At 46.7% G+C, this 71,780-nt stretch overlaps 3 protein-coding genes across 3 annotated transcripts in view; all 3 read left to right on the top strand.

Moving 5' to 3' along the window:
* The first annotated feature begins 3,226 nt into the window (after nucleotides 1-3,226).
* Nucleotides 3,227-9,448, top strand: LOC141020584 (protein ROS1A-like). Its single transcript, XM_073503429.1, has 5 exons — nucleotides 3,227-3,487; nucleotides 3,580-3,670; nucleotides 6,346-7,968; nucleotides 8,466-8,556; nucleotides 8,692-9,448. Exons 3-5 carry the CDS (start codon nucleotides 6,381-6,383, stop codon nucleotides 9,320-9,322), a joined length of 2,310 nt encoding a protein of 769 aa, XP_073359530.1. The 5' UTR covers nucleotides 3,227-3,487; nucleotides 3,580-3,670; nucleotides 6,346-6,380; the 3' UTR covers nucleotides 9,323-9,448.
* Nucleotides 9,449-9,551: 103 nt separating this feature from the next.
* On the top strand, nucleotides 9,552-31,002 carry LOC109758263 (protein ROS1A). Its single transcript, XM_045232023.2, has 8 exons — nucleotides 9,552-15,503; nucleotides 15,633-15,712; nucleotides 25,907-25,991; nucleotides 26,069-26,160; nucleotides 26,254-26,322; nucleotides 26,397-26,433; nucleotides 26,523-26,605; nucleotides 28,178-31,002. The coding sequence occupies exons 1-8, from the start codon at nucleotides 14,502-14,504 to the stop codon at nucleotides 28,200-28,202; spliced, it is 1,473 nt and encodes a 490-aa protein (XP_045087958.2). The 5' UTR covers nucleotides 9,552-14,501; the 3' UTR covers nucleotides 28,203-31,002.
* A 40,122-nt stretch (nucleotides 31,003-71,124) lies between these two features.
* LOC109776448 (uncharacterized) overlaps nucleotides 71,125-71,780 on the top strand; it is a 4,123-nt gene continuing 3,467 nt past the window's right edge. The window contains exon 1 of the mRNA XM_020323655.4: nucleotides 71,125-71,565. Within this exon, the coding sequence (XP_020179244.1) occupies nucleotides 71,326-71,565 (240 nt within the window). The 5' untranslated portion in view covers nucleotides 71,125-71,325. The remainder of the gene's footprint in view (nucleotides 71,566-71,780) is intronic.

Raw genomic sequence — 71,780 nt, forward strand, 5'->3', positions numbered from 1 at the left:
CATCTTCCCAGCGCAGAAATCCCGGTACTACCACCCATGTACCGCCCAACTACCGCCCGGGCGGTACAACCGCTCAACCACCGCCCAACTACCGCCCAAGCTTCTATGATCGGAGCAGTGCAAGGCCGGTACAGCACCGGTTATTTCGGTAACAACCACCAGACCGGTACAACCGCCCCAAACACCGGTACAACCGCTGAGCACATCTGGAAACACCTCCAGGAACCAGTACCTGAGCTCCCAACGGTACAGCTGACTCCATGACCGGTACTACCGCCCTGCCTGTGCGCAGTGAACGGGGTTTCACCCCATGTATCCCCCAACTTACCCCTTGGACTATATATACTTGTCTCTTAGCTCCGTACTAGGGTTAGCATTGGTTTAGCTCATATGTGAGATAGAGCTTTGCTCATCCATACGGATCTACTCCTTGAGAGAGACCGCGGCCCCCCTACGGAGAAGATCCCCCTTGGATTCAAGACCCCCTCTTGGGTGGCCCCCATCAAGACCTCCTCTAGGAGAAGAACCGGTTACCTTTCTATCATCCTTTGTTGATCATGGATCTTGTATCTCCTCTTGTGTTTCGAGGATCTAGCATATGTGTAACCTAATCCTGTTGGTTTGAGTGATTCTCTTGTGTTTTCCCTCGTGTTCCCCCTCGTGTTCTTCGTTTTCTTAGTTGGGATCCGCTCCTTACGTGAAAGATCGGGCCACTAGGGTTCTACCCTACATCAATGATGCTCCGTATAGTTCGAGCACCTCGAAACCCAGCGACTCCATATCGAAGTCCCTGGATCCACACTTTGCAATCATTCTTTTATTGTTCCTTGATATAACTGTAGACAACCATGACTAGAGTGGTTACTTGCATCGCATGGGCTCGAACATGGGTAAAATCACTCCACTTTGTCCATCCGATAACCTAAGGTTACATCCTATTCTCGTACAAATCCACATACATTATTATAGTATTGTTTGGGTACTTGCAAAAGACCTTCCATAGGACCAGCTATAGGTGGATCTGAAGGTCGACGCCGAGGAAGAGGAGGTTGTGGCACTGAATACCGCAATTGCCTTTGACGAGGCCCGTTGGAGGGAGCTTGACACCATCCTTGTCGAGCTAGAGGCTAAGATTGTCGAGGAGGAGGCCGCCAAGACCACTAAGAGGAGCAATAAAGTCGCGGTGATTTCCTCGACTTTCACAATGACGAGAAACCCCAATAATCCATGGATGATCCCCCACAGAGTTCGTAGGGAGGAAGTTTATACCGTGGAAACTATGAAGAAGCGCAAGAGACACCTTGTTGTGTTCTAGATGAATAAGTATAAGAAGTAGCAGTTTATGTTTAATTATGAGTTCATCAGGTCGTCAGATTATGTACAGTATTATGACGTTGAATAAGTTAATGGAGTTTATGCCATGTTTGTGTTTGAAATGAAGTTCGCATTGTAAAACAAGTTTTGAGAGTTTAGGAGGGTGCTTGTTGGTAATAGATGGGAAGCTTGGCTTCATCTGGTGCGTAGACTGATGGAGGTTCAGCTACGACATCAGCCCGATCAGTTATGTTGGAAGCTTACTAGGTCTGGACATTTTACCGTTAAATCGATGTACATCGATGTTATTAACTCGAGTGTCATTCCTAAATCCAAACATGTTTGGAAAGTCAAAGTTCCTTTGAAAATCAAAGTGTTTATGTGGTTTGTCCATAAACAGGTCATTCTAACAAAGGACAACTTGGTTAAGCGCAATTGGACAGGATCTACTAGGTGTAGTTTCTGTGATCGGGATGAAACCATTAAGCATCTATTCTTTGAGTGCCCGTTGGCAAGAATTTTGTGGCGCTCAGTGCAAATTGCTTTTAACATTACTCCTCCGAGTTCGGTCGGGTCGTTATTTGGAACGTGGCTGGATGGGATAGAGTCCGATACAGCTAGACACATTCGTGTAGGAGTTTGTGCGTTGTTATGGGCAATTTGGAACTGCAGAAATGATTTGGTTTTTAACAGAATAACTACTATTCATTTTTTGCAGGTTGTATTCCGTGCTACAGCGTTGATCCGTATGTGGTCCCTACTCACTCCGACGGAGGCCGTGGAGCGTTTGGTTACTGGATCTGCCCAGTGGGAGATGGTAGCGCGGGATATATTCAACCGGTTTGGATGGCGGTCATGTAATAGGATAGGCAATTAGTTTCCATACCTATTTTTCTGCCAGCCGGTTGTGGCTATATGGCCTTTTTTTGTGACGAGGTCTTTGTGAGCTCGACGTAGTTTCTTTTACGACTTCTCGACATTGTTGAACCTATTTTATTTATCTAAGTGACCTATGCATCCACCTGATGCAGAGGCCGGGGAATCCCCCCTTTTCAAAAAAAAAAGATACTATCCTCCAATGCCTCGGATTTTTTGGGAGTTCAATTTTAGTTGTGTGTTATTAGGAGTTGCCAAATTAAGTGATGAATTAGACTTGTGAAAGTGCCGGTCTACACCTAAGCTCATATGCTCCTGCTATGAACAATCCAAAAGTTATTATTTCTGATTTTTTTTGTCAAGAAACATTGGTTAGTTTCCTACATACATGCAAATTTTCATGATGGTACCAACATTTGTAATGATTTGGAAAAAAATCAAATGCTAAAAAATGCTTTCAAAACAACTTTTGGTGCATCATTTTTTTTATTTTTCACCTAGAGCACCACGATTGTTTTCTTCTCACAAAACTTTGCACATAGATAAAACAGTGAATAATGTTTGCTGACAGTATTTTTTTCAGGTTTTTTGACTTTTTTGAGAATTTTTTGAATTTTATTATTCATCCGAGTACATCTAAACCCGAGAGCTGAAAATCCATGCCTTTAGACATGCTTTTAAGGCGGGAGATTGGTGCCGCGGAATAGATCATTCCCAGCAACAGCCGTAAAGTCTCAAAACTAAGGTCGGGCAATAGTAGTAAATAGCATTAACGCTCAATGATTCCCGCATCTCGCCCGCCCGGCCCAAGGAGCGGCGCCGAATCGCCACCATTTGGGTCCGAGCCGGGCAGGCAATTACGAGCCCACGGCGCAGAAGCGGAAGGCTCTGAAACCTGTCTGCTTGGGCTGGTTTGGTGGTACGCGGTGCGGCACCAGGTTTGGTGAGGTGTGAAGGCTACGGGTGTCGCCGCACACCGCCAACCGAGTGACCGACCACGCATGCGGCAGGCTATAAGAGAGGGCCCACCGGCTCGATCGGACTGCACAATGCGATCTCTCTCTCCCTTGCAGTGAAGCCCCTGCTTGCTCTTTTTGTTTCCCTCCCTTTCCGTCCCTCGCTCGCCTCTCTCTCTTCCCCGCACCGCACGGATCCGGGGTGGAGAGGAGGGGACTGGGACCCTAGGAGGAAGCGACGCTCCGTACTTCTCACCGAAGGTCTCCACACAAGCACCGACACGGGGGGACGTGCATCGCGAGGTCGTGCATGGCCGATCTGCTCTGCCTCCGCCAGTGAAGTAAGCGCACATCGCCCGCGGGCTTGGTTTCCTTTTGTGTTTTGCTCTTTCGTTCACTTGTTTCCATTTCACAACTTTTATGTTATTATTAGGGTGGATTGTTGGATGCGTCTAGCTTCGTACGGCAAGAGACTGCAGATCTTGCAGGATTGGTCTGGTTTGGTTCGGAGGTGTAAGAAACAGGTAATGCTACAATTTTAGTGACGGGTTAATGCTTTGTGATCCAGTGCATGCTTATAAGATTATTGCCATATTTATGCCCATTTACTCCTGGAGATAATAGTCTGTGGCCGTGACCATATTTTGATAGACGACCAGATGCTTTGGTACGTTGCCTTCGCCCAAGCGCGTCTTTGACGAAATCATTAGCTAGTCCCCTGAGAGGATGATGTTCCATCCCCATAGAGATACCAATTTTGATTGGTTGAAATGGGACTTATTCTCTTCCTTAAAACTTAGCCTCGAGTCTATCTCTTTATCACACGTGGCAAACATGCCGAGGCGAGAGTTGAAGAAGGCGCACTGCCGCATCACGTGTTTTCTAAAAAACTTAGCGTTTAAGCAAAGCCGCGTTATACGGCGCGTTACTAACTGAATAGCCGGGACATGGCGTGTGGGCGGTGCCATATGTTGCTACCGTTTCTAGAAAACAAGCACACAAGTGGATCACAATGCCGAGCAATGAGTGAAACAGTCACGGGTTATAAGGTTCTTCCACAAAAAGCTTAGCCTCGAAGCAATGTCGCCTGCGGTACCACGTGTTTCCTCAAAAACTTAGTGTTTAAGCAAAGCTGCACTATGAGACGCATTACTAACCGTATAGACGGGACATGGCGTGTGGGTGGTGCCATATGTAGCTAGCATTTCTAAAGAACAAGCACACACATGGATCACGATGCCGAGTGATGAGACACAGGTTATAAGGTGCTTTCACAAAAAGCTTAACATCGAAGCAATGTCGCCACGCGGCACCACATTCATGTTTGCTAAAAAACTTAGTGTTTAAGCAAAACCACGCTATGCGACGCGTTACTAACCATATTGCCGGCATGGCATGTGGGTGGTGCCATATGTTGCTAGCGTTTCTAAAAAACAAGCATACACGTGGATCACAATGTCGAGCGGTGAGTGAAAGGTTATAAGGTGCTTCCACAAAAAACTTAACTCGAAGCAATGTCGCCACACAAGCCTCATGCCCCTAAGTGAGTAATGGCTGTAGGCATGCCAACATTGACATTTTTCACTGAGCGTTTCTTGAATGCTTAACACTAAATCAAGTCCTTTTCACACTTTTCCCCCCAAAAAGGAGGATAGATCTCTAGCCTCTGCATAAACCCTTAACCAATGTCGCCAAGCGTTTCTTGAAGGCGACAACTTACTCTCGAATCTATCTACTTGGCACACGCGATAAACATGCCGAGGCGAGAGTTGAAGAAGGCGCCACATGGTGACGGAGCAACAGCCAAGGGTGAGCGGGAGCGACCCCCCCCCCCCCTCCCGTTTGAAATTTTTGCACATATACCCTTCAGATTTCCTGAAAAATTGCATATATACCCTTCAAATTTATGTTTGCCCCCCTGAAGCTTGGTAGACTGTGTTGCCCCCCCCCCCTTTCTTGGATCCTGGCTCCGTCCCTGCAGACGGTACCATGTGTTTCCTAAAAAAACTTAGTGTTTAAGCAAAGTTGCTATAGACGCGTTACTAACTGAATAGTCAGACATGGCATGTGGGTGGTGCCATATGTTGTTAGCGTGTCTAAAAACAAGCACACCCATGGATCACGATACCGACCAATGAGTGAAATAGGCATGGGTTATAAGGTGCTTCCACAAAAAGCTGAGCATCTCCCCTAAGAAAAAGCTGAGCATCGAATCAATGTCGCCACACAAGCCTCATGCCCTAAGCGAGTAATGGCACTAGGCATGCCTTAACTTGGCGCCAAGCGTTTCTTGAATGCTTAACACTAAAGCAAAGTCTTCTTCACAGTTCTTTTCCCGAAAAGGAGGATAGACCTCCGACCTATTCATAAACGCTTACCCCATGTTGCCAAGCGTTTTTAAGGCTAAAACTTAGTCTCAAATCTATGTCCTTAGCACACGCGGCAAACATGTCGAGGTGAGAGATGAAGATGGTGCCACGTGATACCATGTACTTTCATTGGCTTTGGAATAATAGAGTAATTCAGAATAGCAACCAAAACCTTGGGAACATCTAAGTGTTTAAGCAAAGCTACGCCATGGGACACACGTTAATAACCGGATAGTGGAATATTTCATTGGCTTTGGAATAATAGAGTAATTCGAAATAGCAGCCAAAACCTTGGGAACATCTAAGTTAATGATCAATAGGTTTGGATGACATGTGGGTAGTGCCATATGTTGCTAGCATTTCTGAAAAAAGAAGCACACACATGGATCACGATGCCGAGCGAGAGTGAAAAAGTCACGTGTTATATGATGCTTCCACAAAAAGCTTAACGTCGAAGCAATGTCGCCACACAAGCTTGTGATGTTCCATCCCATTGAAATATTTGCTAGTTCTTGAGAAGATCATGTTCCATCCCATTGAAATACCAACTTTGATGGGTTGAAATAGGACATATATTTCCTAAATAAGAAGGTTGAAGGAGATAAGTTGAAAATGCTGAGTTACTCTCGAATCTATGTCCTTAGCAAACGCAGAAAACATGCCGAGGCGAGAGTTGAAGAAGTTGCCACGTAGTACTACGTGTTTCCGCAAAAACTTAGTGTTTAAGCAAAGCAGCTCGATCATTGTACTGTTTACTTATACTGCGGTCATTGCTCTTTTGGACATTATATAACCTTTTTGCATGGTGTCTTTGTAAATCTTTTTTACAGGTGAACACTAAGTTTTTGAGGAAAAAGTAGCTAGCATGGACGAGGGCAGTTTTCAGCACTGGCCGGAGGAATGGTTTCAGACATATCAGATGAATTCACCCATTGGGCTGGGGACAAACAATGAAGCTGGTCCGGCTGAAGGTACTGGCTTCAGTAGAAAAGCAGACAAAATACCTAAGAGTAAAAAGCACAGGCCCAAGGTAGTCAAAGAGAAAAAAATAGCCAAAATACAGAAGTATACAACTGCGAAGCATGCCAAGGAGAAGGAGACTCACTCAACTGGCAAGAGGAAATATGTCCGCAAAAAGGGACTAAACGCAACAACGAACCAACCTCCAGCAGAAGATTCTGATATGCAGAACAGAGTGGAAAAATTAAAAGCCAGGAGAAGCTTGAAGTTCAATGAGGATGATATGCGAAAAAATGCTGATCTAGCATCACAAGCCCAGGTTACTGAAGCGTCTTTCAATCCAGAGGATCCTCGGTCATCAATATATGCAGCTGAAAGAACTCATGCGCAGGTGGCATGTCATTGGGGGGGATACATAAATTTTCTTGAAGGAAACAATGTACCAAATAATATCCAGAGGATGGGAAGCCATCAACTTGAGTCTTTGGAAGTCGGACCTACTCTGCATTACTCCATTGACGAAGATTGCAGTATTGCTTTACCTGGCAAACAGCCAAGATACTCGACTGCAGAGCACACACAATTGCCCAGTGGTACTGAGAATCCATTTATAGAAAACTATATCCCCAGTGGTGGTATTCATCAACTCCAGTACTTGGAAAAACGCATGGTTAAGGGGCCAGAATCAGTTCCAGAAACACATGGCGCGTCTGCTTATGATGATACTGTGAACAACTACTGCATTGCTATTCATGACGAGCAGATCACACACACAGGAGTTGAAGCTGTTGGGAAACCAGTAAGTAAATCATCAAGAGCTAAACGCCGTTTGTTAGATGCTTCTGGAGAAAACAAAGAAGCATACCCCACCAAAAAGCCAAAGAGGGGCCGTCCAAGAAAGGAAGAAAGCAATGGGAAGCCAAAAGGCAGAGGCACAAGGAAAGAAACTGTTCGTCCTGCAAAACGTTTATCGTCAAAAGACAAATGCACCATCAATGAGCCTATTTCTTGTGGCTCTGAACTTTCTGCAGGAGCTACTACTAAGGCGACAACGTCGGAGTCTAAAAGAAGTGTGGAGAGACCAAGCGTTTTGGAGATCTCTGACCATGATAATTATAGAAGCATCGGTTTCGAGCATATTGATGGAGCCATTACTGAAGTTATAGCACTATCAGCTGATCCTTTAGACGCCGTAATTGAAAAGTTCAAGCTTTTATACACTAGCAAATCAGATAAAGTTATGGCAGCTGCTTGTAATAAAGGCACATCTGATGCGCTGGTTCCATTTATGAGAAATGCAAATAAAAGACGTTCTCGACCCAGGGTGGACATCGATCCAGTAACCTCTTTGATGTGGAACTTACGAATTGCACCAAATATGAATGACGACGCTGGAGGCATGGACAAGGATAAAGAGAAGTTGCTTGATGAGGAAAGAAGAGTGTTCCGGGGGAGAATCAATGCATTTATTGCTCGCATGCACCTGATTCAGGGTATGAATTCTATTTTCAACATCAAATTTGTAGTGCGCTCTCTTTGGTATATAGTACTCCCTATGGTCACACAAAAGTTTGTTACCTCCTTGAGCATGCAAGTTGTTTTTATTTAGGTCCTAAAAGATTTAGATTGATCTCACCTCATCATAGCGTAGTTTTTTCGTAGAAAGTAACACGCGACAGATATGTGTTTATATCGTGATAATGGTCTAAATTGCATTTGTGAGACTGATCCTGAAAAAAAATGAAGTAGTTAGGGTTTGCATCCGAAAAGAAGATCAGTTGATTGCATTTGAACAGTGCTTCTGAATTTTAGTTAAGAAAACAATGCTTCAGAATGTTACATGGACCACCATCATGCATCATCACAATATATGAATGGAAGAGATGGCTCTTTCTTATTGTTACATGACTATGGTTACATGTGTGTTAGGTTACAGTTCAGATGCGTTTTTGGCTTGCACAATAAACTTCAATACTGGATCTCTTTACAGGGGATAGACGATTCTCTCCTTGGAAAGGATCAGTTGTCGACTCGGTTGTGGGTGTATATCTTACTCAGAATGTTGCCGACCATCTTTCTAGGTGAAAGCAAACTTCTAGCCTATTTAATTTATTGAGAATTAAATTCTAGCCTATCTGGAATAAGTATACTGCTTCTAATTCGCATGTTATTGTTTCAACATTAGTCTAACTGCCATTATTTAAAAAAAATTCCAGTTCTGCTTTCATGGCGGTTGCTGCGAAATTTCCAATCAAACCAGAAGGCCCGGAGGGATCTACAGCAGAGATGTCTCATATGCCTCCTGGACAGAATGATAGCTGTTCTGGACTATTTGGTGATTCTTTCAAGCTGAAAGGGAAGTTCTCTGTTGAAGAGATACTTAATACCGAGTTTCATGAAGGAAGTAACAGTAACGAATTGATTGGAAGTTTTTCTGGAGATGGATTCAACTTTGCAGCAGGAGAATGTTCTGTTCCATATAGGGAGTCCCTAATTGACCTCCATGAAAATAGGCAATCAAAATTTGTTGTCCCAGAAAGTGGCATTGCAAGCGTGGTAGAAGCTGAAGTACCAATGGAGGATGCTATTTCTTCACAAAATTCTTCTGTTTCTTCTCAACATTCGCCAGATTACCCTTTTCACAGAACTGATCCAATGGGGTTCAGTTTGTTGCCATACTTCCCAGAAAAGGACCACATGCTGATAAATTTATCCAATAGGATGACAAGTTCAACTGGACATGCAGAGCATCCACCAATACAAGATTTCCAGAACATGCATAATGATATGGTCGGATCATCAGAATATGGAGTTAATCTTCTTCCAGTCCCAGGTGTGAATTGTTAGGAATAAGTAACTTGTATTCCCATGAGGCCATAGGCCGATATATATACATGTACAGGTGTGGAACATATGCAGGAAACCCCTTATACAACGGGATAAATACAAAGGGGTACATGACTTATATTATAACTCTAACACCCCCCTCAAACTCACGGTGGAGGAACAACACTGAGTTTGGAGAGATAAAAGCCATGTTGTGCTCTAGTCTGGGCCTTCGTCAGGAAATCCGCCAACTGTAACTCGGAAGGCACATACTGAAGAGCAATAACCTGATCCTGCACACCAGCGCGCACATAGAAAGCATCAACACCAATATGCTTGGTGAGCTCATGCTTCACAGGATCGCGCGCAATGCTAATAGCACCTGTACTGTCAGATAAGAGCAGAGTCGGTGTAGTGACAGAAACACCAAAATCCTGAAGTAACCACCGTAACCAAGTCACCTCTACCGTCAAAAGAGCCATGGCTCGCAACTCAGCCTCGGCACTCGAACGGGAAACTGCAATCTGTTTCTTCATCTTCCAGGCAATGAGAGAACCGCCAAGAAAAACACAGTAAGCAGAATGTGAACGGCGATCAGAAGGACCACTAGCCCACGTAGCATCCGAATAGGCCTGAAGCTGTAAAGAACTGGAGCTAGGAAAGAATAGACGGTGAGAGATCGTGCCCCGAAGATATCGGAGAACACGAAGGAGATGACTATAGTGAACCGATGTGGGAGCAGAGACAAACTGACTCAGAATATGAAGCGGATAAGAGATGTCCGGACGAGTGACAGCTAGATAGACAAGACTGCCAACGAGATGACGATAACGCGTCGGGTCAGGGAGAGGATCACCATCAGTAGCACGGAGGTGAACATTGAGCTCCATAGGAGTCTCAACAATGCGGTCGTCAGTAAGAGCAGCACGAGCAAGAAGATCCTGGATATACTTTTCCTGGGATATAAAAAAGCCATCAGAGGTAGAAGAGACTTCAATCCCAAGAAAGTAGCGAAGAGGTCCAAGATCAGACATAAGAAACTGCTCACTAAGACGGGCCTTTACAAAGGCAATATACTCAGGGTCATCCCCAGTGATGATCATGTCATCAACACAGAGAAGAAGAAGAGTCCGACCACGAGGAGAAAGGTGAATAAACAATGCTGGATCATGAGCATTGGCTGAAAAACCAGCAGTAGTGACCACAGAGGCAAAACGCTCAAACCAGGCGCGAGGGGCTTGCTTAAGGCCATAGAGAGAGCGACGAAGACGACATACCATGCCATCAGGAACAGAATACCCAGGTGGTGGCTGCATGTACACCTCCTCACGCAGCTCACCATTAAGAAAGGCATTCTTAACATCAAGCTGAGATATAGACCAGTGGCGTGCAGAGGCAACGGCAAGAAGTGTACGAACAGTGGTCATATGGGCCACAGGAGCAAAAGTCTCGTCATAATCACGACCATGCTCCTGTTGAAAACCACGAGCCACAAGACGAGCTTTGTGACGCTCAAGAGAACCATCGGAGCGAGTCTTAACCTTGTAGACCCACTTACAAGTGATGGGACGGACTCCGGGAGGAAGAGAAACAAGATCCCAGGTACCAGTGCGTTCAAGAGCAGCAATCTCCTCTGCCATCGCAAACTGCCATTCAGGATGAACAACAGCCTGACGATAAGAAATCGGCTCAAGAACAGCAGCACCAGCGGTGGGAAATCCAAAGCGATCAACAGGCGGACGAGGACGAGAACGCAAGCCATAAGTAGGCTGAGAGGAAGAGGACAACTCATCCAATGAGGCATCCACAAGTCGTGAACGACGAGTGTAATGCTGAGGAAAAGATGGAACAATAGAAGGAGGAATCGCCAAGGTAGAATCGGGGGGTGGCGACGAAGAAGTCACCGGAGATGAAGGTGTAGAATCCGGTGACATGCTAGGCGAGGAGACCGGAGAAGATGGTGGCTGCAAATTGACTAGAGGTGGAGAAGCAGAGGGAGTGGAACGAATAGGCACAGGCGCGACGGGGGTGATAGGTGAGTCAGGAAAAGTGAGAAAAGAGATATCCTCCACTGAAAAAATCGAGGAAGATGGGCGTGGGTAGAAAGGACGAGACTCATCAAAAGTCACGTCTCGAGAGATACGCATCCGACGACCGATAGGATCCCAACAACGATAGCCCTTATGCTCATCACTGTAGCCTAAGAAGACACACTCAACAGACTGAGCGGTCAGTTTGGTGCGTTTGCGAGGGGCAAGAAGAACATAGCAAACACAACCAAACAAGCGAAGCATCGAATAATCGGGAGAATGATCAAAAAGACGCTCGAAAGGAACACCACCCTGTAGAGCAGCGGAAGGCTGTATATTGATAAGATAGGTGGAGGTGGAGACGGCCTCAGCCCAAAAATGAGGCGGGAGAGAGGCAGCAATCATCAATGCACGAGCCGTCTCAAGACGATGTCGATGCTTTCGCTCAGCCACACCATTCTGAGCATGAGCACCAGGACAAGAGAATTGAGAGAGAGTTCCTTGCTCAGCAAGAACACCACGCAACATCTTAGAGATATACTCGCCAGCGGAGTCAGCACGAAAAACACGAATGGGTGAAGAGAACTGAGTATGAACCATGGCAGCAAAACGCTTATAAATAGACAACACCTCACTACGAGAAGTCATGAAATAAAGCCATGTGTAACGAGAGAAATCATCTATGAAAATAATATAGTATTTATGACCACCTTTCGAAGCGAAAGGAGCCGGACCCCATACAGCAGAATGGACTAAATCGAAAGGACGCTGAGACACTGACTCACTATGTGAATATGGTAACTGAATCTGCTTGCCAAGACGACAACCCTGACACTCTAAAGAGACATCTCCTAAGACAGACCCCAGAAGACCTCGACGAACTAAAGACGACAACCGAGAACCACACAGATGACCAAGTCGATGATGCCACTGCTTGAAGGAACCAGTAACAGAGGCGACAGAAGCGGAGGAACTGGCGATGGTGGTGGCAGCGGAAGGAACATGAAGCCAGTCCAACTCCCAAAGACCCTGAGAATCACGGCAGCGAGGGCCAGCCCCAACCAGAGTGTGCGTGCGACGGTCCTGGACAGAACAAGAGTCAACGTCAAGGATGACCCGACAACCAGAATCAGTAAGTTGACCAGCAGAAAACAGATTCATGGTAAGTCGAGGAACATGAGCAACATCAGGAACAGAATAAAAAGAAGTAGAAAGATTGCCTCTACTAGCAACAGAAAGTGGAGTACCATCAGCAGTGAAAACATGAACACGAGAATCCAGCGATCGAAGAGAGGACAAAGCGGAAGAATGAGAAGACATATGAAAAGAAGCTCCGGAGTCCAGAACCCATGGGGATGTACCTGACTGTGTAGAGGGCGGTTGCTCAGTGCGGGAAGCATCAGTCACAGAACCAGCAGTACCCGTCGAGGAAGAACCTGAAGCCGCGAGCAGACGCTTAAGTCTCAGAATATCCTGCTCAGTCAAAGCAATGGCTGAAGCTGTCGAGGGAGATGACGAAGTCCCTGAGGATGATGATCGCGCCTTGCGCAGGTGTTTCCGCTTTGTGTAGCACTAGGACTCAATATGACCATCATTGTTGCAGTAGTCACAATGTGGACGGGGGCGACCTGACCCTCCAGAAGGAGTGGGCAAGAGCGGCGGAGCACTCGAGCGAGAATGGGTCTGTGCAGCAGGTGGAGTGGAAGAAGCCCGAGTAGCGAGCACAGAGGGAACCTCCAGCAAACCAGCACCACGTAAGCGAGTCTCCTCAGCACGAATCTCTGAAAGCGCCTCCATGAGAGAAATACGGCCACGAGCAAACAACTGAGCACGCCGGGGCTCAAACTCCTTACGGAGCCGAGACAGGAACTCGTAGACGCGATGAAACTCCAAATTGGCCTGGACAGCCTGGCAACAGGGGCAAGTACGACAACCAGCACTGCGGAGAGAATCAAGCTGGCGCCAGATAGCAGAACTCTGTGCATAGAAGTCATCAACAGTAGAGTCACCCTGCTGAAGAGCATGCTCCTGACGAACCACGGAAAGGTATAAGGCATCACCAGAGGGCTCGTAACGCTGACGAAGACAGGTCCACATCTGAAAGACAGTAGGAAGACCCAGAAACTCAGAAGCAAACTAAGGCAGAACACTAGCAGTGAGAACAGCTGCAGCACGAGCATCATCATCAAGCCACTGGGTGTAAACAGACAAAGCACCATGATACGTCTGAAGAGCCTCCTCATAAGACAAAACCCTCTCATCATAAGCACGATCAGCAGCCTCATCAGCAAGCTTAGCCGCATCCTTGGCGGCCTGATTAGCGTCCGTAGGAAGAACCGGTGGAGTCGGCGGAGTAGGGGCCACCGGAGGAACCGGACGTGGCGGACAGCAGACCTCGCCAGAAAGAACACCCCAGAGACGGATGCCACGCATGTGAATGCGCATGAAGCCAGCGAACTCGGTGTAGTTAGTACCATCGAAGATCACCGGACAGCGAGGGACAGCAACATAGCCCGATGCAGCAGACATTTTTTTTAACAGAAGGCAGACGTTCAGGAGTCCCGATCTGCAGCAGCGGCGGGCGGCTCGATCAGAAGTGGACGAGCCTCGGAAGCAGAAGCTCGATCTGGCCTCGAGCGGAAGATAGGGCGGGGCAGAGCAGGCCGATCCAATCGGGAGATAAAGGGGCCGCAGGCAACACCAGATCCGAGCGGACGACGAGTTGGAGCAGACGACGAGCGGGTGGCTTCGATCCGAGCTCGAGCACAAGTCTGGCAAGGAGCGAAGGAACGGAATGGGCGGACGGCTTCGATCCAATCGGGGGCTGCGGGCGACGAGTTGGAGCAGGCTTCGATCCAAGCTCGAGTAGAAGTTGGCAAGGAGCGATGGAGCGGAACCGGCTTCGATCCTGGCGACTTCGATCCGAGCTCGAGTAGAGGTCGGGCAAAAAAAAGTGGGCGGCTTCGATCCCGGCGACTTCGTGTCGAGCAGAGAGGAGATCGAGGAGACCGGCTTGCGTCGATCCAGTCAATCGGGGGGAAGAGTGGACCGGACGTGAGGAACCGGCCGGCACCACGGGAGGATCAATCACACGAGTTGCGGCGTGGAAAAAATTGACCTAGCTCTAATACCATGTTAGGAATAAGCAACTTGTATTCCCATGAGGCCATATGCCGATATATATACATGTACAGGTGTGGAACATATGCAGGAAACCCTTTATACAACAGGATAAATACAAAGGGGTACATGACTCATATTATAACTCTAACATGAATAAAGATGTGTTGCTTGATCTAAACAGAACTTATCAGGCTTATGCCTCCTATCTCCAGAATGGCCATGTGGATTTTCCGTTTGTCAGCCATCTGGACAATTCATTCTGCACAGGCCTTGATAGCATGTTTCATCCAAATATTACACAACCTGAGGCTAGTTTTTATCAGTTACCATCTGCTTCTAGCATGTCCAACAGAAATAAAACCAGAGAGGCTGATTGTTCAAGCAATGTTCTATATTGTATGGACGAGTCACTAGTCCAGCAGAAGTCCCATTTTCCTACCGAGCCTTCGCAAAATGGGAATTTTTCACCAATAATGAAACAAAACTTTCAGCCATTAATTAGTTCAGTGGATGAGTCACTTTCTAAAGAACAGTTATTTTGCGAATACAAATTTTCAAGCAAGGACATTGAAGCTCCATTTGCGCAACAGCATGAGTGTTCAAATTCGCAAGAGGTATACAGAACAAGGGCAAAGCAAATGGGTGGTCAGTCAGGATGCAGCCAACCCCAACTGGGAAACAATATCAAACTTCAGGCAGAAACATGTGAAAATTATTGTTCTTCAAACTTGTGTGAAAACCAGAATGCTCATTCACAGGTCTCACAGGGAGTTGCAGATCCCATAAGGAAATCAAAAGTTAGTCGAAAAGGTTCATCGGAAGTTCCTACAGATGAATCAAAAGGAAAGACGGTGTGTGGGCCTACAGAGGAAACTTATGATTGGGAAAAAATACGAAAAGAATTGTTCGGCAATAATGGAGATAAACCAAGAAGTCCTAATACAAAAGATTCGGTTGATTGGGAAGCAGTACGGCAAGCAGATGTGAAAGCCATATCTGAAACCATTAGAGAGCGAGGACTGAACAATATGCTAGCAGGCCGAATAAAAGTAAGTCTGACAAAATGACAGGGCTGAAAACTCTAGCCAGTCAAACATGTCCACATTTCAACTGTGGTACATGTTTGATTTACAATATTAAATTTGCCCATTTTAATCTATTGGTCATTCGCTGTGCAGGAATTTCTAAACCGATTGGTGAGAGACCATGGAAGCATTGATCTTGAATGGCTGAGAGATCTCGAACCAGAAAAAGCAAAGTAAGTAACCAGTTACATTTTAAGAAAACTATCAGAACTATTGACTGACGAAAAAGGGTTTCCCCCGCTTTATATTATAAAGCAACCACCAAGCAAAACAAGGTCACACCAGCAGCACAGGAGCAGTTCAAACAAAACACAAACTAGTCTAGTTCCGAAGAAGAGTGCAAGATTAGCTGGGGGCACAGCACAACAACCCCAACAAAGAAATAGAGCAACAAGCTAATCCGGCTCTGGCGGTGGTGGCGGGGACGGGAGGCGACGGAGCGAAGCTCGGCGATGATCCTGTCGATGTTGTTGCGAGCACACCGCTTACTGAGCGGTCTCCATAGCTGTAAGAAACCACATAATTTGTAATACCGTGTCAGTAGCACGTCGCGGAATCACCTGCTCAATCACAAGCTTATGGTCTTTGATTGGGACCGGATGGCGCTCTCCTCCCGCGACCCGGTCGGCGCCGCGCCGGCCGCGGCCTGCTCGCCTGCGCCGCCGCCTCCGCCGCCCTGCGCTGCTCCGGTCAGCTCTGCCGCACCCCCGCCTCCCGACGCCCCGCTAACGCTGGCCGCTGGGCCGCTCGCCCCGTGCTCTGCTGCCCCCGTCGGGGAGTTGCTACCGCTGCGCTTGGCGGAGGATGAGGACTCCACCGCTGGCCGTCCCACCGTCCGGCGCACACCTCCGGCTCACCAGACTGTGCTGTGCCCGATGCTGGTCGACGTGCCGAGACGGGGAGCCCCCTCCCCACCCCATGCTCGCCGGCCGGTTGCGAACCCCCTCCTCCCGACGCCTGGCCAAAGGGCCGACCTTGGGTCGCGTACCGCTCGCCGCCGCCGCGCTCCGGCGTGGGGCGTCGCGGGGCGGTCCGACCTGGGTCGTGCCCGGTCCTCTTGGCGCTCAGCGGCGGCTCCCCCTGGTTCTCGGCCTGCCTCCTCCCCGGCGGCGTCATCTCAGCCGGTGGTCACCCGCTCCTCGCCGTTTCGACCGTTCATCGCAGCTTTTGGCACCTCCTCGCTCCGTTTTTCGCCCAGCCACTCCCGTAGTCGCCCCATGGAGTCTGGAGCTCCTGCACCGGCGCCGGTCGCAGCGCGAGGGGAAACCCTAGTCACTGCTACCCCGTCTTGCGGGCTGGGACGCCTGGTCGTGGGCCGCCCTAGTGTTGGGCCGGGATTTGGGCCTGGGGCTTGGGCTGGCAGCTCCGCTTCTGGGCCCAGCCTTAGCTGCGGTCCTAGTGGGCCGGCCTGCCCGGCCATTAGGCCTATCTGGCTGCCTACGGGCTTCCCTCGCCCCCCATCCCATTCCTCCCCTGCCCTAACCCTCCCTCTCCCGACCCCCGCCGCCAACCCCTCGCTCCCTCCCCCGTCGCTGCCGAACTCGCCGCCGGCCCCCGACGACGTCCGCGGCGCGACTCCTTCCGCCCGTCCCCCGACGCGATGCGCCATGAATCCGAGCTCCGCCGTCAGCTTTCCTCCCGCGGCGACCGCCGGTCTCCCGCCTACGATGACCACCGGTCCCCCTCTCGCCGTTCTCCCCCTCGCGCGGACCGCCGTGGCCGCTCCCGCTCGCCTCCCCCTGTCGCGGACCGCCGCGATGGTCGACGCCGGTCGCCTTCCCCTCCGCGCCGTAGGGATGCCAACCGCTCCCCGGCCAGGGGCGGCCACGCTCGATCCCCCGACTGCTCCTATGGGCAGCCGGCCCCTCCTCCCGCTGTAGCCGCGGTCCGCCGCTACCAGCCACCTCAGGGCGAGCCGAGCCTCCCCCCCGATCGGCAATGGAGCGGGACGGGGCCGGCCTGGGGGCAAGCGCAAGAAGAAGCGCGGGCTTGGGCGCGCTAACGGCCCTGCCCCGGTTAACGGCGCTTCCCGGGATCTCGCCGCCTCGACGACGTCCGCTCTCCTCCCCGACGACCGCTCCGCCGACCTCGTCAAGTGCTTCAACTGCGGCCTCTCCGGCCACTCCTAGGTGGCATGTACTCGTCCCCAGGGCTGCTACCTCTGCTCGGATCCTGACCACCCGGCGATCCTTTGCCCCGACCGCCCGGTGCCGGAGGAGTTGGTGATGTACGGGCATGGGATTGAGGGCCTCGGCTTCTTCCACGTCGAGGTGCCTGACATCCTCTCCCCCTCACCATCGCTCCTGGTGATTGTCACCGTGAAGGATGGGGTCGCTTCGCCGGAGATGTTAGAGGCCGAGCTCAACCATCTCTACCACTGCTCCTGGGATTGGCAGGTCACCATGCTGCCTGGAGGCCAGTTCTCGGTCGTGTTCCCCAACGCTGTCAGCCACGGCTACGGCACCCGCAGCGGAGACATCACTCTAGCTCTCAACAGCCTAGTGGTGGACATCTCTGTGCCGGTGCGGGACCCCCTGGCGGTGGCTGTTTTGGACACGGCTTGGATCCTCATCGGTAGCCTGCCCGACATCGCTCGATCGGAGCGGGTTATTCGGAGCATGTCCCGCATCCTCGGCAAGGTGGTGGTGGTGGACGAGTTGTCCCTCCGCAAGGAGGAGGAGGTCCGCGTCAAGGTCAAATGCCTCGACTCATCCAAGCTTCGCGCCACGATCCGGGTGTTCTTCAACGATCAGGGTTTTGACCTCCGCATCTCCCTCGAGCCGCCCAACCACGTTGGCCGCCCCCGCATCCCCGGCGACAGCTTCTTGGGGGGAGGGCCAGACGGGGATGGTGCGGGGGATCGCCGCAGTGACCGCGACCCCCGTCACGGACGCCGCTCCGGTTCAGAGGAGGACGACGATGACTCCGAGGACAGTCCTCCTCACGACCAGCCCCCCGCTCCGGCTGCTAGGAGTGGTGGTGGGACCGGACGCACCCACTCCTCGGCCGCTCCGCCGCCCTCCGACGACGGCCTCGACGCTTCGGACGCCAGCCTTCAGGTCTTCCCCGCTTCATCGCCCCGCTCCCCTGTCAGTCCGCTTCTTGATGTCTTCACCACCCTCTCCGCTGGGGCCGTCCCGGACCCACCTAGCTCGGCCGCGCCTATGCCTCTCGCTCCTGTGGTGGAGTCCCCGGGGGCGGTCGTGGCCACCCTGGACCCGCCCCCTCGGACCCTGCAGATGCTGATACCGCGCTAGAGATGGCGCTGCTCTCCCCCCCCCCCCCCCCCCCCCCGCTGCCTGTGGCAGCCAGGCCGCAGCTGGGGGCGGAGGTCCAGCTGTCCGACGCCGACCTGACTCCTGCTCCTCCGGCTCCCCCGGCCCCCGAGGGGCCTCTCTGCCCGACGCACCCTGGTCCGCCTCTGGCGCTCCTGGACTCCGCCGCCGTGGAGCTGCAGGTGGTGGTGACCACCCCAGCGGCCAGACCGATGGGTAGCCCTGCTCTGCCTATCCCCGAGCAGGCAGAGCTCAGGGCCGCTGCCCGAAACCTCGAGCCAGGTACACCGCTCATTCCTGCCTCTACAACTACTCGTTCCTTTTCGGCCTTGGAGTCGGCTCCGCTTGGCCACCTCGCGAAGGTGGCAGCGGACTCGGCAATTGTGTTTCGGGGAGAGGTAGCTCCCCCGCTAGTTCAGATTGAGGCTATCCGTGCACGGGAAATCCTAGATGGTCGCCTCGCCGAGGCCCGTGCGCGCCCCCTCTTCTTCGGGCGTCCCTTCGGGGACGGCCCCGAATCATCCGCCTCGCCTGACGGCCGCCCCAGTTGAGATTCGTGGCCGCACTCGCTCTCGCACCGCTGCCCTCCACGCCCAGAGCGCCTCTCGTGTCTTGGGGTCAAGCAGCCCCCCGATGGATGAGTGATGCGGACCCTCTTCTGGAACATCCGCGGTTTCGGTCAAGATGGCCGACGCCGCCAACTAATCGAATACATGCGAACTGAGCGAATCGACATTGTGGCCATTCAAGAAACCATGCATACGGAATTTTCCCTGTCGGAGCTCGAGCACTTGAGCTCCGACCTATTTGCTTGGCACTGGCTCCCTTCTAGTGGGAGTGCGGGCCACTCGGGTGGCATCCTCCTAGAGGTGAAGGATGCCACCTTTGAGGTAGGCAGCATGGATCGGGGCGAGTTCTACGTGAGCATGGAGATCTTCGAGCGAGCACTGAACTTCAAATGGGAAATTATTGCGGTCTATGGGCCGGCCGACCACCGCCGTTCGGAGGCTTTCCTCGGTGAGCTCAGGAGGAAGGTAGCAGCTGCTCAGCTCCCGGTAGTGGTGGGAGGTGATTTCAACCTCATTCGGTCGAAAGAAGACAAGAGCAATAACTTGGTGAATTTCCCGCGGATGCAGATGTTCAATGACTGCATTGCGGACATGGGGCTTCGCGAGCTCGATCATGTCGGAGCCAGGTTCACTTGGACAAACCGACAGGTTGAACCGACTCGCTCCGTTCTCGATAGGGTCTTCGCTTCCCCTGAGTGGGACATTCGTTGCCCCCTAGCTTCACTCCGGGCGATTACGCGGATTGGCTCAGATCACGTCCCCCTTCTCCTTTCTTCGGAAAATGAGCGTCCTCCCCTTCCGCCCCTATTTCGTTTCGAGACCTTCTGGTTGCGCCAGCCTGGGTTCTCTGCCGCGGTGGGCGCGCGATGGCGCGAGGCGCGCGAGGCCCCCCATCGATCCCTTTCGGCCGTAGACAACTGGCACTTCTGCGCCAAGCGGTCACGACAATTCATGAAGGGTTGGGGCGCAAACGTAGGCCGCGACATCCGGGAGCGTAAAAAAGCTCTCCTTCATGACATCCAGGCGCTAGACCTTCAGGCCGACGCCGCTGGCCTCTCGGCGGACGAGTGGATGCTTAGATATGATCTGGAAGACCAGCTCACGGTCATCTACTCAGACGAGGAGGCCTACTGGCGTCTGAGAGGTACTCAGAATTGGGTCCTTAAAGGGGACGCCAATACCGCCTACTTCCAGGCCATTGCAAACGGCCGCCGTCGCCGGAACTCCATCCCCCTTCTTTGGGACGGGGAGCACCTCCTACAGAGCCCCGAGGACATCCGGGCTCATGTAGACGGCTTTTACAGAGACCTATTCTCTGCTTCCCCTCGGGGAGGTCTTGCCCTGGCGCAAGATATTTGGCCTGCCCACAGTTGCGTTTCGCCTGCGGACAACGAGGCCCTCACGGCTCCGTTTTCCGAGGCGGAAGTCTGGGCGGCTATTAAGAGCATGAACCCATCCTCGGCTCCGGGTCCTGATGGGCTACCTGTGAAGTTCTTCCAGAACTTCTGGGAGGTGATCAAACCTGAGGTGATGGCACTATTTGACGAGTTCTTCGTCGGGTCCATCGACCTCGCCCGGCTCAACTTTGGTGTAATCACCCTCATCCCCAAAGTGGCCGGGGCCTCGGAGATCCGCCAATTCCGCCCGATTACGGTGATTAACGTCATCTTCCGCATCCTCGCAAAGGGGTACGCCATTAGGGTGGCCACTATTGCCGACCGGATCACTCACCCGGATCAGTCAGCCTTCATCCAGGGACGTTATATCCTTGACGGAGTCCTGGTGTTTCACGAAGCTCTCCATGAGGTTCACTCCAAACACCTCAAGGCTGTCTTCCTGAAACTAGACTTCCACAAGGCGTATGACACGGTTAGTTGGTCTTTCCTTCGGGAATGTCTTCTCCGAAAGGGCTTCGATGATCAGTGGGTGACTAGGGTGATGCAGATGGTTTCCTCAGGCCGGACCGCGGTGAACATTAATGGGGAGATCGGCCCCTTCTTCCCCACCCTCTGTGGGGTGCGCCAGGGCGACCCCTTCTCCCCGTTCTTGTTCAACATGGTGGTCGACGCCCTGGCCGCCATCTTGGATAAGGCCAAGGCAGCTGGCCACATTAAGGGGATAGTTCCGCATCTTGTTGGGGAGCACGGGATCTCCCTTCTCCAGTATGCGGATGACACCATCATCATGGTGGAGGGCTCGGAGAGTGATATTTCAAACCTCAAGTTCCTTCTGTTGTGCTTTCAACAGATGTCTGGCCTCAAGGTCAACTTCGACAAGAGTGAGGTGATGGTCTTGGGATACTCCCAAGACGAACGCCAGAGTATAGCGGATCGGCTTAATTGCCAGCTTGGGAGCTTCCCCACGATTTATTTGGGGATACCCATTAGTGATTCTAGGCTTACGGTGGCTAAACTGCGCCCCACGATGGGGAAGCTTCAGCACCGTATCGAGCCTTGGCAAGGTCGGTGGCTCTCCAAAGCAGCTCGTACAGTGCTCATCAACTCGTCCCTCGCCAGCCTGCTCTTGTTCATCATGAGCTTCTACAGCCTTCCGGAGACGCTTCATCACGAGATCGCCACTGTTCAGGGCCGTTTCTTTTGGGCCGGTGAGGGAGACAAGCAGAAGTACCACATGGTTAGGTGGTCTGAAATCTGCAAGCCTCGCGACCAGGGCGGCCTCGGGATCATGTCTTCCAAGCGCATGAACATTGCCCTCCTGACTCGGTGGCTTTGGCGGATTGCCAACGGAGATGGTGGCTTGTGGCTTCGCATCATTCAGCAGAAATACCTCCGAGGCCAGCCTCTCGCCTTCTGCCAGCGGTCTGGGGGGTCCCAGTTCTGGCAATCCGTCATCCAGCTCCTTCCTGTCCTCCGGATTGGGACTTCGATTGAGGTCGGATCAGGCACCGCGACCTTGTTCTGGTTCGACAGATGGACTGGCGACTTACCCCTTGCGGCTCGCTTTCCCAACCTATTCTCCATTGCGGTGGCCCCTCAGATATCGGTCGCGGCAGCCCTTATTGACTTAGGGCAGCTCGTGTTCCGAAGGCCCTTTGGTCTGGCTGAAACAGCCGATTGGCAGGAGCTGCTTGACTGCATTGCATTGCACGCGCCTGATCTTACGACCGAAGATGACAGCTCCAGATGGCGTCTAGAGCCTTCTGGACAATTCTCCACCAAGTCCTTGTACCAGGCCATTGCTCCCTCGCCTGGCCATGAGGCGCTCACATCTGGGAGATTCGCCTTCCCCTGAAGATTAGGATTTTCCTGTGGCAATGGATCCACGGCCGCCTCCCGTCTGGCGTCGAGGTCCTGAAGCGCAATGGTCCGGGTGATGGGCGATGCCCGCTCTGCGGGCCGGAAGAGGATTCGAATCATATCTTCTTCACCTGCGTGTCCGCGCAGTTCCTAAGGAGCTGTTTCCGCGAGATAGTGGGTGGAAGCTGGGACCACAACAACTTCCCCGCTCTCTTCGCCGAACTCCAGGCAATCCCACCCGCAGTTCGCCACATTAGGTGGCTGGCCGTTGGGGTGCTGGCCTGGACGCTGTGGACTGTTAGGAATAAACTTGTGATTTAGCGCATCCCTCTTCGTCATGCTACTGACGCTTTGTTCAAATGGTCTGGTTACTTGCAGCTTTGGCGGCCGCTTAGCCGCCCCAGGGAGAGAGACACCATCACCTCCATCATCACCCAGCTTCGCGCGATGGCTCTCCGGATGGCTCCGCCGCTTCCCCCTCCACCCCCGGAACCAGATTAGATCGTCGCCGCCATCGCCATCGCCACCGCCTTGCCGTTTTGGTTTTTTGTCTTCTCGTGTGCTTGTGCTGGGCTTATTGTGCTGTGCCCACAGCGGAACTTGGGTCTCTTTGTCTGTGTGTTTGTGTTTGGGTTGGACCGTGCCTGCGGTGGCTTTGGGTGAGTGTGTGTGGTGTGTGGGTGTGACATTGATAACCTTGTGCTTGGTGTTGCTTTATTTATAAAGCGGGGCGAAAGGCTTTTTCGGTAATCACAAGCTTATTACGGATGGTCCATAATGTCCAAGCTAGAGCGCTAACTACCACCCACATTGTGGGTCGTTGACTGGCGGCATGTTACGCACTTCAAGGAACATATCTGGGAGGTTGCCATGGCACCATCCGCCACCAATCCCCTCCTGAAGGGTACTCCACAGGAAGATCGCTGCCGGACATGTGAAAAAGATGTGATTGGAGTCTTCCGGGACATCACATAGTGGGCAATTTCCATCGCTGGGGCCACTTCTCTTTCGAACCTCGGTACTCGAGGGTAACCGACCTCGCACCAATTGCCAAAGGAAGATTTTGATCTTCATCGGCACTTTCATCTCCCAAAGGAGATTGAGTTCCGCCGGACCCGGCGTGGCCGCAATGGCCTTATATAAGGACTTAGAGGAGAATTGTCCACTCGGCTCGAGATGCCAAGAGATGGTGTCACTCTCAAGTGAGGGGGTGTGTAGCGCCACACTCAATCAGCTCCTCCCATTGGTCCCGTTCCGCCGTACCAAAGGTACGCCTAAACGCGAGGTTGGCAAGGTTACCAAGGGCATCTTCTACCGAGATATGAGGTCTCGCACAAATGCCGAAAAGCAGCGCAAAGCGTACCGCGAAAGGTCTGGTACCCGACCAACGGTCCAACCAAAACAGGGTACCAACCCCGGATCCTACCGAGATAGAAGATCCTATATGGAGGACCGGGAGTAGTTGGATTATCGCTTGCCAGAACTGGGACCCTCCAGACTGTGGGGCAAACGCCAATGGTTGGCCATGCAAATATTTTGCGCGTAGGATGTCTAACCACAACCCGCTCTCGCCCACGGCTATTCTCCACAACCATTTGGAGAGAAGGGCGATGTTCATCCGTTTGGATGAAATAACCCCCAAGCCACCTTGGTCCTTTGGTTTACAAATCTCCGACCACTTGACCATGTGGTACTTTTGTTTATCGCCATTGCCGGCCCAAAAGAACCTAGATTGGTATTTGGCAATGTCGTGATGAAGGGATTCCGGGAAGCTATAGAATCCCCTAAGGGTACGCAAAAGGCTTGTTTTAGTTCCATAAATTATTCTTGTAGCCACATGGGATAGATAATGCACTTTTTTTCAAGCATTCTTTCCACGAATACTCAAAAGGCTTGCATCTCATTGCCCTAAAACAAAGGAGAGTTTTGCATATCTCGTGGTTTGTCGATTGAACCATGCACCTAGTCACAACACAATGTGATTACTCCCTGGGCATGATTAGCATCACACCCCTTGCACCAGCTAGCTTTGCGCCTCTGGTCCCAAGCACGAGCTGCCAGGCTCTTAAGCCTGACGAAGCTGAATATCGACACTTAGAACTGAAGACAGTATATAGAGGTGTAATGTTTCACCTCTGAGTGATGAAGCCTACGTCGTCCGATCTGCATCTTACGGTTCCTGGCGCCACTTACCGCTTCCTACCAGCTTCGGCAATATCAACCACAGGTGGTCCACCCTACGGCTCACCGAAGCCCAGCCGTCACTGTTAATTTATCCGATAACGGGCTTGCTCATTAACTGTTTCCCCCTCTTTTGCTTGCTGTCCTGTAATAAGAACAACCATTCTGGATCTGAGACGATCATCTCTTGTAACTGGGTTAAACCCTAAGCCGCTGTGTTCCGGCTGGCCTCATATGTACCTCAGATCTTGCCCAGATTGAATGCTTTATCCTGCCAAAGTAGCTACTTTCTACTGAAATTCCTCTTAAACTGTAACTCATCGACAGCTCAGCTATTCTAAACCTGTCACGAGCCTCGTCCTGAATCTTGCACAGCTGCTGCGGGATGCCTCGTCGTGCAGCACTGAAAGTGCAGATGTTCCGCTGCTTCTAGGCACCAGGCTGCAATCATGATGAGCGATGTTGTGCCCTTCCTCTGAGCAGCAATACAGACAAGACTGAGGAGGCCCACCATGATTGGAAGTAGACACCCGGCTGCCGTAGTGGTGCCATAGTTTTGGCACAAGACTAGGCAATCGACCAAAAGATGCTAAACAAGATAACTTCACTCAGTGGTGCCTGTTTGTTTTTTCGTTCTTTTCTTGGGCTTGTTGAGCTATGCGCTCAGCAGAATCTGTTGTACCGCCATGTGTGTGTGCGTGTTGTGTGCAGCGTGAACCTTGTTGAACTTTGTTGGACCTTGGCTCTAGTGGTTGCTTTATTTATAAAGCGGGGCGAAAGCCTTTTCCGGTAAACAAGATAACTTCACAGTAAAGTAATAGAAGGGCACATAGTATATAAGATGGCAGAATCTTATGTGACGATGCTAATACTGAGATATTTTTTATAAGTCAATTTGATCCCAAGATATTCAACCAAGTAGTAACCGAGTGTCGGAAAATTCCAAGTGCTATGAGCGATTTGCATGTCTCAAACATGCTTGTCATACAGGCCTGTCTATTAGCAATAGCTAAATATCTTTTTCTTAATTAGGTTTGACCATTGCATTTTCTTAACCTGTCAGAACCTTTGTTTCACCCTTTCAGGGAGTTCCTTCTAAGCATTAGAGGGCTTGGACTCAAAAGTACTGAGTGTGTTCGCCTTTTGACACTACGTCATGTAGCTTTTCCGGTATGTTCGGTCCTTACCTTGAGAAGCTTCTCCCAGTTACACTCTTATTCAGAGAATCTTTATGTTTAATCCCTTAGGTGGACACAAATGTTGCTCGGATATGTGTCAGGCTTGGCTGGGTGCCTCTTCAACCTCTGCCTGACTCTCTTCAACTGCACCTATTGAAACTGTATGTTTCTTATTCCCTTGAGTTAGCTTGATCACAGGGAGCATAAATATACCGATTAATTTGTCCGACATATATCACCTTCTTCCATCGAAGTTATCCCGTGCTGGACCACATACAGAAATATCTTTGGCCTCGACTATGCAAGCTTGACCAGTTTACTTTGTAAGTCAAATTCAGCATTTCAGAAAACAAATATTCTTAGCTTCCAACATTTAGTAACACCTCTCAGTATGCAGGTACGAGCTTCACTACCAAATGATAACTTTTGGAAAGGTGACAGGCGCGAGACAGTACATCTATCTAATGATCTAACAGGAATTTGATTTAATATGAACTGATAGACTGTTTTCTTCCTCTTTCAGGTTTTCTGTACCAAAAGTAAGCCTAACTGCAATGCATGCCCCATGAGAGCTGAGTGTAAGCACTTCGCTAGTGCATTTGCAAGGTAATCTCTTAAATTGCATGATATCCTTGTTACTTCAGCTATTAACCAGCTACACAATATTGCATAGGCATTTGAGTGGGGGGTGTTAAGACTCTTCATGCTACGACGACACTCTCAAGACGCGGATTTGGATTATCATTTTTTTTAGTATTACGCTTCTTCAAATGTAATGCTATTGCATAGGCATTTGAGTGGGGGGTGTTAAGGAGTATTAGTATTGGTCTATGAGTCCTTATTAGTCTATGTTTAGTTTCCTTGCACCTCAAGTCATGTGTAATATATATAAGCCCCTTGGGCCTTCAATAAAGATAAGTTGCTTAACATGGTATCGGAGCTAAGGTCTTGAGTTCAAATCCTGACTTTCGCAATTTATTAAAAATTGCTGATAGCCCCCCTTTGTGTCCACATAGAGGCCTCTTGAGAGTTTCGCGCGCCGTCGCTCTCTTCCGGTTGCACGTGTTGACTTGTCTTCCCCGTCACACGTGATAGGGGGTGTTACAGTATATATGGATTGCACTAGCCCTTTCCATCAGTTTGGACTTTTGGTTGCGTTGGCTAGTGCATGAAGCTTAACAGTAGAAACCCCTGGCCTCTGCATCAGTACGACGCACCCTATAGCAGTCTTATTTCCCAAATAAACTCTTACCATTTGGAGCATATGTTTTCGTATCACATACTTTGAAAGAGTACATCTACTTTTCCTAACGTGGTTAGTGTATATGTATTATCCCATATTCACACTTGCCAACAAATATTTTATATTTCATGAGTATTATCCAGTGAATTTTCTTTATCGTCAGTATATATGGTGACTGGTATTGTCAACATAGCTCGATAAAATTAGCTAGTTAGAATCCGTGCTTCCTTTTCTTCAGTGAATGATATACTATAGTATAGTACTTTATTGGATTGGAACTTTGCATTCACCAACAGTAACACCAAAATGAAAATACGGTCATTGTTTCCATTGGTTATTATATACGAAAATTCATTTTCTGAATTTGCAGTATCAGACAAAACTCACCACTTAACTAGTGTATAGTAGACAACGAAACAGGCTTCATGGCAATTTTTCATGTTATATCATGTGAATTGAATCATGAAATAGGGCCTTGATTCAACCGATTGCTATCCGTCCTCTAAGAAATTTAAGTTGCAGCTATTTCGCCTCATTAAGACATCCATACAGTCAGTGCACTCGTAAATAAATCTGTATATCTAGGATTTATTACTTTGGCACTCATGCTCGAAAATGCTTACAAAATCTTTTTGGAGCATCATTTTTCTTCTAGAGCATTAGGAATGTTTTTTCTTCACGAAGTTTTGCATTCAGAATGTTTTGAATTTTGTTCTATTTGTTTGATTTTACTGTTCATGAGGGTGCCTGTGAGCTCGTGATCAGAAACTCCATGTCTCTTTTGGTGTTCTTTTGAGTTGGTTATCTTCATGCTTGTGATAGCAGTAGAGTACAACATTTCCAAGTTCACCATTTAGTAACTAGTAGTAATAACTTGTGTTATATGAGCTAGAACGTGCTTATGCAGAGGGATTTACCTTTGTTTATTTTTGCAGGGGTTGTATGCGTGAGGGGCTTTGACAGGAGACAGAGGGCACCAAGACCGCTTAATGCAGGGTTACATTTACCTGCAACAAAGGTTACAAGAGATAAAAGGCGTGCAGCAGCCAAAGAGGAGGAATAAGCCATTGAGATAGAGGAAAAGAAAGCATACATGCAAGATTCAAACCTAAATAATCATAGTATTGCTTTTAGTTTTCTTTTCTTCCGCTGCGTTCACTAAATCCGTTGATATTTTGTGTTTCTCATGCCATGTGAGTCCAACATACCTTTGTCCGTCAGCCTTTTTCTGGTCATTGTCCTCTCTATAGGATTTCTGTGGCCTCTCTTTGCATTGTTGATCTAAGCCCATTCTCTTGCCGCCGAGCTTCTTTCGCCGTCGACTTTCATGGGCCATGATTCTTTAAGCAATGCTTCTTCTCTTGATGTGCCATCTTCTTTTGATAACCCATCTTCTCTTGATATTTCTATTGTATCTTCTATTGATGCGTTGTCTTCCTCTGATGTGCCATCAAATCGTTATCCCCTTTGGCGACTCGACAGGTTTTGAAGACTCTTCATGATACGACGACACTCTCAAGACGCGGATTTGGATTATCATTTTTTTTAGTATTACGCTTCTTCTAATGTAATGCTATTGCATAGGCATTTGAGTGGGGGGTGTTAAGGAGTATTAGTATTGGTCTATGAGTCCTTATTAGTCTATGTTTAGTTTCCTTGCACCTCAAGTCATGTGTAATATATATAAGCCCCTTGGGCCTTCAATAAAGATAAGTTGCTTAACATGGTATCGGAGCTAAGGTCTTGAGTTCAAATCCTGACTTTCGCAATTTATTAAAAATTGCTGATAGCCCCCCTTTGTGTCCACATAGAGGCCTCTTGAGAGTTTCGCGCGCCGTCGCTCTCTTCCGGTTGCACGTGTTGACTTGTCTTCCCCGTCACACGTGATAGGGGGTGTTACAGTATATATGGATTGCACTAGCCCTTTCCATCAGTTTGGACTTTTGGTTGCGTTGGCTAGTGCATGAAGCTTAACAGTAGAAACCCCTGGCCTCTGCATCAGTACGACGCACCCTATAGCAGTCTTATTTCCCAAATAAACTCTTACCATTTGGAGCATATGTTTTCGTATCACATACTTTGAAAGAGTACATCTACTTTTCCTAACGTGGTTAGTGTATATGTATTATCCCATATTCACACTTGCCAACAAATATTTTATATTTCATGAGTATTATCCAGTGAATTTTCTTTATCGTCAGTATATATGGTGACTGGTATTGTCAACATAGCTCGATAAAATTAGCTAGTTAGAATCCGTGCTTCCTTTTCTTCAGTGAATGATATACTATAGTATAGTACTTTATTGGATTGGAACTTTGCATTCACCAACAGTAACACCAAAATGAAAATACGGTCATTGTTTCCATTGGTTATTATATACGAAAATTCATTTTCTGAATTTGCAGTATCAGACAAAACTCACCACTTAACTCGTGTATAGTAGACAACGAAACAGGCTTCATGGCAATTTTTCATGTTATATCATGTGATTTGAATCATGAAATAGGGCCTTGATTCAACCGATTTCTATCCGTCCTCTAAGAAATTTAAGTTGCAGCTATTTCGCCTCATTAAGACATCCATACAGTCAGTGCACTCGTAAATAAATCTGTATATCTAGGATTTATTACTTTGGCACTCATGCTCGAAAATGCTTACAAAATCTTTTTGGAGCATCATTTTTCTTCTAGAGCATTAGGAATGTTTTTTCTTCACGAAGTTTTGCATTCAGAATGTTTTGAATTTTGTTCTATTTGTTTGATTTTACTGTTCATGAGGGTGCCTGTGAGCTCGTGATCAGAAACTCCATGTCTCTTTTGGTGTTCTTTTGAGTTGGTTATCTTCATGCTTGTGATAGCAGTAGAGTACAACATTTCCAAGTTCACCATTTAGTAACTAGTAGTAATAACTTGTGTTATATGAGCTAGAACGTGCTTATGCAGAGGGATTTACCTTTGTTTATTTTTGCAGGGGTTGTATGCGTGAGGGGCTTTGACAGGAGACAGAGGGCACCAAGACCGCTTAATGCAGGGTTACATTTACCTGCAACAAAGGTTACAAGAGATAAAAGGCGTGCAGCAGCCAAAGAGGAGGAATAAGCCATTGAGATAGAGGAAAAGAAAGCATACATGCAAGATTCAAACCTAAATAATCATAGTATTGCTTTTAGTTTTCTTTTCTTCCGCTGCGTTCACTAAATCCGTTGATATTTTGTGTTTCTCATGCCATGTGAGTCCAACATACCTTTGTCCGTCAGCCTTTTTCTGGTCATTGTCCTCTCTATAGGATTTCTGTGGCCTCTCTTTGCATTGTTGATCTAAGCCCATTCTCTTGCCGCCGAGCTTCTTTCGCCGTCGACTTTCATGGGCCATGATTCTTTAAGCAATGCTTCTTCTCTTGATGTGCCATCTTCTTTTGATAACCCATCTTCTCTTGATATTTCTATTGTATCTTCTATTGATGCGTTGTCTTCCTCTGATGTGCCATCAAATCGTTATCCCCTTTGGCGACTCGACAGGTTTTGAAGACTCTTCATGATACGACGACACTCTCAAGACGCGGATTTGGATTATCATTTTTTTTAGTATTACGCTTCTTCTAATGTAATGCTATTGCATAGGCATTTGAGTGGGGGGTGTTAAGGAGTATTAGTATTGGTCTATGAGTCCTTATTAGTCTATGTTTAGTTTCCTTGCACCTCAAGTCATGTGTAATATATATAAGCCCCTTGGGCCTTCAATAAAGATAAGTTGCTTAACATGGTATCGGAGCTAAGGTCTTGAGTTCAAATCCTGACTTTCGCAATTTATTAAAAATTGCTGATAGCCCCCCTTTGTGTCCACATAGAGGCCTCTTGAGAGTTTCGCGCGCCGTCGCTCTCTTCCGGTTGCACGTGTTGACTTGTCTTCCCCGTCACACGTGATAGGGGGTGTTACAGTATATATGGATTGCACTAGCCCTTTCCATCAGTTTGGACTTTTGGTTGCGTTGGCTAGTGCATGAAGCTTAACAGTAGAAACCCCTGGCCTCTGCATCAGTACGACGCACCCTATAGCAGTCTTATTTCCCAAATAAACTCTTACCATTTGGAGCATATGTTTTCGTATCACATACTTTGAAAGAGTACATCTACTTTTCCTAACGTGGTTAGTGTATATGTATTATCCCATATTCACACTTGCCAACAAATATTTTATATTTCATGAGTATTATCCAGTGAATTTTCTTTATCGTCAGTATATATGGTGACTGGTATTGTCAACATAGCTCGATAAAATTAGCTAGTTAGAATCCGTGCTTCCTTTTCTTCAGTGAATGATATACTATAGTATAGTACTTTATTGGATTGGAACTTTGCATTCACCAACAGTAACACCAAAATGAAAATACGGTCATTGTTTCCATTGGTTATTATATACGAAAATTCATTTTCTGAATTTGCAGTATCAGACAAAACTCACCACTTAACTCGTGTATAGTAGACAACGAAACAGGCTTCATGGCAATTTTTCATGTTATATCATGTGATTTGAATCATGAAATAGGGCCTTGATTCAACCGATTTCTATCCGTCCTCTAAGAAATTTAAGTTGCAGCTATTTCGCCTCATTAAGACATCCATACAGTCAGTGCACTCGTAAATAAATCTGTATATCTAGGATTTATTACTTTGGCACTCATGCTCGAAAATGCTTACAAAATCTTTTTGGAGCATCATTTTTCTTCTAGAGCATTAGGAATGTTTTTTCTTCACGAAGTTTTGCATTCAGAATGTTTTGAATTTTGTTCTATTTGTTTGATTTTACTGTTCATGAGGGTGCCTGTGAACTCGTGATCAGAAACTCCATGTCTCTTTTGGTGTTCTTTTGAGTTGGTTATCTTCATGCTTGTGATAGCAGTAGAGTACAACATTTTCAAGTTCACCATTTAGTAACTAGTAGTAATAACTTGTGTTATATGAGCTAGAACGTGCTTATGCAGAGGGATTTACCTTTGTTTATTTTTGCAGGGGTTGTATGCGTGAGGGGCTTTGACAGGAGACAGAGGGCACCAAGACCGCTTAATGCAGGGTTACATTTACCTGCAACAAAGGTTACAAGAGATAAAAGGCGTGCAGCAGCCAAAGAGGAGGAATAAGCCATTGAGATAGAGGAAAAGAAAGCATACATGCAAGATTCAAACCTAAATAATCATAGTATTGCTTTTAGTTTTCTTTTCTTCCGCTGCGTTCACTAAATCCGTTGATATTTTGTGTTTCTCATGCCATGTGAGTCCAACATACCTTTGTCCGTCAGCCTTTTTCTGGTCATTGTCCTCTCTATAGGATTTCTGTGGCCTCTCTTTGCATTGTTGATCTAAGCCCATTCTCTTGCCGCCGAGCTTCTTTCGCCGTCGACTTTCATGGGCCATGATTCTTTAAGCAATGCTTCTTCTCTTGATGTGCCATCTTCTTTTGATAACCCATCTTCTCTTGATATTTCTATTGTATCTTCTATTGATGCGTTGTCTTCCTCTGATGTGCCATCAAATCGTTATCCCCTTTGGCGACTCGACAGGTTTTGAAGACTCTTCATGCTACGACGACACTCTCAAGACGCGGATTTGGATTATCATTTTTTTTAGTATTACGCTTCTTCTAATGTAATGCTATTGCATAGGCATTTGAGTGGGGGGTGTTAAGGAGTATTAGTATTGGTCTATGAGTCCTTATTAGTCTATGTTTAGTTTCCTTGCACCTCAAGTCATGTGTAATATATATAAGCCCCTTGGGCCTTCAATAAAGATAAGTTGCTTAACATGGTATCGGAGCTAAGGTCTTGAGTTCAAATCCTGACTTTCGCAATTTATTAAAAATTGCTGCTAGCCCCCCTTTGTGTCCACATAGAGGCCTCTTGAGAGTTTCGCGCGCCGTCGCTCTCTTCCGGTTGCACGTGTTGACTTGTCTTCCCCGTCACACGTGATAGGGGGTGTTACAGTATATATGGATTGCACTAGCCCTTTCCATCAGTTTGGACTTTTGGTTGCGTTGGCTAGTGCATGAAGCTTAACAGTAGAAACCCCTGGCCTCTGCATCAGTACGACGCACCCTATAGCAGTCTTATTTCCCAAATAAACTCTTACCATTTGGAGCATATGTTTTCGTATCACATACTTTGAAAGAGTACATCTACTTTTCCTAACGTGGTTAGTGTATATGTATTATCCCATATTCACACTTGCCAACAAATATTTTATATTTCATGAGTATTATCCAGTGAATTTTCTTTATCCTCAGTATATATGGTGACTGGTATTGTCAACATAGCTCGATAAAATTAGCTAGTTAGAATCCGTGCTTCCTTTTCTTCAGTGAATGATATACTATAGTATAGTACTTTATTGGATTGGAACTTTGCATTCACCAACAGTAACACCAAAATGAAAATACGGTCATTGTTTCCATTGGTTATTATATACGAAAATTCATTTTCTGAATTTGCAGTATCAGACAAAACTCACCACTTAACTCGTGTATAGTAGACAACGAAACAGGCTTCATGGCAATTTTTCATGTTATATCATGTGATTTGAATCATGAAATAGGGCCTTGATTCAACCGATTTCTATCCGTCCTCTAAGAAATTTAAGTTGCAGCTATTTCGCCTCATTAAGACATCCATACAGTCAGTGCACTCGTAAATAAATCTGTATATCTAGGATTTATTACTTTGGCACTCATGCTCGAAAATGCTTACAAAATCTTTTTGGAGCATCATTTTTCTTCTAGAGCATTAGGAATGTTTTTTCTTCACGAAGTTTTGCATTCAGAATGTTTTGAATTTTGTTCTATTTGTTTGATTTTACTGTTCATGAGGGTGCCTGTGAGCTCGTGATCAGAAACTCCATGTCTCTTTTGGTGTTCTTTTGAGTTGGTTATCTTCATGCTTGTGATAGCAGTAGAGTACAACATTTTCAAGTTCACCATTTAGTAACTAGTAGTAATAACTTGTGTTATATGAGCTAGAACGTGCTTATGCAGAGGGATTTACCTTTGTTTATTTTTGCAGGGGTTGTATGCGTGAGGGGCTTTGACAGGAGACAGAGGGCACCAAGACCGCTTAATGCAGGGTTACATTTACCTGCAACAAAGGTTACAAGAGATAAAAGGCGTGCAGCAGCCAAAGAGGAGGAATAAGCCATTGAGATAGAGGAAAAGAAAGCATACATGCAAGATTCAAACCTAAATAATCATAGTATTGCTTTTAGTTTTCTTTTCTTCCGCTGCGTTCACTAAATCCGTTGATATTTTGTGTTTCTCATGCCATGTGAGTCCAACATACCTTTGTCCGTCAGCCTTTTTCTGGTCATTGTCCTCTCTATAGGATTTCTGTGGCCTCTCTTTGCATTGTTGATCTAAGCCCATTCTCTTGCCGCCGAGCTTCTTTCGCCGTCGACTTTCATGGGCCATGATTCTTTAAGCAATGCTTCTTCTCTTGATGTGCCATCTTCTTTTGATAACCCATCTTCTCTTGATATTTCTATTGTATCTTCTATTGATGCGTTGTCTTCCTCTGATGTGCCATCAAATCGTTATCCCCTTTGGCGACTCGACAGGTTTTGAAGACTCTTCATGCTACGACGACACTCTCAAGACGCGGATTTGGATTATCATTTTTTTTAGTATTACGCTTCTTCTAATGTAATGCTATTGCATAGGCATTTGAGTGGGGGGTGTTAAGGAGTATTAGTATTGGTCTATGAGTCCTTATTAGTCTATGTTTAGTTTCCTTGCACCTCAAGTCATGTGTAATATATATAAGCCCCTTGGGCCTTCAATAAAGATAAGTTGCTTAACATGGTATCGGAGCTAAGGTCTTGAGTTCAAATCCTGACTTTCGCAATTTATTAAAAATTGCTGCTAGCCCCCCTTTGTGTCCACATAGAGGCCTCTTGAGAGTTTCGCGCGCCGTCGCTCTCTTCCGGTTGCACGTGTTGACTTGTCTTCCCCGTCACACGTGATAGGGGGTGTTACAGTATATATGGATTGCACTAGCCCTTTCCATCAGTTTGGACTTTTGGTTGCGTTGGCTAGTGCATGAAGCTTAACAGTAGAAACCCCTGGCCTCTGCATCAGTACGACGCACCCTATAGCAGTCTTATTTCCCAAATAAACTCTTACCATTTGGAGCATATGTTTTCGTATCACATACTTTGAAAGAGTACATCTACTTTTCCTAACGTGGTTAGTGTATATGTATTATCCCATATTCACACTTGCCAACAAATATTTTATATTTCATGAGTATTATCCAGTGAATTTTCTTTATCGTCAGTATATATGGTGACTGGTATTGTCAACATAGCTCGATAAAATTAGCTAGTTAGAATCCGTGCTTCCTTTTCTTCAGTGAATGATATACTATAGTATAGTACTTTATTGGATTGGAACTTTGCATTCACCAACAGTAACACCAAAATGAAAATACGGTCATTGTTTCCATTGGTTATTATATACGAAAATTCATTTTCTGAATTTGCAGTATCAGACAAAACTCACCACTTAACTCGTGTATAGTAGACAACGAAACAGGCTTCATGGCAATTTTTCATGTTATATCATGTGATTTGAATCATGAAATAGGGCCTTGATTCAACCGATTTCTATCCGTCCTCTAAGAAATTTAAGTTGCAGCTATTTCGCCTCATTAAGACATCCATACAGTCAGTGCACTCGTAAATAAATCTGTATATCTAGGATTTATTACTTTGGCACTCATGCTCGAAAATGCTTACAAAATCTTTTTGGAGCATCATTTTTCTTCTAGAGCATTAGGAATGTTTTTTCTTCACGAAGTTTTGCATTCAGAATGTTTTGAATTTTGTTCTATTTGTTTGATTTTACTGTTCATGAGGGTGCCTGTGAGCTCGTGATCAGAAACTCCATGTCTCTTTTGGTGTTTTTTTGAGTTGGTTATCTTCATGCTTGTGATAGCAGTAGAGTACAACATTTTCAAGTTCACCATTTAGTAACTAGTAGTAATAACTTGTGTTATATGAGCTAGAACGTGCTTATGCAGAGGGATTTACCTTTGTTTATTTTTGCAGGGGTTGTATGCGTGAGGGGCTTTGACAGGAGACAGAGGGCACCAAGACCGCTTAATGCAGGGTTACATTTACCTGCAACAAAGGTTACAAGAGATAAAAGGCGTGCAGCAGCCAAAGAGGAGGAATAAGCCATTGAGATAGAGGAAAAGAAAGCATACATGCAAGATTCAAACCTAAATAATCATAGTATTGCTTTTAGTTTTCTTTTCTTCCGCTGCGTTCACTAAATCCGTTGATATTTTGTGTTTCTCATGCCATGTGAGTCCAACATACCTTTGTCCGTCAGCCTTTTTCTGGTCATTGTCCTCTCTATAGGATTTCTGTGGCCTCTCTTTGCATTGTTGATCTAAGCCCATTCTCTTGCCGCCGAGCTTCTTTCGCCGTCGACTTTCATGGGCCATGATTCTTTAAGCAATGCTTCTTCTCTTGATGTGCCATCTTCTTTTGATAACCCATCTTCTCTTGATATTTCTATTGTATCTTCTATTGATGCGTTGTCTTCCTCTGATGTGCCATCAAATCGTTATCCCCTTTGGCGACTCGACAGGTTTTGAAGACTCTTCATGCTACGACGACACTCTCAAGACGCGGATTTGGATTATCATTTTTTTTAGTATTACGCTTCTTCTAATGTAATGCTATTGCATAGGCATTTGAGTGGGGGGTGTTAAGGAGTATTAGTATTGGTCTATGAGTCCTTATTAGTCTATGTTTAGTTTCCTTGCACCTCAAGTCATGTGTAATATATATAAGCCCCTTGGGCCTTCAATAAAGATAAGTTGCTTAACATGGTATCGGAGCTAAGGTCTTGAGTTCAAATCCTGACTTTCGCAATTTATTAAAAATTGCTGCTAGCCCCCCTTTGTGTCCACATAGAGGCCTCTTGAGAGTTTCGCGCGCCGTCGCTCTCTTCCGGTTGCACGTGTTGACTTGTCTTCCCCGTCACACGTGATAGGGGGTGTTACAGTATATATGGATTGCACTAGCCCTTTCCATCAGTTTGGACTTTTGGTTGCGTTGGCTAGTGCATGAAGCTTAACAGTAGAAACCCCTGGCCTCTGCATCAGTACGACGCACCCTATAGCAGTCTTATTTCCCAAATAAACTCTTACCATTTGGAGCATATGTTTTCGTATCACATACTTTGAAAGAGTACATCTACTTTTCCTAACGTGGTTAGTGTATATGTATTATCCCATATTCACACTTGCCAACAAATATTTTATATTTCATGAGTATTATCCAGTGAATTTTCTTTATCGTCAGTATATATGGTGACTGGTATTGTCAACATAGCTCGATAAAATTAGCTAGTTAGAATCCGTGCTTCCTTTTCTTCAGTGAATGATATACTATAGTATAGTACTTTATTGGATTGGAACTTTGCATTCACCAACAGTAACACCAAAATGAAAATACGGTCATTGTTTCCATTGGTTATTATATACGAAAATTCATTTTCTGAATTTGCAGTATCAGACAAAACTCACCACTTAACTCGTGTATAGTAGACAACGAAACAGGCTTCATGGCAATTTTTCATGTTATATCATGTGATTTGAATCATGAAATAGGGCCTTGATTCAACCGATTTCTATCCGTCCTCTAAGAAATTTAAGTTGCAGCTATTTCGCCTCATTAAGACATCCATACAGTCAGTGCACTCGTAAATAAATCTGTATATCTAGGATTTATTACTTTGGCACTCATGCTCGAAAATGCTTACAAAATCTTTTTGGAGCATCATTTTTCTTCTAGAGCATTAGGAATGTTTTTTCTTCACGAAGTTTTGCATTCAGAATGTTTTGAATTTTGTTCTATTTGTTTGATTTTACTGTTCATGAGGGTGCCTGTGAGCTCGTGATCAGAAACTCCATGTCTCTTTTGGTGTTCTTTTGAGTTGGTTATCTTCATGCTTGTGATAGCAGTAGAGTACAACATTTTCAAGTTCACCATTTAGTAACTAGTAGTAATAACTTGTGTTATATGAGCTAGAACGTGCTTATGCAGAGGGATTTACCTTTGTTTATTTTTGCAGGGGTTGTATGCGTGAGGGGCTTTGACAGGAGACAGAGGGCACCAAGACCGCTTAATGCAGGGTTACATTTACCTGCAACAAAGGTTACAAGAGATAAAAGGCGTGCAGCAGCCAAAGAGGAGGAATAAGCCATTGAGATAGAGGAAAAGAAAGCATACATGCAAGATTCAAACCTAAATAATCATAGTATTGCTTTTAGTTTTCTTTTCTTCCGCTGCGTTCACTAAATCCGTTGATATTTTGTGTTTCTCATGCCATGTGAGTCCAACATACCTTTGTCCGTCAGCCTTTTTCTGGTCATTGTCCTCTCTATAGGATTTCTGTGGCCTCTCTTTGCATTGTTGATCTAAGCCCATTCTCTTGCCGCCGAGCTTCTTTCGCCGTCGACTTTCATGGGCCATGATTCTTTAAGCAATGCTTCTTCTCTTGATGTGCCATCTTCTTTTGATAACCCATCTTCTCTTGATATTTCTATTGTATCTTCTATTGATGCGTTGTCTTCCTCTGATGTGCCATCAAATCGTTATCCCCTTTGGCGACTCGACAGGTTTTGAAGACTCTTCATGCTACGACGACACTCTCAAGACGCGGATTTGGATTATCATTTTTTTTAGTATTACGCTTCTTCTAATGTAATGCTATTGCATAGGCATTTGAGTGGGGGGTGTTAAGGAGTATTAGTATTGGTCTATGAGTCCTTATTAGTCTATGTTTAGTTTCCTTGCACCTCAAGTCATGTGTAATATATATAAGCCCCTTGGGCCTTCAATAAAGATAAGTTGCTTAACATGGTATCGGAGCTAAGGTCTTGAGTTCAAATCCTGACTTTCGCAATTTATTAAAAATTGCTGCTAGCCCCCCTTTGTGTCCACATAGAGGCCTCTTGAGAGTTTCGCGCGCCGTCGCTCTCTTCCGGTTGCACGTGTTGACTTGTCTTCCCCGTCACACGTGATAGGGGGTGTTACAGTATATATGGATTGCACTAGCCCTTTCCATCAGTTTGGACTTTTGGTTGCGTTGGCTAGTGCATGAAGCTTAACAGTAGAAACCCCTGGCCTCTGCATCAGTACGACGCACCCTATAGCAGTCTTATTTCCCAAATAAACTCTTACCATTTGGAGCATATGTTTTCGTATCACATACTTTGAAAGAGTACATCTACTTTTCCTAACGTGGTTAGTGTATATGTATTATCCCATATTCACACTTGCCAACAAATATTTTATATTTCATGAGTATTATCCAGTGAATTTTCTTTATCGTCAGTATATATGGTGACTGGTATTGTCAACATAGCTCGATAAAATTAGCTAGTTAGAATCCGTGCTTCCTTTTCTTCAGTGAATGATATACTATAGTATAGTACTTTATTGGATTGGAACTTTGCATTCACCAACAGTAACACCAAAATGAAAATACGGTCATTGTTTCCATTGGTTATTATATACGAAAATTCATTTTCTGAATTTGCAGTATCAGACAAAACTCACCACTTAACTCGTGTATAGTAGACAACGAAACAGGCTTCATGGCAATTTTTCATGTTATATCATGTGAATTGAATCATGAAATAGGGCCTTGATTCAACCGATTGCTATCCGTCCTCTAAGAAATTTAAGTTGCAGCTATTTCGCCTCATTAAGACATCCATACAGTCAGTGCACTCGTAAATAAATCTGTATATCTAGGATTTATTACTTTGGCACTCATGCTCGAAAATGCTTACAAAATCTTTTTGGAGCATCATTTTTCTTCTAGAGCATTAGGAATGTTTTTTCTTCACGAAGTTTTGCATTCAGAATGTTTTGAATTTTGTTCTATTTGTTTGATTTTACTGTTCATGAGGGTGCCTGTGAGCTCGTGATCAGAAACTCCATGTCTCTTTTGGTGTTCTTTTGAGTTGGTTATCTTCATGCTTGTGATAGCAGTAGAGTACAACATTTTCAAGTTCACCATTTAGTAACTAGTAGTAATAACTTGTGTTATATGAGCTAGAACGTGCTTATGCAGAGGGATTTACCTTTGTTTATTTTTGCAGGGGTTGTATGCGTGAGGGGCTTTGACAGTAGACAGAGGGCACCAAGACCGCTTAATGCAGGGTTACATTTACCTGCAACAAAGGTTACAAGAGATAAAAGACGTGCAGCAGCCAAAGAGGAGGAATAAGCCATTGAGATAGAGGAAAATAAAGCATACATGCAAGATTCAAACCTAAATAATCAACCCCCCCCCCCCCCCCCCCCTCCCTGCACCAAAAAAAGGTTCAAACCTGAAGATGGACATCCCCCAAATAATGTGATGACTCAATAAATTGTTTTCTTTCTTCTGAGAAAAACTCAAAAAGTTGTTGAATCGTTAATTGTAACCGAATGACCTATCGACTGTAATAAATAAAGGACAAAGTTTATATTTCTGGTTTTTGTAATGCTCAGCTGCCTGAAATATTACAAATTACGTCAGTCGATTTTAGATGGGAGAGGAGCAAAGACCTGAGGCAGAGACGCGGGTGCCGCGGCAAGCAGGAGCGAAACGGGTGGACGCCAGCAAGGACGAGATGGAGCCAGCGACGACGCCGCGGCGTTGCACGCGGAGGGGAGTCTGAGGTTTGACATGTGCGAGTGGGAGGACGGCCTTTTCATCTTGACCCCCGGTCAGATTAGACGGACTTCGAGATAGACACGGGGATGCCGCGACGAGCGGTAGTGAGTTGTAGATTCACCGGCGAGGCATAGACAGGAGCTCGCCGGAGGCAGGAGCATCCGGAGGAGAAAGAAGGGCATCGGTTGGGGAAGAAGACGGGCCACGGGGCCAGGTAAGAAGATGGAATGTGCCCAGGGGATCGGTTGGGGAAGAAGACGGGTCGGGTTCATGATGGCGGCGTCGGTCTTCGCTTAGGAGCTGACCTGATATCTTGGGCGTTCAACACATGCGACTTTGCCAGGTGGGCCTGACCTGCATGGACATCACTGACGTCTTCGTTGTTAGACTAATCTCAGCCGCAGATTGGGTGATGTGAGCTGCTGGAGGCGTCTATGCCCAAACGCCTCGCCACGCGCCTCGTTTACATCTTCTCCATGATGCTTCTACGTCGACGCCGTCTTCAGCGCATCGATACCTTCGATGGCTGGTGCTACGCCGTCGCCACCGCCCCTACCACCACAAGCAATGCTTTGACCAAGCCTGGTCCCGGTGTTTCCTTCGCCGGATTCGGACCGGCCATTTCACCTCCTCGGTTCAATGAGAGTTCTCAAATGTGAGGGGCTTCGGGGCTAGGGAGCGCCAGAACCTGCTTAAAAAGTATATTAACGCTACTAGATTTAATTTATCTGCAGGAGACAATGAAAGAGTCATTTTCCCATTCTGATCTTGCTTCTTTGACGGGGGTGGTATTTTATGTTAGAATTGGCTTCCTGCTATTGGTCAGTCTGATGATATTCTTTTAGAAGCCGTTTGGATGTTTTTGACTTGGTTTTGTTTGACTCGGGCTCTAACTTTTCGTGGTCTAGAGCTGAGGGTTTTAATGACTTTGTCTTCAACTATGCGCTTCATGAGCTTCATAGATCTGGGGCGCGAATTACGTGGTCAAATCATCAGCTGGACCCGGTTTTCCCTCGTTCTTCTCTTGTTGCGGAGTCTGCCATTGGCAGCGATCATACCCCCCCCCCCCCCTCCTTCTGGACTCTGGCTTGGCCTCTCTGACCTCTTCGTGCCCGTTCAGGTTTGATGCCTCCTGGCTTCTCATAGAGAGTTTCCCACAATTGGTTTCTGCTAAGATCCTGGGTTTGTTTGGGTTGCCGCACCGCTCCTTTGGGCCAATTGATGATTGGCATTTTCTTTCCTCCAACCTTCGTCGGTTTTTGAAAGGGTGGAGCTGGAATCGTGCGGCGGATGCTCGTAAGGAAAAAGATAGGCTTTTATCCGGTATTAAGACGCTTGATGCGACCGCTGACTCGGTTGGTCTCGATGCGGAGGGCAGGACGCATAGATATGAAGTTGAAAGTGCTCTTTTAGGCTTGCATAAACAGGAGGTGGTGTATTGGCAACAACGTGGTCGTATTTCTTGGATTTTAAAGGGTGATTCTATTACTGCCTATTTTTTTGCGGTCGCTAACGACCATCGTAGGCGTTGTTCTATCCTTAGATTGTGTATCAACGGAGAGGTTGTCGTCGATCCTGAGATCATTAAACGACATATCTTTTCCTTCTTCTCTGATCTTCTAGCGGCCAAACTCTTGGCGGATGTGCGTATTTCCTCTAATTTATGGGTCGTGGGGGATAGGGTCTCTTCCGACGACAATATGTCGCTCGCGGTTCCTCTTTCCACAGACGAAATTGACTTGGTGGTCTCCTCGTCCAACTCCAATTCTGCTCCTAGACCTGATGGCTTCTCTATCGCCTTCTTCAAGAAAATTTGGCCGGTTCTTAGGCATCTCGTCTATGCTATTATTTCTGGTTTCTGTTTGGGTACTGTGGAAATATCTAGGCTTAGTTACACAGTCATCTCTCCCTTCTCAAGGTGAAAGGGGCGGATTCTATCAGACTTTTCGGGCCTATTGCTCTTATTAACAATATTAAGTTTCCCTCTAAGGGCTTTTTCACTTGTCTTTCTCATGTGGCCCATAAGGTTATTGGTCAAAAACAATCGGCTTTCATTAAGGGGCGCTTTATTTTAGATGGGTTTTTGAGTCTTCATGAAATTATCCATGACCTTAAAACCAATGGTTGTAATGCAGTTGTGTTGAAATTGGACTTTGAGAAATCCTACGATTTGGTTAGCCCTTTCTTCGGGATGTTCTTCTAGCAAAGGGTTTTGATGGCGCGTACGTCCATATCATTCTGCAGCTGGTGTGCAGGGGGCATACTAATGTTTCTGTTAATGGTTCTGTTAGCCCTTATTTCAAAAATGGGTGGGGGTCTTCGTCAGGGCGACCCCATCTCCCCCACCCCATCTTTTCAATTTTGTGGCTGATGATTTTTCTTGTATTCTGACCCGGGTGGCCGCGGCTGGGCATATCCTTCCTGTCTGTTCTAATTTACTTCCCTCTGGCGTGTCTCATTTTCAATATGCTGATGATAATATTATCTTGGTGCAAAACTCTGATCGGTGCCTGGCGAACTTGAAACTTGCTGCTATGTTTTGAGGAAATATATGGGCTTAAAATCAACTTTTCTAAAAGCGAAGTCCTTGTTCTGGGTGCCCCGCCTGAGGAAGCTAAGCGTGTGGCCGCTCTCCTGAATTGCTCTCTTGGTTCTTTCCCTTCAAATACCCTGGGCTTCCCATTTCTCCTTCTAATTAAGTTGCTTGCTAAGGACTTCAACTTCTCTGTTACTAAGGTGGGCAATAGGGTTATGCCTTGGAGGGGGTGTTACTGCTGGGAGGGTCTGTTTGATTAATGCTTGTTTGTCTTTCATCCCTATATTTCTCATGGGATCTTATCGTCTCCTGGAGGGTACTCATGCTGGTTTTGATAAACAACGGAGTGGTTTTTATTGGAATACTGCAAACAATAAAAAGGAGTATAGATTGGTCAAGTGGAAACTAATGGGTAGGCCTAAAAGAATGGGGGGGGGGAGGGGTTGGGGATCCTTAATACCTCCATTATGAACACGTGTTTGATCCTTAAGTGGTGGTGGCGTATTCTTTCTAATGATCTGGGCGAGCTCTCGCTTCGCATCCTTAAGGCCAGTATTTCCCTTCCTCCTCCCCCCTCTTGTGTAATCATGTGGCTGGCTCTTCCGTGTCTTAGTTCTGGCGCCGACTGCTTAATGTGCGGGATGATTTCAAAGCCTGAAATTTATCTGTTGGCGACAGTGCGTTCGTCCGTTTTTGGCTAGACTGGTGGGTTGGGGATGGGCCTCTCACGGTTTCCTTCCATGTTCTTTTTTCTTTTGTTGTTCCTTCTGTCTCCATCGCGGAGCTGGCGGCTAGTGTTTGGAACCTCGGCTTTTTTCGGGTCCTGCCTCCTGTAGAGTTGGAGGGCTCGCATCGTCTTGTTGCTCTCTTCCCTGTGCTCTCGGAGGCTCGGGATGGGGTTTCTTGGCCTTATTCTGCTTCTGGCCGCTTTTCTGTTAAGTCCTGTTATAGTGTTTTATCTTCGTGGTTCAGTTGTTTCTAAGTTCAAGCCTATCTGGGAGGCCAAAGTGCCTCCAAAAATCAAAAAATTCATGTGGTAAGCCTTGAGGGGCCGTTTGCCTGTTGCGGATCAGATTAAGAAGAGGCTGTAACACCCCGGATGTAACTTTCCATATTTGTAACTCCAACTCTTGCCATTTTTGGCTATGTGTTATGATATTCCCTTCGTGGTCGGGTTTTCTTTTTCGTTTTGCATTTTTTTCATGTCATGCATCTCATATCATGTAGAGAACTTGTCACTTGACTAAATTAAAAATACATCCACCGTGTGTGTAGCCGTGATGGTCTCTTTTCGGCGGAGTCCGGAAAGTGAACACGGTTTGAGTTATGCATGAACGTAAGTAGTTTCAGGATCACTTCTTGATCATTTCTAGCTTCGCGACCGTTGCGTTGCTCCTCTTCTCGCTCTTATTTGCGTATGTTAGCCACCATATATGCTTAGTGCTTGCTGCTGCTCCACCTCATTATCCCATCATTTTCCTATAAGCTTAAATAGTCTTGATCTCGCGGGTGTGAGATTCCTGAGTCCTCGTGACTCACAGATTCTACCAAAACAGTTGCAGGTGCCGACGATACCAGTGCAGGCGACGCAACCGAGCTCAAGTGGGAGTTCGACGAGGAACGTGGTCGTTACTATGTTTCGTTTCCGGATGATCAGTAGTGGAGCCCAGTTGGGACGATCGGGGATCTAGCATTTGGGGTTGTCTTATTTTCATTTGGATTTGACCGTAGTCGGTCTATGTGTGGATTTTGGATGATGTATGAATTAATTTATGTATTGTGTGAAGTAGCGATTGTAAGCCAACTCTCGTTATCCCATTCTTATTCATTACATGGGATTGTGTGAAGATGACCCTTCTTGCGACAATACCTACAATGCGGTTATGCCTCTAAGTCGTGCCTCGACACGTGGGAGATATAGCCGCATCGTGGGCGTTACAAGTTGGTAATCAGAGCCATCCCCGACTTAGGAGCCCCCTACTTGATCGAATCGCTGGCGTTGTTGAGTCTAGAACAAAAATGTTTTGAGTCTTAGGATTATATATATCGGAGAGTAGTATTCTTTTTACTCCTCAGTCCCTTCATCGCTCTGGTGAGGCCTCCTGACGTAGAAGTTTTGACTCTTCTCTCCTTAAATTTCACTAAAAAAAATTTAGGATCACGCGGGTATCTTAGAATCGTTCCGATGGTTTTGTGACGAGAACATTGTTCTTGGTGCCTCCTGACATTTAGGGGTTGTGGCAGTGTCCCGGGTAGTTGAGCTCCGAGGTGTTGTTGTCACAATTTTATCGTTGCAATTCTGGAATACCTGAGTTTCGCCGACATCGAAAATCTCTTTTATGCAGTTGTTGGTGAGATCACCTTGACGCCACCCAGTACTGGGGCGGGAGTTCGGGAGTATTGCATAACTCGTATAATGGATGCTTTTCGAAGGTTGAGGTACACGATTTCCGAAGATTTCTTGGTTATGTGTTGACGGATGGATACAGCTGGATCTAGGGATTGCTAGTTTGGGTGATATATTTTGTGTCCCCTGTATCCCCAACACCAGATTGCATAACCAGAAAGTTTCGGGAGTTTATAGGTGGGATTCAAGTAGCTCTTAGCATTTCTTCCCGCAGATATTTGGTTTGTGATTGGGTAATCCTTACCATTTATTTGTTCCAGTCGTACCTTGTTATTTTATTCATCAACCCTTTATCAAGTGGCTTCTCACCTTAATGGAAGTGTGATGATTTACTATGGAATTCATTCGTTCATCCTCGTTCGAATGTCTATTGTGAAGACTATATGTTGCAATTTCTATCCGTTGATTCAATTTGCCTATCTGTCTATCAAGATGCTAACGGATGTCACCCTCTTCAGGATGGCTCCGCCAACGCGTCAGAATCCGGAACGCAATGAGGGGAGTCAGGCGAACCCTCCGCCACCACCTCCGTCTCCGGAGGCATGGCAAGCTATCATGGCAGCCACCAATGCCAATGCTCAGATGATTTTGCAACTCTTGCAAGAACGCACCCAAGGGCAAGGCAACCAAGGAAATCAAGGCCAAGGCAATAATCAGCCTCACTTCGCTACCCTCAACCAGTTCCTCGCAAATCAGCCGAAGTCTTTCAGCTACTGTGCCGAGGCCACAGACGCCGATGATTGGCTCGTGGACATCAACAAGCATTTTGAATGTAGCAATGTCAGGCCTGAGGACTTTGTCAAGTTCGCTTCTTTTCAACTCAAGGATCAAGCTGCCGAGTGGTATCAACAATACAAAGATTCCAGAGGAGGTCGTGTGATTACCTGGGATGATTTCCGTCGAGACTTCAAAGCTCACCACATTCCACAAAGTGTTGTTGAGAGCAAGCGTGAGGAGTTCCGCAATCTCAAGCAAGGCAGCATGTCCGTGTATCAATACAATACCCAGTTTCAGAAACTCGCTCGCTTCGCTAAGCAAGACGTTACTGATGAAAAGAGTATGATCTATCAATTCAGAGGTGGCCTTAGAGAAGATCTGCAATTACCTCTCGTGCTTTTTGAGTTGACCAAGTATGATGATTTCTACAACATGGCACTGAAGCAAGAGGCTGCTCAGCTCAAGTGTGAGGCTTCTAAGAAGAGAGTCAGGGACGCAGTTCAGTCTTCTTCTTCCTCACTAGTGGCTGCTAAGCAACAGAAGTTGTGGTTGCCTCCTCCTCCTCTGTTTCGTCAGCCTTTCCAGCAGAAGAACAAAGGTGGCCATGGATCTTCCCACCCACCCAACCCTGGTATCAGAACAAGTCTCAGAATCAAGCTTCAAAGTCGAATGCCCCTTATCATCGTCCACTCTCGGAGGTGACTTGCAACAAGTGTCGGCAGAAAGGTCACTATGCTAACAAGTGCTTCAACCAAAGGCGTCTTCCGCCTCCTCCTCCTGGGAGATCTTCCAGCAATGCAGTGGTAGCATAATCCCAAGTCTGCAAAGGTGAACATGATGAATGCAGCTCAAGCGGAGGAATCTACTGATGTGATAATGGGTAATCTCTCAGTTAATGATATTCCTGCAAAAGTTTTATTTGATACTGGTGCATCTATTTCTTTCATATCAAAACCTTTTGCATCCATGAACAATTTGCATACTGTCGATCTGCCTAAGCCGATAGCGGTTTCCTCTCCGGGCTTGTTCATGAATACCAAAATGATGGCTCCAGATGTTTCTATCAAGATAGACAACTATAAATTTTTATCTTCTCCAATGGTTCTTGGTGACTCAGATATTGATCTAATTCTCGGGATGGACTGGCTTTCTAAGCACAAAGCTCAACTTGATTGTGCTGCCAGGGAAATTCAATTGACACACTCTTCTGAGGATGTTATCATCTATGCCGCTCGTGATGAAACCATTCGGTTATTTTCTCTCAATGAGAAGGGCGAGCTAGACGCAATCTCTCAAATTCTAGTCGTTTGTGAGTACCAAGATGTTTTTCCAGAAGAGCTTCCGGGTATGCCTCCTCACCGGCCAGTCGAATTCGTTATCGATCTTGAGCCTAGCACGGAACCCATTTGCAAGCGTCCATACAAGCTTGGACCCAAGGAGCTGAAAGAATTGAAGAAACAGCTCGATGAACAAGAGCATCTGGGCTTGATCAGACCGAGTTCATCTCCATGGGGTTGTGGTGTTCTTTTTGTCCAGAAGAAGGATGCCACGGACCGACTTTGTGTCGACTACCATCCATTGAACAAGAAGACTATAAAGAACAAGTATCCACTTTCCAACATCAATGAGCTATTCGAGCAACTTAAAGGTGCTAAAGTATTCTCCAAGCTTGACCTTCGAATGGGTTATCATCAGATTCGCATTCGTGAAGAAGATATTCCCAAGACAGCATTCAGAACAAGCTTTGGTTCTTATGAATATATTGTCATGTCTTTCGGCCTTGTCAATGCTCCTCCAACATTCTCTCGAATGATGAATTTCATCTTCAACCCCTATACCAATGAATTCGTCCTGGTGTATCTCGATGATATCTTGGTCTTCTCCAAGAATAAGAAGGATCATGCCAAACATTTGCGATTGGTGCTCGACAAGCTCAGAGAGTATCAATTCTATGCGAAGTTTTCCAAATGTGAGTTTTGGCTTGATGAAGTTCTTTACCTTGGTCATATCATCTCTGCCAAGGGCATCGCTGTTAATCTCGAGAAGGTGTCTGCAATTGTGAATTGGGAACCTCCTCAGAATGTCAAGCAGCTCCGCAGTTTCCTTGGTCTTGCAAGCTATTGCCGAAGATTCGTTGAGAATTTCTCTAAGATTGCAAAGCCTCTTTCCAACCTCCTCCAGAAGCATGTGAAGTATGTCTGGACTCCTGAGTGTGACGTTGCTTTCAACACTCTCAAAGAGAAACTCGTCACAGCTCCTGTCTTAACTCCTCCTGACGAATCCAAACCATTCGAAGTTTTCTGTGATGCTTCTCTTCAAGGTCTCGGTGCTGTGTTAATGCAAGAGAAGAAAGTTGTGGCCTATACCTCTCGTCAGTTGAAGCCCAACGAAAAGAACTACCCCACTCACGATCTTGAGTTGGCGGCAGTTGTCCATGCATTAATAACATGGAGACATCTCTTGTTGGGAAGAAAAGTGGACATATTCACCGATCACAAGAGTCTCAAGTACATCTTCACTCAGCCAAATCTCAACCTCAGGCAAACTCGATGGGTCGAAATGATTCAAGAGTACAATCCGAGTATTGAGTATACTCCAGGCAAGGCCAACGTCATTGCAGATGCTTTGAGTAGGAAGGCTTATTGCAGCAGCTTAATTCTCAAGCCATTCCAACCGGACCTTTGTGAAGCTTTCCGCAAACTGAATCTCCAAGTTGTTCCTCAAGGCTTTCTTGCCAACCTCCTAGTCTCTCCTACTTTGGAAGATCAAATTCGTGAGGCACAACTCCTGGATACCATGGTGAAGAAGGTGAAACGTGGTATTGACAAGGGCAATTCCAAATACAAGTGCTATCGCATTGATGACCGAGACACTTTATTCTTCGAGGACCGGATTGTGGTTCCTAAAGGTGATCTAAAGAAAGTCATTATGAACGAGGCACACAATTCTCTTCTTTCCATTCATCTTGGAAGTACGAAGATGTACCATGACCTCAAACAATCGTATTGGTGGACTCGAATGAAGCGAGAAATCACTCAATTCGTGAACGAATGTGATGTCTGTCGAAGGGTGAAAGCAGAACACCAACGACCAGCTGGTCTCCTCCAACCTCTTGCTATCCCAGAATGGAAGTTTGATCATATCGAAATGGACTTCGTGACTGGATTTCCAAAGTCCAAACGCGGAAATGATGCTATCTTCGTTGTCATCGACAAGCTTACAAAAATGGCTCATTTCCTTCCAATCAAAGAATCTATCACAGCAGCTCAGTTGGCAGAGCTATACACCTCCAGGATTGTCTCCTTACACGGCATTCCACAATTGATATCTTCATATCGTGGAAGCATCTTCACTTCTAAGTTCTGGGACTCCTTCCAGAAGGCCATGGGCACCAACATTCGCTTCAGCACAGCTTTCCATCCTCAAACTAGTGGCCAAGTCGAGCGAGTCAATCAAATCCTTGAAGATATGCTCAGGGCTTGTGTCATTTCCTTTGGCATGAAGTAGGAATATTGTCTTCCATATGCCGAGTTCTCCTACAACAACAGCTTTCAAGCGAGTTCGGGCAAGGCCCCATTCGAGATTCTATATGGCAGAAAATGCCGTACTCCTCTCAATTGGTCAGAGACTGGTGAATGCCAACTTCTTGGCAATGACTTAATCACAGAGGCTGAAGAAACGTGTAAAGTCATCCGTGAAAATCTCAAAGCCGCGCAATCGCGCCAGAAGAGTTACTATGATAGCAAGCACCGTGACTTGGTTTTCGAGATCGGAGACCATGTCTACCTCCGCGTCTCTCCAATGAAAGGCACTCGTCACTTCGGTATCAAAGGAAAGCTTGCCCCTAGATACGTGGGGCCTTTCAAGATCATTGGCAAAAGAGGCGACCTCGCCTATCAACTTGAGCTTCCCTCCAACTTCGCGAACGTGCACGATGTGTTCCACGTGTCACAGCTTCGCAAGTGCTTCAAGACTCCTGAGCGCACCATCAACTTCGAAGAGATTGATCTCCAAGAAGATCTGTCTTATCATGAGCACCCCGTTGCTATTCTTGAAGAAACTGAGCGCAAGACTCGCAACAAGCCAATCAAATTCCTAAAAGTGAAGTGGTCGGACCACTCCGACCGAGAAGCCACCTAGGAACGCGAGGACCACCTCCGTTCCGAATATCCGGAGTTTTTTTAGTCCTAGATCTCGGGACGAGATCCTCTCGTAGTGGTGGAGTGTTGTAACATCCCGGATGTAACTTTCCATATTTGTAACTCCAACTCTTGCCATTTTCGGCTATGTGTTATGATATTCCCTTCGTGGTCGGGTTTTGTTTTTCGTTTTGCATTTTTTTCATGTCATGCATCTCATATCATGTCATCATGTGCATCTCATTTGCATACGTGTTCGTCTCATGCATCCGAGCATTTTCCCCGTTGTCCGTTTTGCAATCCGGCACTCCCACATGCACCGGCGCACCCCTCTTGTTTCTTTTCGTGAGCGGGTGTTAAACGTTCTTGGAATGGATCGAGGTTTGCCAAGTGGCCTTGGTACACCACCAGTAGACCACCTGTCAAGTTTCGTTCCATTTGGAGGTCGTTTGGTGCTCCAACGGTTAACCGGGTAACCGCAAAGGCCTTTTGTGTGTTGCAGCCAAACACCCCTCCAAACAGCCCAATAACCCATCTAAGCCCCTCCATGCTCTCGGTCGTTCGATCACGATCGTGTGGGCGAAAACCGCACTCCATTTGGAGTCTCCTAGCTCCCCTAGCTATAAATATGTCCTCCTCGTCCAAATCCGGGTCCAAACCCTAGTCTTCCCCTTCCTCCGCGCGCCGGACACGTCCGCCCGGCGCCGGACGAATCGCCGCCGCCGCCCTGAGCCTATCGGCGCGCGCCACGTGGCACGCCGTCGCTGCCGCGCCGCCGGCCCGTGAGGCCCACGCGAGGCCCCTGCGGCCCGCCTCCCAGTCGCCCGCGCCCGTCGCCCGTCCCCGCCGCCGCCGCCTCGACCCCACCGGCCAGCGCCGCCGCCCGCCGTCCTCCGGTCGCCGTCCCACGCCCGCACCCGCGCCGGTCGCCGTCGTCTCCGCCGGCGCCAGATCCGGTGAGGGGCCGACCGGATCCGTCGACCCCGACCCACCGGAGCCTTCCCCGAGTCCTCTCCGGCCGCCGCGCGCTTCGATCTCCGGCGAGAGCCCCGGCCGTCCTCGGTTCGCGCGCGCCCCGAACCCTAGATCTGCAGGTTGCCCGACATTTCCTCTAAGTCCTTAATTTTTTTACATTCTGGAGCCCTGTTCATCGCATCACATCTCATTGCATACTGCTCCGTTTTGCATGCATGATATATCGAAATGTTAATCAGGTTATGCTCTTCATTTTGTTCCATTGTGCCATGCTTGTTTGAGTCCATCTTGATGCCCAAATCTCTGGTACAAGAGTGCTATATGATGTTTACTGCTGTTACTTATCAGAACTTGATGTTTTGTTATTTTTGTTGCATTTGATGTGTGCATCTTATGGGCTTGAGCTCTACAGGTGTTTTGATCTATGTTGTGCCATCTTTACAGAGGTGTATGTCATGTATTTTTGTGATCTATGTGGTGACTAGCACAAGCATGCAAACTAGGCTTCGTGATGTTTCTGTTTTCAGGGACTTAGGATTTTGCTGTCCTTTATCTGCTGTTATTTTGTTGCCATGTATCCATGTGGCTACAGTGAGATCCATGATTATTTTGAGTATGTTCAGTAAGAATGTTTTGTAGATATAGTTGTGCTCTATCCATCCATGCCCCTGTTTGTAATTATGGAGCACCCTAGCATATCTTAATCTTGCTCTACTTTTTTATAAAATGTTCCTGGTATAATGTTAACATGATATTCAATTTTGCCAAGGTTGTTGTAGTTGATCCATACATGCTATTAACTTGCTCTTGCCATGGTTAGCTTCATGAACATGCCATCTTGCTGTAGGTATGATTGTTTTGTCATGCATTTCTTTGTGATGAGTGTATCGAGCTCACAAAGATGTCTTCATATTTCTGTTAATGCCATGCTCTGTTTTCTGCTAAGTCTGAAATCTGTTAACGAAACTTGCTATGTTTACATGGGTGCCATCATATCTTCTGATCCCTTTTGGCTCATGGTCAATAAGGGACGTTTGTTCTATGCATTTAGTAGATTCATGGCATGCCTTGTTTTGCTATGATAAGTTCCTGTAGCATGTGTTTTTCTTGCTCTGAACATTGCTACCTGATGATGTTTCAGCCATGTTCAGTATTTTCACTAAGTCTGTGAAGCTGATATCTTTTTCACTTTTGCCATGCTTGTTTGAACCTGTTATATTGTGATCTAGCCGTATCTCAGTGTTCATCTTTTGTCAAACATCTCATGTAGATCACTGCCATATGCTTTGTTGCTATGTTGGGGTGCTGTAGCATAGTTACTTGATGGATTCTAAGTGCTATCATGTTGTTAATCGCAGAATCATGTCATTCTTGGTTTGCTTGCCATTTGCAAACCGTGCATCCGTTTCCGGTGATCTTTATATCGATTTCAACCGAAATCATCTCATCTTTTCAGTGGCATACTTGGTTTGCCAAGTTGATGCCTTGTTCATCCTTTTTCTTCCGGAGCACGCATATGCATCGCATATCACATCTCGCATATCATGCATGTATTGCATCATGTTGCTTGTGCATTTCCCGTGATTGATTGTGGTTCCATTGCTTGTGTTCTTGCTGTGGGTAGAGCCGGGAGACGAGTTCGTGAACGAGGAACCTGTCGAGTACGCTTACGAGGATCAAGCTTTCGACAACTCTGAGAACCTCGCAGGCAAGATGACCATACCCTCGAAATCACTTCTATCTTTGCATTGCTAGTTGTTCGCTCTATTGCTATGCTGCGCTACCTACCACTTGCTATATCATGCCTCCCATATTGCCATGTCAAGCCTCTAACCATCCTTTCCTAGCAAACCGTTGTTTGGCTAAGTTACCGCTTTTGCTCAGCCCTTCTTATAGCGTTGCTAGTTGCAGGTGAAGTTGAAGTTGGTTCCATGTTGAAACATGGATATTTTTTTTGGCATATCACAATATCTCTTATTTAATTAATGCATCTATATATTCGGTAAAGGGTGGAAGGCTCGGCCTTATGCCTGGTGTTTTGTTCCACTCTTGCCGCCCTAGTTTCCGTCATACCGGTGTTATGTTCCTTGAGTTTGCGTTCCTTACGCGGTTGGGTGATTTATGGGACCCCTTGACAGTTCGCCTTGAATAAAACTCCTCCAGTAAGGCCCAACCTTGGTTTTACATTTGCCTACCTAAGCCTTTTTCCCTTGGGTTTTCGCGAGCCCGAGGGTCATCTTTATTTAAACCCCCGGACCAGTGCTCCTTCGAGTGCTGGCCCAAACCGGGCGATGTCCGGCGCCCCCTGGGCAACCAGGGTCTATGCCAACCCGACGTCTTGCCCATCCGGTGTGCCCTGAGAACGAGATATGTGCAGCTCCTATCGGGATTTGTCGGCACATTCGGGCGGCTTTGCTGGTCTTGTTTTACCATTGTCGAAATGTCTTGTAAACCGGGATTCCGAGACTGATCGGGTCTTCCCGGGAGAAGGTTTATCCTTCGTTGACCGTGAGAGCTTATAATGGGCTAAGTTGGGACACCCCTGCAGGGTATTATCTTTCGAAAGCCGTGCCCGCGGTTATGAGGCAGATGAGAATTTGTTAATGTCCGGTTGTAGAGAACTTGTCACTTGACTAAATTAAAAATACATCCATCATGTGTGTAGCCGTGATGGTCTCTTTTCGGTGGAGTCCGGAAAGTGAACACGGTTTGAGTTATGCATGAACGTAAGTAGTTTCAGGATCACTTCTTGATCATTTCTAGCTTCGCGACCATTGCGTTGCTCCTCTTCTCGCTCTTATTTGCGTATGTTAGCCACCATATATGCTTAGTGCTTGCTGCTGCTCCACCTCATTATCCCATCCTTTTCCTATAAGCTTAAATAGTCTTGATCTCGCGGGTGTGAGATTGTTAAGTCCCCGTGACTCACAGATTCTACCAAAACAGTTGCAGGTGCCGACGATACCAGTGCAGGCGACGCAACCGAGCTCAAGTAGGAGTTCGACGAGGAACGTGGTCGTTACTATGTTTCGTTTCCAGATGATCAGTAGTGGAGCCCAGTTGGGACGATCGGGGATCTAGCATTTGGAGTTGTCTTATTTTCATTTGGATTTGACCGTAGTCGGTCTATGTGTGAATTTTGGATGATGTATGAATTAATTTATGTATTGTGTGAAGTGGCGATTGTAAGCCAACTCTCGTTATCCCATTCTTGTTCATTACATGAGATTGTGTGAAGATGACCCTTCTTGCGACAATACCTACAATGCGGTTATGCCTCTAAATCGTGCCTCGACACGTGGGAGATATAGCCGCATTGTGGGCATTACAGAGGCACGGGCCGGGATCAGAATTTTGTTCATTGCGTGGGAGCCCAGAGGATACCAATCACATTATGTTTAACTTCCCTCTGACCTAGTTGCTTTGGAGTTGTAATAGGGACTGGATGGGGTTTCCTTGGGTGCCTGCTAACTTTAATGATCTTTGTGTGCTCCTGGTTCCCCTGTCTGGCTAATTCAGACGGTTATTTTGGTACGGATTCTCTGCCATGCGTTGGACTCTGTGGACGACCAGAAATAAGTTTACTATCGAACACGTGTTCCCTAACAAGGCGGTTGACGCTGTGTTCAAACTTTCTATGTGTTTGATGCAGTGGAAATCTCTGATTAAGGAAGGCGACAAGGCGGCTGTGGAGTTGCTCATTTCCCATGTTCGTGCTTCAGCGTTATATATCTCAGGAGGTGATTGACTTAGGCCGCACTTGCGGATGCTCCTTGCTGCTGTTGGGCTTTAGTTCTCCAGGGACTCCTTTTGCTGGCGAGTGTGCCTTTATGCAGGTTGTGGCCGCCTGTTAACTTTTGTGTTCTGTTGGGTTTCTAACATTAACTCTTTCTGATTATGGTACTCATTTTCCTGATGGCTTAATTACTTAAAGGTTGGGTTGCGGCCTTTTTCCTAAAAAAGAGAAATGAAAGAATGAAAGAAAAAGAAACTGAAACCGAGAATGAGTAGGATATACTAGGAGCTCCTATCTGCCGATTATTGCGGCAGACTGCAGACAAACGCACAGGCGACACCAACTGGCTGACCTACTAGCAAGCGAGCGTATGTGCCTGCGATCGACCACTGTAGCGACTTAAATTCGCAAAAAATTAGAGCATTACCGAGGATTGAACACGAGACCTCCAGCAAAGAAGCTTTTCGTGCTAGCTAGTGATTACATAGCAGCGTAACGCTTTAAGAACCAATACCAACGCAGATCCAAACATTTTCTTTTCTTTTTTTTTTCTTTTCGTGTTTTTGAATTTTTTTGTTCGAAATTCCAAAAAATCGTGCTTTCAATATTTTTGCAAATTTCAAAAAATGATCGTGTTTCAAAACTTGTTTGTATTTTTCAAAAACGTGAACACTTTTCACTCAAAACATTTTATATAAACATGAAGATTTTTTTGAAAATTACGGACATCTTTTTGAATGTATGTAATTTTCTAAAACTCTTCACAAAATTTGAAAACGTGAACAATTTTTTAAACAGTTTTTAAACTCCCAATTGTTTTTGAATACGGGAACATTCTTAAAAAATTGCCAATAGTTTTTGAAAACTGGAACAAAATTTGGAAACGTGAATGTTTTTTGAAAATGTGAACATTTTTTGAAACTCTCAAACAAATTTGAAAACATGAACAAATTATGGAAATACGAACATTTTTTGAAACACTTGAATAAATTTTAAAACACGAGCATTTTTGGAAAATTTCAAACAATTTTGAAACACACAAACATTTTTTCAAAAATAAAGTAAAAATGAAGACAAAAAAGGAAATAAAAAAGAAATAGTAATAAAAGGAGAAAAAAGAAGCAGGAAAAAGAAAATAGAAAAAAGAAATAGAAATAGAAACATAAAAAAAGCCTGTTAGGAACATCCTAGAAGGTTCCCAAAACCAGAAAAACCAGCTAGGAACCTCCTAGAAGGTTCTTAAAACCGGGATCGGTGAAGCACTGAACGGGCCGGCCCAGGTCATCGCTGGCTTGTGAATCCCTGCGCGATTGCTCAACAACTTGACACAATGTGCATCATATAGGTTTTCCGGATATACTGGCACCATTACATGTGCAATGGTTGATTGTGTAATGGCCCAGGGGTGCCTCACATGTCGGTTATTGTTTTGTGGATTGGCCTGAGGACCACTAGGTCGGATCCACCCCTGATGGTGACCCATGGCGCTCTATAGAGAGGACTTCGGAAGCCTTGTCGTCCAAGTCAAGGAAGACGGAGCCATGGAGGACCCCCCCCCTCCATCGACATAGCCGGTTAGGTTTTGTAACCTTAGGGCCCTGGAGGAGGAGACTGGTGAGTCCATGGACAGTCAGCCACCAGCTACGGTGCCCTTACGCTCGTTGCAAGCGACCTCGATCCAGGAGTGCTACATGGTGGGCACACTAAACACAAGCCAGGATGATGACCTCGTGGACCCCAACAACGAGATGTCGGAAGGTGAAGACGAGGAACAACATGTTGAAGATCTGGCAGTCGGGGAAGGTAGCAAGCTCGGCAACAAGGATATCCAGAAGCTCGACATACCTCTGGGTAGCCCGAGGCACGACCACGCTCGACTGAGAGTAATGAAGTCTCTGGGCAAGGTTTCGAGGGAGAAACGCCACCAGAGTGCAGGGCAGTCAAGCTTGATGATGCATGGGAGCAATACCCCGCCGCTAAGCAGGAGAGAAAGACCACCGCGGCGACGACCAAAGCCATTCTTGCCATGAAGGGCAGACGGGTGAAGGAAGCCATGTAGAAGGCCGCAGAGTGCAGCTTATCCTCCTACCGCACGTTGGCAAAGAACATGCAACCAGTTCGTCAGGATCAAGTTTACGGTCGAACACCCGCACAAGAAGCACATGAATATAGCGGTATTCAGCAAGATACTTACGCCCGGTCCAAGAGTCACCCCCGACATACTGATAAGCCTAGCTCTTGCCATCAAGATTGGGACCTCCTAATAGGCGCCTCCTATGCCGGTTAGAGGTTCCAGCGCCCACGCGCCTGCACATATGAGCCGACCCATCGCGTGCGACGCGATCGCTCAACAACGGGCACCTCGTTCGCTTTGGGTCTGGTAAAAAAGCGCGTTCGCTTTGGGTCTGGTCAACCGTTGGACTAAAGAATATATATCAGAAAAATGAAACAAATCGCAAAAATGGGGAAAAGTTTTGAATTCAAATAATTTCACGGATTTGACAAAATCCAAAAAGATCATGAAATACTAAAAATACTTCATGCTTTTGAAAAAAGTTTACGAATTTGAAAAAGTTCATAAGTTTGAAAAAATCTCAACGATTTTGCTCAAAAAAGTTCACGAATTTGAAAAAATCATTGATTTTCACAAAAGGTTCACATATTAAAAAATCATCAATTTTTAAAAATCATGACTTTTTAAAAAGTTCACCGGATTTTGAAAAAAAGGTTCACATATTTAAAGAAAATCATCAATATTTATTAAAAGTTAAGTTCATCAATATTAAAAAACAGTTCACGAAATGGAAAAAGTTCACGGATTTTCTAAAAAATCATCAATCTTTTAAAATACTTTATGAATTTAAAAAATTCACCAGATTTTGAAAAAGTTCCATAGATTTGAAAAAGTTCATCAATTCTGATAAAAAACCTAACATTTGAAAAGATTTCTTAATTTTGAAAAAAGTTCACAAACTGAAAAAGTTCACGGATTTAAGAAAAACCAACAATTTTGAGAAAAAGTTCATGAATTTTAGATAAGTTCACCTGATTTTGAAAAAAGTTTGAGGATTTAAAAAAAAGTTCATCAATATTGATAAAAGTTTATGATTTGAAAAAAGTTCACCAGTTTTGAAAAAAATGACAAAATTGAAAAAGTTCATGGACTTTTAAAAAACAATAAATTTTGAAACAAAATTCACGAATTAAAAAAAGTTCACTGGATTTCGAAAGAAGGTTCATGGGTTTGAAAAAAGTTTGTCAATTTTGATAAAGAGGTTAAAGAATTTTAAAATGTTCTTAAATTTTGAAAAAACTATCACGAAATCAAAAAGTGTTCACGGATTTTCAAGAAAAGTTCACAAAATTGAAAAAGTTTATGAATTTGAAGAAAGTTTGCAAATGAAGTAAAAGAAGACAAAAATGAAAAAACATAGGGAAAATGGTCAAAAAGAACAAAACAAGAGAAAGAAAAATCATGGGGCGTGATGTTTTTTTACTTTATATTTGCCTCAAGAAGAAAAAAGAGGAACATGCGTACCTCATCACTATCGCCTAGTCGATCCTCAAGTAGGTGAACCGCGTCATCCGTGGCTTCCTTTGGGTTGGCCATAAGGACATGCGTGGTGGCCAGTGCCTCGTCAACTGGCAACGCAGCTGTCGTCCGACCTCTCTTGGCAGTGTTGGGATTTGAGATCTCTAGCGCTCAAGCATTGCCTTGTGAGCTCACTAGATTAGGCTTCAGAAAACGAACCCTTCTCGCCCTTGGAGACACCTGCATATACCCTATGACCCTGAGGTCCAGGCGATCTTCCGAGCCTCTAATTTCCTAGACTATTGGTGATGGCAGCTTCTGTCTCTTCTAGGTGCATGGATCATTGGATTGATGGGAAGTCCATCTCTGAGTTGGCTCCTCTCTTCTTTGCTCTGGTTCCTCGCCATCACCGGGAGACTCTCTTGGTCCAAGATTGAAGGAAATATGCCCTAGAGGCAATAATAAAATTATTATTTTATATTCCCTTATTCATGATAAATGTTTATTATTCATGCTAGAATTGTATTAACCGGAAACTTGATACATGTGTGGATACATAAATAAAACACCGTGTCCCTAGTAAGCCTCTACTAGACTAGCTCGCTAATCGAAGATGGTTAAATTTCCTAACCATGGACATGTGTTGTCATTTGATGAAGGGGATCACATCATTAGGAGAATGATGTGATGGACAAGACCCATCCGTTAGCTTAGCATATTGATCGTTCAGTCTTATTGCTATAGCTTTCTTCATGTCATATACATATTCCTCTAACTATGAGATTATGCAACTCCCCGATACCGAAGGAATACATTGTATGCTACCAAACGTCACAACGTAACTGGGTGATTATAAAGATGCTCTGTAGGTATCTCCGAAGGTGTTTGTTGGGTTGGCATAGATCGAGATTAGGATTTGTTACTCCGAGTGTCGGAGAGGTATATATCTCTGGGCCCTCTCAGTAATACACATCATAAGAAGCCTTGCAAGCATAGTGACTAATGAATTAGTTGCGGGATGATGTATTACGGAACGAGTAAAGAGACTTGCCGGTGACGAGATTGAACTAGGTATGAAGATACCCACGATCGAATCTCGGGCAAGTAACATACCGATGACAAAGGGAATAACGTATGCTGTCATTACAGTTTGATCGATAAAGATCTTCGTAGAATATGTAGGAACCAATATGAGCATCCAGGTTCCGCTATTGGTTATTGACCAGAGAAGTGTCTCGGTCATGTGTACATAGTTCTCGAACCCGTAGGGTCCGCACGCTTAACGTTCGATGACGATTTTGTATTATATGAGTTATGTGATTTGGTGACCGAATGTTGTTCGGAGTGATCACGGACATGACGAGGAGTGTCGAAATGGTCGAGAGGTAAAGATTCATATATAGGATGATAGTATTCGGACACCGGAAGTGTTCCGGGGGTACCAGGTACATATCAGGTCAACGGAAGGGGTTCCAGGCACCCCCCCGGCTAACTATATGGGCCTAATGGGCCAAGAGGGGAAACACAGCAGCCAGCAGGGGCTGTTGTGTTGGAAATATGCCCTAGAGGCAATAATAAATGGTTATTATTATATTTCTTTGTTCATGGTAATTGTCTATTGTTCATGCTATAATTGTATTGTCCGGAAATCGTAATACATGTGTGAATACATAGACCACAACGTGTCCCTAGTAAGCCTCTAGTAGACTAGCTCGTTGATCAACAGATAGTCATGGTTTCCTGACTATGGACATTGGATGTCATTGATAACGGGATCACATCATTAGGAGAATGATGTGATGGACAAGACCCAATCCTAAGCATAGCATAAAAGATCGTGTAGTTTCGTTTGCTAAAGCTTTTCCAATGTCAAGTATCTTTTCCTTAGACCATGAGATCGTGCAACTCCCGGATACCGTAGGAGTGCTTTGGGTGTGCCAAATGTCACAACGTAACTGGGTGACTATAAAGGTGCACTACGGGTATCTCCGAAAGTGTCTGTTGGGTTGGCACGGATCGAGACTGGGATTTGTCACTCCGTGTGACGGAGAGGTATCTCTGGGCCCACTCGGTAATGCATCATCATAATGAGCTCTATGTGACTAAGGCGTTAGTCACGGGATCATGCATTGTGGTACGAGTAAAGAGACTTGCCGGTAACGAGATTGAACAAGGTATTGGGATACCGACGATCGAATCTCGGGCAAGTAACATACCGATTGACAAAGGGAATTGTATACGGGATTGATTGAATCCTTGACATCGTGGTTCATCCGATGAGATCATCGTGGAACATGTGGGAGCCAACATGGGTATCCAGATCCCGCTGTTGGTTATTGACCGGAGAGGCGTCTCGGTCATGTCTGCATGTCTCCCGAACCCGTAGGGTCTACACACTTAAGGTTCGGTGACGCTAGGGTTGTAGAGATATGTGTATGCGGAAACCCGAAAGTTGTTCGGAGTCCCGGATGAGATCTCGGACGTCACGAGGAGTTCCGGAATGGTCCGGAGGTGAAGAATTATATATAGGAAGTCAAGTTTCGGCCACCGGGAAAGTTTCGGGGGTTACCGGTATTGTACCGGGACCACCGGAAGGGTCCCGGGGGTCCACCGGGTGGGGCCACCTATCCCGGAGGGCCCCGTGCGCTGAAGTGGGCTGGGCGCCCCCCCCATGGGCCTCCCCCCATGCGCCTAGGGTTGGGAACCCTAGGGTGGGGGGCTTCCCACTTGCCTTGGGGGGCAAGGCACCCCCCTGGCCGCCGCCCCCCCCCCCCCACCCTAGATGGGTTTGGCCGGCGCCCCCCCCCTCCCAAGGGGGCCTATATAAAGGGGCGAGGGAGGGCAGCAACATCACAGCCTTGGGCGCCTCCCTCCTCCCCTGCTACACCTCTCTCTCTCGTAGAAGCTCGGCGAAGCCTTACCGGCATCCCGCTACATCCACCACCACGCCGTCGTGCTGCTGGATCTCCATCAACCTCTCCTTCCCCCTTGCTGGATCAAGAAGGAGGAGACGTCGCTGCACCGTACGTGTGTTGAACGCGGAGGTGCCGTCCGTTCGGCACTCGATCATCGGTGATTTGGATCACGGCGAGTACGACTCCGTCATCCACGTTCATTGGAACGCTTCCGCTCGCGATCTACAAGGGTATGTAGATGCACTCCTTTCCCCTCGTTGCTAGTATACTCCATAGATGCATCTTGGTGAGCGTAGGAAAATTTTAAAATTATGCTACGATTCCCAACAGTGGCATCATGAGCCAGGCCTATGCGTAGTTACTATGCACGAGTAGAACACAAAGAAGTTGTGGGCGTTGATGTTGCCAATTCTTCTTGCCGCTACTAGTCGTTTCTTGTTTCGGCGGCATTGTAGGATGAAGCGGCCCGGACCAACCTTACACGTACGCTTACGTGAGACAGGTTCCACCGACTGACATGCACTAGTTGCATAAGGTGGCTAGCGGGTGTCTGTCTCTCCTACTTTACTCGGAACGGATTCGATGAAAAGGGTCCTTATGAAGGGTAAATAGAAATTGGCAAATCACGTTGTGGTCATACGTAGGTAAGAAACTTTCTTGCTAGAAACCTACAAACCACGTAAAACTTGCAACAACAATTAGAGGACGTCTAACTTGTTTTTCAGCATGTGTTATGTGATGTGATCTGGCCAGAAGATGTGATGAATGATATATGTGATGTATGAGATTGATCATATTCTTGTAATAGGAATCACGACTTGCAACCGGCAGGAGCCATAGGAGTTGTCTTTATTATTTTGTATGACCTGCGTGTCATTGAATAACACCATGTAAATTACTTTACTTTGTTGCTAAACGCGTTAGCCATAGAAGTAGAAGTAATCGTTGGCATGACGAATTCATGAAGACACAATGATGGAGATCATGATGATGGAGATCATGGTGTCATGCCGGTGACGAAGATGATCATGGTGCCCCGAAGATGGAGATCAAAGGAGCATAATGATATTGGCCATATCATGTCACTATTTGATTGCATGTGATGTTTATCATGTTTTTGCATCTTATTTGCTTAGAACGACGGTAGTAAGTAAGATGATCCCTTATGATAATTTCAAGAAAAGTGTTCCCCCTAACTGTGCACCGTTGCGAAGGTTCGTTGTTTCGAAGCACCACGTGATGATCGGGTGTGATAGATTCTAACGTTCGCATACAACGGGTGTTGACGAGCCTAGCATGTACAGACATGGCCTCGGAATACACGCAATACACTTAGGTTGACTTGACGAGCCTAGCATGTACAGACATGGCCTCGGAACACGGAGGACCGAAAGGTCGAGCATGAGTCGTATAGAAGATACGATCAACATGGAGATGTTCACCGATCTTGACTAGTCCGTCTCACGTGATGATCGGACACGGCCTAGTTAACTCGGATCATGTTTCACTTAGATGACTAGAGGGATGTCTATCTGAGTGGGAGTTCATTGAGTAATTTGATTAGATGAACTTAATTATCATGAACTTAGTCTAAAATCTTTACACTATGTCTTGTAGATCAAATGGCCCACGTTGTCCTCAATTTCAACGCGTTCCTAGAGAAAACCAAGCTGAAAGATGATGGCAGCAACTATACGGACTGGGTCCGGAACCTGAGGATCATCCTCATAGCAGCCAAGAAAGATTATGTCTTAGAAGCACTGCTAGGTGAAGCACCAATCCCAGAGAACCAAGACGTTATGAACGCTTGGCAGCAGCGTGCTGATGATTACTCCCTCGTTCAGTGCGGCATGCTTTACAGCTTAGAACCGGGTCTCCAAAAGTGTTTTGAGAAACATGGAGCATATGAGATGTTCGAGGAGCTGAAAATGGTTTTCCAAGCTCATGCCCGGGTTGAGAGATATGAAGTCTCCGACAAGTTCTTCAGCTGTAAAATGGAGGAGAATAGTTCTGTTAGTGAGCATATACTCAGAATGTCTGGGTTGCACAACCGCTTGTCTCAGCTGGGAGTTAATCTCCCGGATGATGCGGTCATTGACAGAATCCTTCAGTCGCTTCCACCAAGCTACAAGAGCTTTGTGATGAACTTCAATATGCAGGGGATGGAAAAGACCATTCCTGAGGTATATTCAATGCTGAAATCAGCGGAGGTGGAGATCAGAAAAGAACATCAAGTGTTGATGGTGAATAAAACCACTAAGTTCAAGAAGGGCAAGGGTAAGAAGAACTTCAAGAAAGACGGCAAGGGAGTTGCCGCGCCCGGTAAGCCAGTTACTAGGAAGAAGTCAAGGAATGGACCCAAGCCTGAAACTGAGTGCTTTTATTGCAAGGGAAGTGGTCACTGGAAGCGGAACTGCCCCAAATACTTAGCGGACAAGAAGGCCGGCAACACCAAAGGTATATGTGATATACATGTAATTGATGTGTACCTTACCAGTACTCGTAGTAGCTCCTGGGTATTTGATACCGGTGCGGTTGCTCATATTTGTAACTCAAAACAGGAACTACGGAATAAACGGAGACTGGCGAAGGACGAGGTGACGATGCTCGTCGGGAATGGTTCCAAGGTCGATGTGATCGCCGTCGGCACGCTACCTCTGCATCTACCTACGGGATTAGTTTTAAACCTCAATAATTGTTATTTAGTGCCAGCTTTGAGCATGAACATTGTATCTGGATCTCGTTTAATTCGAGATGGCTACTCATTTAAATCTGAGAATAATGGTTGTTCTATTTATTTGAGAGATATGTTTTATGGTCATGCCCCGCTGGTTAATGGTTTATTCTTGATGAATCTCGAACGTGATGTTACACATGTTCATAATGTGAATACCAAAAGATGTAAAGTTGATAACGATAGTCCCACATACTTGTGGCACTGCCGCCTTGGTCACATTGGTGTCAAGCGCATGAAGAAGCTCCATGCAGATGGACTTTTGGAGTCTCTTGATTATGAATCATTTGACACGTGCGAACCATGCCTCATGGGTAAGATGACCAAGACTCCGTTCTCCGGAACAATGGAGCGAGCAACCAACTTATTGGAAATCATACATACCGATGTGTGCGGTCCAATGAGTATTGAGGCTCGCGGAGGATATCGTTATGTTCTCACTCTCACTGATGATTTAAGTAGATATGGGTATGTCTACCTAATGAAACACAAGTCTGAAACCTTTGAAAAGTTCAAGGAATTTCAGAGTGAGGTTGAGAATCAACGTGACAGAAAAATAAAATTCTTACGATCAGATCGTGGTGGAGAATATTTAAGTCACGAGTTTGGTACACACTTAAGGAAATGTGGAATAGTTTCACAACTCACGCCGCCTGGAACACCTCAGAGAAACGGTGTGTCCGAACGTCGTAATCGCACTCTATTGGATATGGTGCGATCTATGATGTCTCTTACCGATTTACCGCTCTCATTTTGGGGCTATGCTTTAGAGACTGCCGCATTCACTTTAAATAGGGCTCCGTCGAAATCCGTTGAGACGACACCGTATGAATTATGGTTTGGGAAGAAACCTAAGCTGTCGTTTCTAAAAGTTTGGGGATGCGATGCTTATGTCAAGAAACTTCAACCTGAAAAGCTCGAACCCAAGTCGGAAAAATGCGTCTTCATAGGATACCCTAAGGAAACTATTGGGTATACCTTCTACCTCAGATTCGAAGGCAAGATCTTCGTTGCCAAGAACGGGTCCTTTCTAGAGAATGAGTTTCTCTCGAAAGAATTGAGTGGGAGGAAAGTGGAACTTGATGAGGTGATAGTCACCCCTTCCGAACCAAAAAGTAGCGCAGCGCGGGAAAATGTTCCTGTGGTGCCTACACCGACTGGGGAGGAAATTAATGATGATGATCATGAAGCTTCAGATCAAGTTACTGCTGAACTTCATAGGTCCACAAGGACACGTTCCGCACCAGAGTGGTACGGCAACCCTGTCCTGGAAATCATGTTGTTAGACAACGGTGAACCTTCGAACTATGAAGAAGCGATGGCGGGCCCGGATTCCGACAAATGGCTAGAAGCCATGAAATCCGAGATAGGATCCATGTATGAAAACGAAGTATGGACTTTGACTGACTTGCCCGATGATCAGCGAGCCATAGAAAACAAATGGATCTTTAAGAAGAAGACGGACGCGGATGATAATGTGACCATCTATAAGGCTCGACTCGTCGCTAAGGGTTATCGACAAGTTCAAGGGGTTGACTACGATGAGACTTTCTCACCCGTAGCGAAGCTGAAGTCCGTCCGAATCATGTTAGCAATTGCCGCATACTATGATTATGAGATATGGCAGATGGACGTCAAAACGGCATTCCTTAATGGCTTCCTTAAGGAAGAGTTGTATATGATGCAGCCGGAAGGTTTTGTCGATCCTAAGAATGCTAACAAAGTATGCAAGCTCCAGCGCTCAATCTATGGGCTGGTGCAAGCATCTCGGAGTTGGAACATTTGCTTTGATGAGATGATCAAAGCGTTTGGGTTTACACAGACTTATGGAGAAGTCTGTGTTTACAAGAAAGTGAGTGGGAGCTCTGTAGCATTTCTCATATTATATGTGGATGACATACTATTGATGGGAAATGATATAGAATTCTTGGAAAGTATAAAGGCCTATTTGAATAAGTGTTTTTCAATGAAGGACCTTGGAGAAGCTGCTTATATATTAGGCATCAAGATCTATAGAGATAGATCAAGACGCCTCATTGGTCTTTCACAGAGTACATACCTTGACAAGATATTGAAGAAGTTCAATATGGATCAGTCCAAGAAGGGGTTCTTGCCTGTATTGCAAGGTGTGCAATTGAGCACGGCTCAATGCCCGACCACGGCAGAAGATATAGAAAAGATGAGTGTCATCCCCTATGCCTCGGCCATAGGGTCTATTATGTATGCCATGCTGTGTACCAGACCTGATGTAAACCTTGCCGTAAGTTTGGTAGGAAGGTACCAAAGTAATCCCGGCATGGAACACTGCACAGCGGTCAAGAATATCCTGAAGTACCTGAAGAGGACTAAGGATATGTTTCTCGTTTATGGAGGTGACGAAGAGCTCGTCGTAAAGGGTTACGTCGACGCTAGCTTCGACACAGATCTGGATGACTCGAAGTCACAAACCGGATACGTGTATATTTTGAATGGAGGAGCAGTAAGCTGGTGCAGTTGCAAGCAAAGCGTCGTGGCGGGATCTACATGTGAAGCGGAGTACATGGCAGCCTCGGAGGCAGCACAAGAAGCAGTCTGGATGAAGGAGTTCATTACCGACCTAGGGGTGATTCCCAATGCGTCGGGCCCGATGATTCTATTCTGTGACAACACTAGAGCTATTGCCCTTGCGAAGGAGCCCAGGTTTCACAGGAAGACCAGGCATATCAAGCGTCGCTTCAACTCCATTCGTGAAAGTGTTCAAAATGGAGACATAGATATTTGTAAAGTACATACAGACCTGAATGTAGCAGATCCGTTGACTAAACCTCTCCCTAGAGCAAAACATGATCAACACCAGAACGCAATGGGTGTTCGATTCATCACAATGTAACTAGATTATTGACTCTAGTGCAAGTGGGAGACTGTTGGAAATATGCCCTAGAGGCAATAATAAATGGTTATTATTATATTTCTTTGTTCATGGTAATTGTCTATTGTTCATGCTATAATTGTATTGTCCGGAAATCATAATACATGTGTGAATACATAGACCACAACGTGTCCCTAGTAAGCCTCTAGTAGACTAGCTCGTTGATCAACAGATAGTCATGGTTTCCTGACTATGGACATTGGATGTCATTGATAACGGGATCACATCATTAGGAGAATGATGTGATGGACAAGAACCAATCCTAAGCATAGCATAAAAGATCGTGTAGTCTCGTTTGCTAAAGCTTTTCCAATGTCAAGTATCTTTTCCTTAGACCATGAGATCGTGCAACTCCCGGATACCGTAGGAGTGCTTTGGGTGTGCCAAACGTCACAACGTAACTGGGTGACTATAAAGGTGCACTACGGGTATCTCCGAAAGTGTCTGTTGGGTTGGCACGGATCGAGATTGGGATTTGCCACTCCGTGTGACGGAGAGGTATCTCTGGGCCCACTCGGTAATGCATTATCATAATGAGCTCTATGTGACTAAGGCGTTAGTCACGGGATCATGCATTGCGGTACGAGTAAAGAGACTTGCCGGTAACGAGATTGAACAAGGTATTGGGATACCGACGATCGAATCTCGGGCAAGTAACATACCGATTGACAAAGGGAATTGTATACGGGATTGATTGAATCCTCGACATCGTGGTTCATCCGATGAGATCATCGTGGAACATGTGGGAGCCAACATGGGTATCCAGATCCCGCTGTTGGTTATTGACCGGAGAGGCGTCTCGGTCATGTCTGCATGTCTCCCGAACCCGTAGGGTCTACACACTTAAGGTTCGGTGACGCTAGGGTTGTAGAGATATGTGTATGCGGAAATCCAAAAGTTGTTCGGAGTCCCGGATGAGATCCCGGACGTCACGAGGAGTTCCGGAATGGTCCGGAGGTGAAGAATTATATATAGGAAGTCAAGTTTCGGCCACCGGGAAAGTTTCGGGGGTTACCGGTATTGTACCGGGACCACCGGAAGGGTCCCGGGGGTCCACCGGGTGGGGCCACCTATCCCGGAGGGCCCCGTGGGCTGAAGTGGGCTGGGCGCCCCCCCCCATGGGCCTCCCCCCATGCGCCTAGGGTTGGGAACCCTAGGGTGGGGGGCTTCCCACTTGCCTTGGGGGGCAAGGCACCCCCCTGGCCGCCGCCCCCCACCCTAGATGGGTTTGGCCGGCGCCCCCCCCTCCCAAGGGGGCCTATATAAAGGGGGGGAGGGAGGGCAGCAACATCACAGCCTTGGGCGCCTCCCTCCTCCCCTGCTACACCTCTCTCTCTCGTAGAAGCTCGGCGAAGCCCTGCCGGCATCCCGCTACATCCACCACCACGCCGTCGTGCTGCTGGATCTCCATCAACCTCTCCTTCCCCCTTGCTGGATCAAGAAGGAGGAGACGTCGCTGCACCGTACGTGTGTTGAACGCGAAGGTGCCGTCCGTTCGGCACTCGGTCATCGGTGATTTGGATCACGGCGAGTACGACTCCGTCATCCACGTTCATTGGAACGCTTTCGCTCGCGATCTACAAGGGTATGTAGATGCACTCCTTTCCCCTCGTTGCTAGTATACTCCATAGATGCATCTTGGTGAGCGTAGGAAAATTTTAAAATTATGCTACGATTCCCAACATGTTGCGCCCCCCATATGGGCCGCACCTGAGGGAAAGGGAAAGAGGGGAAGAGAGAAGGAAGGGGAGGGATTTGGCCTCCCCCTTCCTTCCCTCCTCCCTCCTCTTTCCTTCCCCCTCTGGTGGATATGGTAGGGGGGGCTGAATTGGACAAGGCCCTCAAGTAGGATTCCTCCTACTTGGGGCGCCCCAAGGCTGTCCCCCTCCCCCTCCCACCTATATATACGTGGGGAGGGGGCGCCTAGAACACACACCAACAATTGTTAGCCGTGTGCGGTGCCCCCTCCACAGTTTACGCCTCCGGTCATATCTTCGTAGTGCTTAGGAGATGCCCTGCACGGGTCACTTTACCATCACCGTCACCACGCCGTCGTGCTGACGGAACTCATCTCCCTCGACACTTTGCTGGATCAAGAGTTCGAGGGACGTCATCAAGCTATACGTGTGCAGAACTCGAAGGTGCCATACATTCGGTGCTTGATCGGTCGGAATGAGAAGAAGTTCGACTACATCAACCGCGTTAACAAAACGCTTCCGCTTTCGGTCTACGAGGGTACATGGATACACTCTCCCCCTCTTGTTGCTATGCATCTCCTAGATAGATCTTGCGTGAGCGTAGGATTTTTTTTGAAATTGCATGTACGTTTCCCAACAAGGATGACCTCCCCCTTCGCTCTTGGGTCTGGGACATCCAAGGCGCACGTCGCCTTGCCGCTATGGTCCATTACATCGGCCAGTGGCGCCGTCTCTGCTCTCCAAAATAGGTGCTGGCATGCGAGCCGCCTAGTCTGTGGGCCTTCCCATGCCGACCAGTGCATCCTTGGCAACTAGGAGACTGAGGACATGCAACACATCCTCGTTGGGTGGTCCTTCTCCCACCAGGTGTGGCATGAGATCCTATCCTGGTGTCGTTCCACGAGAGACCTTCCTCGTCCAGAGCTGACTTTCTAGACTGGTTGGCGGTCGCCCGCGACCATGCCCCCCGACCTTGCATAAGGGGCCCTCCTCTCTTGTGTTGTCTGCTTGGTGGCTCTAGAAGCATTGCAATGGATGCGTCTTTGATGGTTTGACGCCCTCTACGGGCTAGAGTTGGAGCCAAAGAGCTTTACCAACTGTTACCCGAGACGTAGAGCTTGTAGTTGTTGGTTGAGCACCTGTTTTCTTGTTCGCCTCAAGCGCTCGCTACCACACTAGAGTGTGTACGTGGTTTTGTCGCTCGCTACCCGTCGATGAAATGATACGTGATTTTATAAATTCGCTAAGAAAAGAAAACAAAAGAGTGTACTTTGCAAACCCACATATTGGGGAAAACCCACAAAAACTTTTCTGGAGGAGTTTTGGGGTAATCTTTGCAAAGAGTGCCCACTTGACTAGTAATTTCGCAAAAGTTGCATGCTACACTCGTCAAGTAAAAAAAAAAACTACATTTCAAACATCAGAACTACATTTCAAACATCAGAACTCCCAGGTTTGCCAAATGATGCATTGTGGAAAAAGGAAGTTATGTATTTTTCTTGAAAGTTTTGCATATTTTGGGTAATGAAACGGTGAAGCAAGGTTGTTTGTAAACTGTTCTTTTAAACGAGAATCAGATCAAGGTAAAACCCATGGCCATGAGCAGCACATGCGTCGCGTGTGCAGGAATGCAAGCTCGAAACCAACCGATCAATCGATACGCATTACATGCACGCACTAGGGGCGCATGAGCTGCACTTACTGCCAGCACTAGTACGCGAGCGAACGGGAACCCCGTGACGCGACGTCCACGTCGGCCAAATGTGGGCCCGTCACGCCATCCACGTCGGCACCCTCCCTCCCTCCATCCGTTTCAAAAAAATTCTTCCGTTCTTCGGTTGGCGTATATAACAGGCCGTTCGTTCTGCTTCCCTCCTCTCGCTGGCTCCGAGGAATTCTTCTTGCGGATGCGATCGCCGGCGAACTGATCCGTCTCGGAGGCAAGGGCTTCTCTGCTGTGTTCGACGCCGGGTTGGTCCCTTTCCCGGAATCGGGGAGAGCTTTTCTATCGGCGGTGTCTGGCTTTCCGGCGAACGCGCCACAGGTGTTCGACGGAATTCCGACATGCCGAGCGGGGGTAGGCGGCTGCCGCCGTGGACGTCGCCGAGGGGCGCGGCGGAGGCGGTACCGCAGAGGTGTAGCCCCTGCACCCCCGCCGGTTCCGGGAACCACTTCACTCCGCCCTTGAGCGCCGGCTGCTGCTCCTACCGCGTCACCCCGCCGGTGAGCGGCGGCGGGTGTCCCCGGCCGCCGAGGGCGCCGCCGGCGGTCGATTCCCCGTACTTGAGGGCGAAGCAGGCGCAGGTAATACGATCGAGCACCACCATCAGGTGCAATTTCTTCCTCTTCAGGGTCCAAAATTGAGCGCTATATCTGTCTGGTTCTGGCCATTACCAATCGGGCTGGCTAAATGGATGCAATTCTTCAGAATAACTGCGGAACTGAAATTTAGGAGGGAACTTGATTTTCTCCTAACGTGTGTCCCCCCCAGTGCCCCGTGTACTAGTGATAACAGTTAG

Source organism: Aegilops tauschii, chromosome 7, assembly GCF_002575655.3.
Source record: "Aegilops tauschii subsp. strangulata cultivar AL8/78 chromosome 7, Aet v6.0, whole genome shotgun sequence".
NCBI lineage: Eukaryota > Viridiplantae > Streptophyta > Magnoliopsida > Poales > Poaceae > Aegilops > Aegilops tauschii.

Coding starts and splice junctions, on each gene's coding strand:
- LOC141020584 (XM_073503429.1), top strand. CDS start 6,381: ATGGACGAGGGCAGTTTTCAGCACTGGCCGGAGGAATGGTTTCAGACA. Junction 7,969..8,465: donor TCGCATGCACCTGATTCAGG/GTATGAATTCTA, acceptor ATCTCTTTACAG/GGGATAGACGATTCTCTCCT. Junction 8,557..8,691: donor GTTGCCGACCATCTTTCTAG/GTGAAAGCAAAC, acceptor AAAAAATTCCAG/TTCTGCTTTCATGGCGGTTG.
- LOC109758263 (XM_045232023.2), top strand. CDS start 14,502: ATGCCGATATATATACATGTACAGGTGTGGAACATATGCAGGAAACCC. Junction 26,323..26,396: donor AAGCTTGACCAGTTTACTTT/GTAAGTCAAATT, acceptor CTCAGTATGCAG/GTACGAGCTTCACTACCAAA. Junction 26,434..26,522: donor AAATGATAACTTTTGGAAAG/GTGACAGGCGCG, acceptor TTCCTCTTTCAG/GTTTTCTGTACCAAAAGTAA.